Below are 69,757 nucleotides of genomic sequence, written 5' to 3'. Positions count from 1 at the left end.
CTAACCGTCCGGTCGTAAAGCAGATACGCCTCATATTCCCGAACGGACATGGTTAAGGGGTCACCGTGGCGATCGACGGGATTACCAGCGTACGGGATATCGTAAGTCCATCCATTCTCCCCGTACGGAAACAGTAGAGGGTACTGCAGCGGGTCATAGGTAACGCTCGTCTCAAATATGCGTTTGAAACCTCCTCCGGTCGTGTGTAGGATTATATCCCGATGCTCAGCAGCGTTTGTATCGATCACAACGGCTGCCACCTCTGATGCAGTTGGGGTGTTATGCGTACCCGGGTTCGCATTCCGTGTGACGTGCAGACGCAGCTTAAGGTGATCCCCCTCCGGAAGAAAATTACTCAAGGCTAACGACGGGTCATGATCATCAACGTCTTCCCCTGCCGAGCGGCGTCGTTCGTGCTCCCTGATGGCTGCTGCATACGCATCCCAACCACGATCTATCAAAAATCTACGCGCGTTGATAAATTCTTGTGTATACGGGTTGTGCGCCACCATCATCTGGTCAATTGTTTCCATGACGGCACGATCGAGGCCTTGGGTCATGTTCATACGGCTTCTCACACGGGCATCCATGTCGGGATCGTTAAAGTAAACTTGGGCATACATGGAGCGGCCGAATGCTGGAGGTAGTAACGATCCCATGCGATGACACACTGACCCTTGTACACGGAAGTTGTAGACACCATTCCGTGTCACGCTTTCGTCAACGCTTAGAGGCCGAGACCGCGAAGCTCCCATGGACGTAAACGCGAATACGTTGTTGTAGGCCCGGATTGACCGCATGAAGGTCGGGTTTTCGAAAAGTGTCAGAAGCGCATCAGGTGCTGTTCGCGAAGATGGAACGAACACCAGTCCGTTACGACAGCAGCATCCATCTGTCTCTTGCGGAAACTTCCAAGCGTTGCAGTAGTGACAAACCCGCTCGCTCTCCCGATTGGCGTCTGTGTAGCGCGTGAAGTAGTGACGGCCCCCGGAAACTCTGGAAGGGTCAAAACTTTCGTGGTGTGCGAGGCCCTTCTTATACTGCCGAGACCGCCGGCGGAACCGCTCTTTCTCTTTTCGCAGCTCCCTTTGTTCTTCCGTCATGGCTTCCCTTCGTGCTATAAGCGCGGTAGCTTCTCGGGCGCGCTGTGCTTGCCGCTGCTCATCGGACATGCCTCTTCTGCGATCTCTATGCGCTGCTGTATCTCGCTCGCGCTCTGTTTGTTGCTGCTCCTCAGACATGGCTTCTCTGTGCTCTCTCCGCGATGCTGTATTTTCATCGCGGTCAGTTTGACGCTGTTGATCGGACATGGCATTTCGGCGATATCGGTGCGCTTCTGCATTTTGTTCGCGCTCAATTTGGCGCTGCTCATTCGACATGCCTTCCCTGCAAACTTCGTGTTCCATTGTATGGCGAATCCTTGCATTTGGACTGTCTTCCTCTGTCCTGGTGGCTCCGAGGCTGCCTTGTGCGTCTCGATCATATGCTTGATGAGCTAAGAAGTTTTCTGGCTCCAGTCGACCCCGTCGTACCCTCGCTTGTTCGGCATTTCGGTCCCAATCTCGAATAACCTGGGATTCGGATCTGTTAGCTCTACGAATTCGCTTCCTCTCCGCATCTTTTGCTCGTGCCCGTTGTTTTTGTGAGCTCGTCATGGTAGCTCGCCTAATCCGGGCTCTTTCTGCACCGCGTGCACGTGTAGCTGCTGTGGTATTTTCGGTCACAGGTCCTGACATTCCAATCTCAAATCCGTGGGTCTCGTATTGGCCTTCGCGACGCGTCTCCTCCTCGAATCGTCGCTGATGCTCGCCGGGATCATCTTCCTCTGTCTTCTCCTCACGCTCTACAGCTGGACTGGATACTCTTATCAGTCCTGATTCAGATGCGGCGTGAGCTTCAACTAACTCGAGCTGCTCCAATTCTTGGATTGCCTTGCGGTAGCGGGCCTCTGCGGTACGAAGCCTCTGTTTACGGAGCTGTCTATCCTTACGCGATTCTTCGTGGGATTGGGATGCGTTCTCACGCCGGGCCCGTTGCACGCGATCGTCTAGCTCCTCGCGGGTAATTCTAACCAATGGACAGAGTTAGTCGAGTTAATTCTGCACCAAAGCCCGCTACGCATTTGCTGGGGAACCTTTTTCTTTTTCTCGGGCCTCTTGCCATGTCCTTCTACCTTGAACGCGTCTATCGCCTGATCTAAATGGAAAATAACTACATGGGCGGTTAGACTCGAAAGTCTAAGTGCACTGGGAGCTATTCTACAGCTATTTTATGAATCTAAGCACCAGAACATAGACACAGTAGCTTAAGCAACGTGGTATTCGAATAGAACCCCGAACTTTCCTTTCCAGTACTAATCCAGAAGCTCTCTGTGAATAGAACACATCACTGTCATTTCCATCCCGGCTCCTCGGATTACAAACAACTTAGGGGTATCGTCACTCCAGGCGGCTTGTTGGTCCAGTCAGCTTTTGCTTAGGCCCTCCCCTTGGCCGACGTGTTACAGCCCTCAGCTCACGGTCCGACGGATCCAAATTACCTAGCACGGCTGTGGACCAAGCAGCTGTACATGGTAATTCAGACGCCGCATCGCGCTGTTGCCTCTTGGGTACGTCAAAGCTGTTGCCTCAGCCCTGTTGAGTGGTTGCCCAGGTCTGTTCGATACCGTCCAGCCCTTCAGATCATGTCAGTAGTATGCGCAGGGTGTCCGAGAACGACCCAGCCCCTCACGGGGCTCACACAGTTCCGAAAATGCTCCAAAACTGTCTATTATGACGCTATGATATTTAAGTGTACAGGCGCGGGGCTCATCCGTGCTCTTAAAGTGTTTTTGTATTGATCTCTTGTTCTTGAGCTGTCCTTGCACTTGGTCTTGGGCTCCTTGCTCTTGCGAGACCGACTGCTGCATTCCTTTCCGTCCCGCCAGAAGTGCTCTCGCAAAGTGTGTTTTGATGTGGGAGCTCACACTTTAAGAGCACATCTGTAATGCGGGACTGTAACGATTCTTCCGCATGTAACTGCAACTTCGGTTTGGCCAATTGGCAGCACGCGCCACTCGCTTTTGGAGCGTGGACACTCGCGGTGGGTCTAGGACCCCTAGGCGCGTGCATGGTGGTAGACGCTCCCAGTCACACCCACCCCAACCTGATTGCTATCGCTACCAACTGCCATACCACTTTGGAGTCTCGGGGCAAGCCTCAGACTGTATCCTGAGAGGTCTCTCTTGAATATATAGTAGGGCAAGGAGCCCCACGCCCGTACATACATGCATATACATCTAAAACTACCCTACTGCTATTATACAGCCAGCGCACCTTGTCCTCTCCGCGCCGTCGCTCAAAAATCCAATTTTGTGTTTTGAATGAAAAGTGAGTCGAAAAATATTGCCCAATCAGGGCGCGATTTAATTGTGTCACGCTTTTGGATATATTTGTAATTTTAGCATAGTTAGGTCGAGTCAGAAAGGTAGGCGCGGTCGGTAGGATAGGAGGAAACTGTATAAGACAGGCCGAGTGTAGCCATGCGAAAAGGCAGGAAAAAGCAGCAAGACGGGGAATGCGACGGACTGACGGACGGACAGACCGACAGGTTACAAGGTTACAAGCGGGGAGATCTTCACTACAGTCGTGCACCTCCAATTCGGCACCGGTATCAGTCGAGACCCTGCCAGATTTTATGATTACGCGAATCGGATGCGCAATTACCTTTGCCCATCACCACCCTAGCAATTAACCTCTACGGTTTTACCCTCCTCGCCGAGGGATGACACGCCGCAATGATCTGATTTTAAATTTTGGGTCGGACGTCCTCTTACAAACACACACTTTGCTTTTTACCGCCAATGTAGACCACTGGACGCTTCTCAGATCCGTCAGCGTTAGCCACCAACGCCACCGTTATTCTCGTTTTGTCTTTCTTTAGACCAGGAGTGCTCTTCATGCATATGCCCTAAGTCTTTGCCGAGCGATACAGGAGCCCAGTTTCGTCCATGTTCCAGATGCCTCGCAACGCATGTAGCGCCCAGTGCGCCAATTCGGACAGTGTCAGGGAGGGACAGCGACAATGTTTTTCAATAACCTTGCACTTCTGGTTGATAGTTAGCCAGAGACCTTTTGTGCTTTTCGTTGTTCTGCTCTGCTCGAAGACGTGCAATGATGCAATTGGCGGTAGGATTCGAAATTCAAACAGTTAGTGTGAACCACATTTGCGTGAGACAGACATCACCTCCTGAATATGCTAAGCCTAATACAGCCGATTTTGAAAGGTTATAAGCAGGAAGTAGTTTTCAGTTTCTGGGCGGAGTCTGTATCTTCACTGGGAAGCGATTCTCTATAAACGTACGGTCACCAAGTGCTCCCAACGAACAACACAGAAACTGTCCCTTCTAGTTTACAGCTGCGCGTCATACTGCGCGATACCGATGTGTCATTAGTTTATTCAAGATTAAAAGTATTGCTGCAACGGGCCAATGTGGTAAAGATTCCTGGTCCAATTTAATTGACTGTTCCAATACTTGCTATTAATTAAGTTTTAGCTGTACATGTATTAATTAAAAAGAACTGATTGCAATATCGCTGACGTATCATAGAGCAATGCGTGCTGCACTAGATTGATCATACCATCTGCACGACTTCCGTATCACTCACGCCTATCGTGCGAAATAAGAGGAGGATATATTAATAGGCTGTGACTTGATTTTCATTCACGACAATAACATCGAAGAATTAGAGAGCTCATAGTAATCTCAATAAAAATGTTCATCGATCACTCGCCGTTTGCGTACTTGATAAGACCAATTATCGGCCCAGACAGCGTTCCGACTGTGAGGTTTGCAGCACTTGAATCTCGCCCAAAGCTAGCGCTCTTAGAATATGCTGATATGCTTACGGTCCCACGGTTACGCATTTAGACATCTAAACCCGTTAACTCAGATTTTATGATAGTATCCGTTTAGTGAGGCTCCCCAAAAACAGCTGCCGAGAAACAAAAGTTCATCGCCATTATTAATACAGTAGATGGCCAAATTGGCCGCCAATGGCACCAGCTAGCCGGTTCCCCAACTGTTTTTGCTTTCTCCGCTGCATGTATTATTATTAACAATAATAGTAGCGATAGCGGAAGTTTGCGAAACGTCTCTATTATGTAGCAATATCCGGAGTTTTCCATAATGTTTACTGCAAACCACTGCACGGTGCAAAGGACGCTCCACAGGATTTTATTTCAGTTCTCAAACTGCTGGCTCGATTGCAAGTCTCCAGAAAAATCGCAATTTTCTAAACTTCACGCGTTCGACCATGCACTTCTACCACGTCGTGCTGCTCACGCTTCTCGCAGTCGCTGCTATTAGCATCGATGCTCTTGCATCTGCGGAGGTTTCCAAGCTAGCGGCTATCAAAATCACACCTACCATTCGCTACAACGATGGAAAACTGCTGCGAAGACTTAATATGGGATACAACGGCCTTGACACCGAGGATAGAGAGATATCCTCGCTCATCAGGCAGGCGCAAGTATATTACTGGACAAAAATGGGGAAGTCGAAAGACTATGTCAAGGAGGCGCTTGGACTGAAGGGGCTGAAAGGAACTGAGCTGAAGAAGAATCCGAAATACAAGTACTACGAGGAGTTTAAAATTAACTCAAGACGTCCCATGGCTGTGGACAACTTAGAAACGCGCCAGGTAAAGAAGTGGCTATACGATGAGGTCCCACCGCAGGGGGCCTGGTCAGAGTTGGGGTTGAATGCAATCCCTGCCAAGCAACTCATGAATAATGCTGAGTACAGGATGTACCTGCGATATGCGACCGAGTTTGACTATCAATTTTTCCAGCGTGTCAAGAAGAGCGACAAGCTCACAAATATCACCCCCAGCCCATCTCCAGCAGAAATGGAGGCAAGAATTCGAATTTGGATCAAAGCAAAGCGACCGAATTGGTACGTTGAAAAACTGCTTGGGGTGGAGAACAATAGTCGAGCCAAGGAGTTAAGTCGAGAGTATCAACTCTTTTTGAAGCTGCAAGAGGCCCAGAAATAGAAGTGAGCCTAGCTTTTCTAGGTGGGACGGTGGCCGCGACGCTAACGCTATTATTAGAAGTTGGTAGGGGCATCGACCTAATTGAATTGGAAATGCTCGCTTCGTAGAATACTGCGAGTCAAAGAAAAATATCACATGCCATTCTCAGAAAATCTTCAGTAATTAGGTTTGGTACACACGGATCATGGCTCGATGCACTGGATTAAATCCTCGAGAACCACAAGACGAGCACGGCGTGCAGAAACCCATGGAGGTATTGGTGTACTTAAGTACTGCATCGGAGGTATTCGCTGTGAGATATTTGGCGCGTATCTGACGTGCTAAAGTGCATTAGAGGGCACTTTAGCAGGGAATATTTTGAGTGCAACAAGAGCGCACCCACAAAAGGCATTTCATTGCACTTGAAATTACATCATCGAGGGTATCAAATATTAACTAAGACAGAAAAAATTAAGGTCCACACTGAATCCGTACGGGGAGATCGATATATCAGTGATATATGAAAAAACAATTATGATTTAATAGTCCAGCATTGACATTAGAAGCAGATTTTGTATGAAGAATTCCAGTGAATAATAATTTCTCCGAATAGTGATACATTCCTGACGGCATCACTAAAACAACGTTATTAAAAGGAATGAGTTCGTACTTAAGAAAATACGTACAGTAAAACCCTACGATGATCAAGCCATAAAAAATCAATTTTAATAAGTGGCGTTCTCCACTAAAATGGAGGAAGTGGACGCACTCTTGGAGAGCATCTGCGCGCGCGCGGTGGAGATCCAGCAGGCGCAGAACCCGGAGAGCGAGCTCCGCCTGCTGCTCGAGCCAGTGCGTGCGCTGTTCGTGCAACAGCAGCGCCGGGAGAGCTCTTCCAGTGCGGGCTCTTCCAACAACTCAAGCGGTGACTCCAGGCCGTTAAGTTACATCAGCGGGGCTGCAGCGAAGTTGCACAAGATGGTGGTGCGCTCTCCGCCGTCCCATCGTCTCTCCACCCCCAGAAGGAGCGTGACTCCTCAGACGTACCTTAATGACGCTGCCAATAGACTTCACGCCCTGGTCACGGGCAATAAAACACTGTCAGCCAATGCATTGCGAGGCAAACAGCCGCAGAGCGAAGCGGCCATCCGTATCCAAGCTCTGGTGAGGGGCAAGACGCAGAGACAGACGCTGACCAGGCAGCAGAGTCTTATGGTACAGGGCACTAAAGTGCTTAATAAATACGTGCTCAAGGCCGACAGATTCCCCAATTGCCACGAACTGGACACGCCGCATGGAGACATTGCACCCAATTTCCGACGACTGCCGGGCACGCCGCTGTATGGATCAGCACAGCCGTCACTGGTACGTGCGAAGCGTGGGTTTTTAGGGTTGTTTTAGGCTAAATTTGCTGCTTCTTGCTGCTTTGTAGGACGGAATTCAGATGATTCTGAGTCAAGTGGCGGCGGACGGGTTTTCCAGAGTGGTGTGGGTGAACTTGAGAGAGGTTTGCGAGGAGTATTGATGTGCTGTTTTAGTCAATCAAAGTACTGAGTTTGGTTATCTTCTAGGAAGCGGTGATTTACGTGAATGGAAGGCCATTTACAGCGCGACGCAGTGCGATGCTGAACGAGAACGACTTGGTCCCTGGACTGACGGGGCATAAGATTCAAGTACTGGAGTCGTCTATGAAGATGAGTCTGCAGGAAGAGCTGAAGGCGGCTGATAACCGGTTTGAGTACTGGCAAGAAGTGGCTTTGAGAGAAAACGAGCTGGTCGAGGACACTGCGGAGCCTGAGAACGTGTTGACGCTGCCAGAGCTGTATGAAAGTACCGAAGTGGCCAAATACAAGGACACCATCCAGAGTCTGGAGTACCGTCGGATCCCTTTTGAGCGGGAAAACGCCCCGGAGCAAGGCGACGTGGAAATGCTGATCAAGTTGATGGAAGATACTAGGAACGATGGAACCACCGCCTTCGTTTTCAATTGCCAAATGGGGAAGCGACGTACAACTACAGCAATGGTGATCGCACGGCTGATCTGCCAACGTAACTCTGTGGACATGAAGACGTTGACGCCTGAAGTAGAAGAAATGGCTGAAAACCGGAATGGATCAGGCAATTTCGCAGTCATCCGAGAGGTGCAGACACGTTTGAAGTATGGGCCAGAAGCGAAGCGATGGGTGGACACTGCCATCGACGAGTGTGCCCTCATCTGCAACATTCGTTCGGTTATCCACGAGTATCGGGACTTGTCTAACGCGGAAGCGAAGCCTGCTAAGCGCTCGTACTATCTGCACCACGCTATGAGTTTCCTGGAGAGATACTTCTACCTCATCGTGTTCGGAGCGTACATGCTCGAAACCCACCAGACAGAGAGCGCAGAAGAGCCTGCTCCAGACTCGGAGACTGAAGACACACACCCGTCGTTCTCCAAGTGGCTCCAGCAACACCCAAACCTCTTCCGCTTATTGGATGATCTGGGTGGTGTACGCTACAAGTCCGACAAGGTGCTGGCTAACTGTGTACTGAAGATGGACCATTTCTTCGGTATCGCGCGGATTCCTTTCGAACTGACACCGAACGTCCCGAACTACCGACGGATTGCGAACGAACCCATCTTTGGTACGGCGCAGTGTCTGGAGCAAGGCATCGTTGATGTAGTGGACCACTTACGTGACGAATTCGACCGTGCCATCTGGATTAACTTGCGCGAAGAAGCAGTCATCTACGTCTCTGGACGACCGTTCTGTGTGCGTCACCAAGATGATCTCATGGTGAATGTGGAGTACCCGGGGATCGAAGTGGACGAAATCACCGCTATCGAACAACAAGTGAAGCTGGAACTCCAAGCCAAAGTTTACAATGACAACGGCTTGTTCATGTATTGGTACGAACCTCGAGAGATGGTGAACGACGAGACGATGGAGCACATTAACCCGCAGACTGACGTCAAGACGTTGACTGAAGTCTACGAGCTCGCCACGCAACAAACCGAGTTCGACTTACGGTACGCGCGTATCCCCGTGTCGGACGAGACGGCACCGGAGGAAAAAGACTTGGACGACATGGTGCGTCTCTTGCTGCCTGCATTTATGAACGAACTGGGTCTCCAACTGCCGTCAGAAGAGAACAATTCGCCTCAAAAGAAGAAGAAGACAGCCGTCATTTGCAACTGTCAGATGGGTCGAGGTCGCACGACCACAGCTCTCGTCTGTGTGTACATGCTACGGGTGGTGCTTGAGGACAGCGCGTCGAGTCAGCCGAGTCTACTGAAGGAGATCCTGAGCGCTAGAAGCGCAGGTCATCGTCGCCAATCTGCTGCGGTTATTGGCGACTTCGTCGTGATCCGTAAACTGCTCAAGACGTTGGACAACGGATCGGACTGCAAGCTTCTGGTCGACTACGCTATCGACCAGTGCGAACACATGCAGAACCTACGCGACTGCATCAGTCAATGTCGCGACCTGGCGGTGGATCGCGATCTTCCCAGCTCAAAGCGCGACTTCTTTATGCTGCGCGCTGTGAACTACCTGGAACGCTACTTCTACCTCGTGTGCTTTGCCTCGTACCTGCTGGAAGAGCGCGAACACTTTTTCCGACGCAGTTTGTTCGTCACGTGGATGAACGAGCGATACGGCAGCGCGTTGTATGAGCTGCTGGACAACTTGTGCTTCGAGGAGGAGATTGGCGCAGAGACGCACGTGTCGTCCATGCGCTGGCGATGGAGACGTAAGCGTAAACTCGTCTCTAGACTGGAGTAGAATGTCAACTTATCATGTGAAAAATCTGAATCAAAATTGTACAAAACTTAAAATTATTGAATTTATCGATGCAATCGACATGTATTCCGTGGTGTTACGGATGTAGAACGGCTCGTCTTGGTAGTCTGCATCACAGTAGGGGAAGGCCGTATTGTAGGGCTCCCGATTATGGCATGGTCTTGTCAATACTTTCTTATGAAAGCATAAATATATTCATTTCGTCGACATCACGAATGCAATAAATAGTTTATTTTGCTAAAAAGCCAGTCTACATATACCATAATTTTATGAAAAGATTTCTTCATCATTGACTAATTTCTCATCAGCAGTGAGAGTAGCCCCTCCAAACGGACAGCACAATACATCGTCACGTCCATAAGCATGGTCTCCAAAAATCCGATAATGTATAAATCTTTCATCGCTGCGAATCTTCTCGGAGAGCTTTGAGTGGCGATATAAAGTTATGTCGTGGTTTCTTCCGGGAAAGGGGCCATAAACATGAGAAATTAATCCGTCAGGCGTGGTCAACGACTGGAATTTTAGGCCGTGCTTTCTGCGATGACCATTATACACCGCTTGTTGACTCATGAGAAAGCCGTCCCGATCGATGTTGCGGGGCCCTGGCCTGCAGATACCCCGGACTGTTCCATCAATAAAACTCCACACGTTCGAAACATGTGTGCCTTTTTTGAAAACGGCCTCTGCATACTCCTCCAAATGCATGGCTGCATATTCGTGATTAAATGCGATTAACGCAGAGTACTTTGTGTCCAAGTAGCTAATCATGTACATGAAGATATTTGACAGTCCACTAGCCGATCGTCCGCCAAAAAGTGGACTCATATCCACCCAGCGCGTCGGAATTGCTAGTTTGTACAACATCACACACAAGGCTTCAATTCCAGTTGCTGCTGTTCCTTCAGTGGTGCTAACACCCTCGAGCTTAAAAGCGATAACCAAAGTAATAAGCTGGTCCTTTGAAAAGCGAAATTTCTGCATACAGTCTTCCGATGACAACGCATTGAAGTTGAACGGCACGCAGGGAGGCTTTTCAACGTCATCGGGAATGACTGACTCCAAGTACCTTCGAAGTATGGCGGCTTCATTAAAGCATCCAAGCTCAATAGCATGCTGCCAGCGCCGAAGAAGAAATGCATTTTTTTGGTGTCGTGGTACGCCTTTCGTGAGGTTCCGGGTGAAGTGAGCGAAGTCAGAATCAGACACTTGTAGGTTCATGATACTTGGAAGCGTGTAGCCCTTACTGGTTGTCAAAGACGTCGTTGGAGTAGAAAGAAGAAGTTTGCTGTGCCATTCGACTGCGTGCCATTTGACCGTCGGTGTATGATCTCTCCCGCTCAGTTTTACAGGACAGAAACCTTTATTTAGCTCTTTTACAGAAGCGTAAAATGTAATCCACAAAGCGTAATTTCCTTTCAAATTTGCGGGGATCTACGAGCTCACACGGTCGGTTTACCGTATGATTTTCAGCGTTTAGGTCTTGACAAACCGACAAAAGCAGAGTTGTGGTTTCTTCTAAAGACCTCTATTATGCAACCCACTTAGGTTCATAAATATCATTTTGTTTTGGGTGGTCTCATTTTTAAAATGATGTTGCATTATGCTCTTATTTATTGTTTGATCACTGTGCATGTCATAATGTATGCATTGACACTAGCTTCCCAATACATTATTTATGCTAAGGGAGGGTTCCCGATAAATAACAATGCCATAATCGGGAGCCCTGCGCGTGGATCATGACGTAGCAGCCGGCCACGAAACAACCGTCCAGAAAATTATCTTGGGCAGCCACAGCGTCGATAATCAGGATGCTAATCATACTGATATGTAGAGCAATGTAACGGAGAGTTCCTATGACGTACTGCGCGCTGTATAGCAAGTTGCGAAGTGAGATTAGTCAAAGAGTCCTCAAACTATCCCTATCTATGAGCTCCTGCGGCAGCAGTACCTGTCCTTCCTGCTGTTACTTCAGTAGCCGCGTGCCACCGGCTACTCCTGGTCGCCGGCGTGTGCCGCCAGCTCGCTGTCGCCAGTCGCGTTGTCGATGTGTCTTGGAGGCACGCGAGAGCGAAGCACGAGCCATCGGGGCACGCGCCTCCTCTCGGTATTCGCTGAGTCTGCTCAGGCAATGTCGTCTGATACTTGGTGTGCCATACGCCACACTGCCCCCAAGACGACTTGAGCAAAGTTTTACTGCAGTTTATGCACCTCATGGTCCAGTGCGTACTTGGCCACCAGCGCCGGAACATCATGCTGGATCGAGTGGGCAGCTCTCAATGTCTTAAAGCCCACGCCGTGCCGCCAGCAGCTCGAGCTCACCAGAGGCAGTGTTCACACGATGGTCGACTATTGCACGGACCTCAAGCACGATGCCTTGGAGTGAGACGTGCTCCCGGATCTCTGCGGTTACCTCGAGATCTTTGTCGTGGTAGAAATTTAGACGCGACCCGTGCACATAATACTCAGCTCCTGTAAGTAGATGGCGGATGAGAAACGAGTGCGGCAAGGTCTTAGCCACTTGGAAAGGACCAACCCAGCGGACCAACAGCTTGCCTCCTTGAAGCCGCTAGTCAACACGCGACCACACCTTCCGAAAAATTGCACACTGTTCCGTTGGAGCGAGTCATGGCAGCGATACGGCGCTGCTCGCGCTGGTCTCGGACCACACGGTGCATGGCGTGGAGACTACGACGGAGCATCTCAATCGCCTGGCGGAAAGCCTCCTTCTCCAGCGGTAGTGTCCGAGGGAACTTGTCATCGGGCAGCACCACGATAACCAAAGCTGACGGCGCCGGAAGCCCCGTGAACAATTTTCTACTGGGGCACCGTTGCCCAACGAAATCACGGGGCTGTGGTTCAAATTGGCTTGGATGAGAGGTAAGAGGTGAAACCAGTTGCGACTGTCAAGCTGGTTCTCAAGCAGCATGACCCTCAATACTTGCAGTATATCGCGGTTCACTCTCTCCACCGTCCCGTTGATCCACGGCGTGTACACCGGAACAAATGAGTGCGACACTCCGAGCCGCTCGGCGAGCTCCCTTATCACCAGGCACTTCAAGTGTGTGCCGTTGTCCGACATCCACATCGTGGGGATGCCGAACCGCTTGTGCCAGTCCAGCACAGCCGCCACAGCCGTCTGGCTATTGGCCGAGTCCGCAGCGACGAGCTCACAGAAGTGAGTCAACTCGTCCTTCAGGACAAGGACGTACTTGGCCTCACCGTAGCTTTCTCCGAGGTACTGATAGTCCATGTGCATGCACTCGTTACGAGAGGCCACAGGTCTATCGACCGTCCAGTCGCGCTGGATAAGAGCACCACCTTTCACGTGCTTGCACAGCAGGCACTCATTGATGAAACGAGTCACCACCTGCCGAGTGTTTGACAGCAAAAAATGACGATCGAGTAGCTCGACCATCACGTGGATGACACGGTGGCCTTGCATTCCGCAGTGGGCAATCACGAGCAGGCGCTTCAACAGCGCTTTCGCCTTCGACGGCATTCACAGCTCGCCGTTCACGGTAAGTGCTCCATCGTCCATTGCGGTGGCTGGCGGTGCATCCTGCTTACACGAACGCTGTGCCACAGCAATCACATTCCGAGTAGGCCAGGTGAACTCTCCGTCCTGGGGTGGACAAGCTCCGATAGAGTTTGCGCAGATCGGGTAGTCACTCGTTTGACTGCTAGCATCGTATCCGTAGCCGCTGCTGCTGGCTGTCCCCAACGGGGCACGATATTGGCCCACAGGCTGTTCTCACCAGCGATATGGTGGATAACATAGCGACACCCGACCAGGGTCAGTGCCCACCGTTGCAGCTTCCCTTTCACATGTTGCTTCACCTCATGGTCTGGCGAGAAAAGCCTGATCATGTTCGAGTGATCACAGTACACGTGAAACCCTTTCTCTCGGACCAGCATGTAGTCGAGATCGCCACAAGCCTTGACGATTGGGTAGCCTTCTTTCTCAACGATAGACCAGTTTTGTTGCGCTCCCTTGAAAAGCCCACCACGACAGACAAGCAGCTCATGCTGCTGCTCCTCCACGGGTACATCGTCCTGCCAACGGCGTACCTGCGTCAACACGAGCGCGTGGCCCGTCCGCGATGCGTCTGTGAACATGCAGACGGTGGCGGCCTGGTCGGGGAACACGAGCTTGCAAGAGCGCTCCACCATGGTGAGCGTCTCCCGATATGCTGCAGCCTCGGCTTCATTCCAATCCAGGCTGGCGCCACTACGTTGCGCTTTGAGGCGTCCACGGACGCGCATCACCTGCTTCAGCTTCTCTTGGAGCGTTGCAGTGATGCGGGCGTAATCTACCATCGAGTCTCTTAGCCAATTCAGAGCGCAGAGGAAATGCTGCAGTGCAGCCCCAGTAGGCGGTATTGGCATCTGTCGTAAAGCAGCTAGTCGCTCATGGTCATGGGCGACACCTTCACCGTCAATGAGCTTTCCGCACCACTTCACACGCTTCGCAAAGATCTTACACTTCTTGGCGTTCAGCTTCAGCTTGCGCTGCCTCAGGATAGCAAAAAACCGCTCGAGGTTCTCCAGGAAGTCTCCTGCCGATCGTGCGTAGAGCAGCACGTCATCAATCCACACCAATACGCTGCGAGGCAGCAAGTCCTTCAGAATGTCGCTCATTTGTGCCTGGAAATGAACTGCAGAGTCAGTGGCGCCCTGCGGCACGCGTGTCGGAGTGAATACTACCTCCTCCGTGACGAAACTGAAGAACCCCCGGCTGTCGGGGTGTAGAGGCATTTGCCAAAAGCCCTTGTGAAAGTCAAACGCTCCGAGCCCGTAGGCATCTCGAGCGGATTTCATTGCCACCGCCAGGTTCGGTGAAGCACCAGCCAGGGGAATCGTCTTGCGGTTCACGGGTCTGCAGTCGATCGTGATCCGATACTCACCCGAGTTACCCTTTGCTACGGGCAGTGCGGGACATGACCATCGACTCTGGTTGTTTCTCACTACCAGCCCGGCCTCCTCGAGCTCTCGAACGTACTCCCGTAGAAACTGCCGTTGGGCCTCCGAGTAATGTCGAGCCCCACTGCGATACGGCTCAGCACCCGGCTCAAGGCGCACTTCCAACGGTTCAACATCGGCAGGCTCATCTTGACCAAGACGGAGCCTGAAGATGTCCGCGTAGTCGACCACAATCCTACGGAGATTATCCGCGTGAGCCGCGTCGGAACCGGCCTCAACAGCCTCATCAACAAGTTGCTGCAGCACTGGCTCCACCTCAGCATCCGCTTCAGCCCCCAGCACGTCCACGTAGTCGCTCGGAACGTCATCAGCTTCCGCCTCGGCTGCGTCAATATGCTGCTGGGCTAGTCGCTCAAACACGTCGTCAAAGTCAACATCGATCGACTGCAGCGTTGTCCTGCCCAGTAGCAGCTCCTCCTCGTTCGCATCCAGCACAAGACACTCGATGTTCGTCAAAGCCAGTGGCCCGGCTGCGGTCACGATCTGAAGGTTGATGTGCACCTTCTCATGGCACAGCATCATGCTGCCACCGGCCACAACCACCCTAACTGGCGGATCAACGTGCTCAACAGGCAGGTTGGCCACCAGGTCGCGTAGCTCTTCCAGCACAGGCCTGCCGATGATGATCGCATCCGAGCCCGTGTCGGGGCAGAAAGGTACGTCCAGCACGCCATTGATAACTGCGGTCCGAATGTCGGCTCGTCATCGGCAGTAACACGCTTGACTCGTTCAGGTTGACGGCCGCGCTTCTCACGCAGCTTCTGGACCACTTCAGCCTTCTGTTCTGCAGTTGCGGTCGGGCAGTCACGAGCCCAGTGAGTACCCTTGCAGATCAAACATCCATCGCGCGGAGGCTTTCGCTGCTCACCAGCACCACGCTCCGCAGTGTGACTGTCTCCTGAGGCGTTCGAGTGACGCTGATTCTGCTTCGACTGACGCTGCGAACTCTTCGCGGCCGCCACAGACGTCTCCTTGGGACGGTCACCAGCAGTCTGCTTCATCTCAGCTTGCATGAGGTGATACTGCTGCTGCCGTGTCGCTCGCTCGATCATCAGGTCGTGCAAAGCTAGGTCATTCATTTTCGCTTCACGGTGGGTCATCTCGACCAGCCTGGTCAAGTCGACCTTCAGCATCGCTGGTGTCACACTGCTGAGCAGCAGCTTACACCGTAGCTTCATCCGCTGGCGGCCTTGCTCGTCGACAGCCACCTCTCAGCCAAGCATACCAGCGAGGCCGCTGTCTTCGACCAGCTCAAACTTCATGAAGTAGGTGGCGATCCTAGCCTCGACGTCCACCTCCGACCGGTCTATTTTCAACTCCCGCGCAAAAAGCTGCTTGACGTCGGGGACACGGTCGTTCATCATCGTGCCCACCATCCTCTTCATCTCGGTCACCAACATGTCGTCCGACACGCTGGCGGCATCCGTCTTCAGGATGTAGTGAGCTACGTGCTCAAGAACCCTGGGTTCAAACGTCGAGCGGATGCTTCGCGTCACGGCTGCTTGGACTTCGCCCGTGACACGGCACTGCTCAAGAACCTTCCCCTCGAGCTGCTTCCCCTCTCGAAGGAAGGCCGTGATGGCTGACTGACTCCAGACCTTGAGACTTGGAGCCCTCGTCACCTCGAAGATGGGCTGCGGCACCGCCATCTTGACGTCGCCTTCTGTGTCGTACTCGTAATCGTCCTTCATGCCCGGCATGGCGATGCGATGCTTGTTGTTGTCAAAGAATTCTTTATGACATATTGCGCGCTGTATAGCAAGTTGCGAGGTGAGATTAGTCAAAGAGTCCTCAAACTATCCCTATCTATGAGCTCCTGCGGCAGCAGTACCTGCCCTTCCTGCTGCTGCTTCAGTAGCCGCGTGCCACCGGCTACTCCTGGTCGCCGGCGTGTGCCGCCAGCTCACTGTCGCCAGTCGCGCTGCCGATGTGTCTTGGAGGCACGCGAGAGCGAAACACGAGTCATCGGGGTACGCGCCTCCTCTCGGTATTCGCTGAGTCTGTTCAGGCAATGTCGTCTGATACTTGGTGTGCCATACTCCACAGTTCCCTTGCAAGTTTCGCGACGATGCTCCGCAGTGATTTCTTCGTGGAACTCGATCGCAGCACGTAGGTGCGACATCCGACCTTCAGACTTGTCGATCACCCTCCTGAGGCGCCACCGCTTGAATTTATGACTGCTTCTCTTGCAGCCTAGATCGTCCTCATTTTCAAAACTTCAGCAGGATTGAACCGCACAATAGGCGCAGTTTTGTGCATTCCGAGCACCAACCGTTCAGCGATGAAGACTGTCGGCATCATCATAGTTGAGAACGCGATCGAAATGTGAGCTTGCATACAGAATTATGCCATTACAGCTGCAGCACGACGAGGAATAAAGCCTAGTGGCGCAAGACCACGTGTTTACACTTGAGTGCAACACGTTGCCAAAAGTTTGACAACCCCAATCGCCACAGCGATCACATCGGTGATGGCTGTGCCCATCCAGCCAGCGAAGGTCATCCCGGCACTTACCTTCAGTTTCGGGATCAAACAGACATGACTGACCAACAGAGCCAATCCAGAACGTCTTACTGAATGTTTCTGGGAGCAAAACGTCGAGGAGGAGAAGTGGCATTTCGCGCAAAAATACCAGCACGATTGTTTAGACTCGACCAGCGAGCTCCAGCCTTTCAGCGCTCCGGTGGAGCACGAAGCCATGCATTCTGTCGCTTGGCCGATCTTTTTAATCACTATGCGTCCTTTGAAATGAGAGTCACTCCAAAATAGTATAATGAGATTTAGGAGATCCTGTTTAAGTCGGTATGACTGGCTTAAACTATACAAACACTAATGGCTGGTGTACAGCTATTGGTGGCTTCCTAATACTAATAAAGTACTCACTTCGTTTTTGACGCCTACAAGTAACGTCTTCTTCTTCTCCCTACTTCTTCTCGACCTGACATACGAGCTATAGGTTATGAACCCAAGCCAAGCCTCAAGCGGCGACTTTCCACGTCCGAGAATTTCGACGTCTGGAAGACCCGTGTGTGCGCAGCACTAGATGGCAAGCACCTACTCGGCTACGTGAAGCAGCCCGACTACGACGGTGTGTCGGAAGACGAGAGTGAAGACAGCAGCAGCGATATGTCTAATGCCAACGATGAACCGCATGCCAAAACTACCAAGAACGTTGAAATCGACTCCGACGCTGTGGACTACGACGAGAGCGACGACGAGCTCAAGCCGCCTTCGGACTCGGACGAAGACTCTGGAGCCAGCTCCAATACGTCAATCAAGAGGAAGGACCTCCCGGTAGTTCGACCATTTAACCATCGCGAGGCTCGCCGTGCACGCAAACGCGCCAAGAAAGAGAAGAGCCAGCCTCTAAAGACAGATTTCTTTTGTGTTGCCTGCACGTTAGCGAAGTCACACCGCTCCCCAATTTACTCTAATAGAGTTGCTAAACGTTCTACGTCACCTTTGTCAAAAGTCCATTCAAATATCTGTGGTCCACTACCTGTGTCTAGCCTTACTGGTTGTCGCTATCTCTTGATCTTCATCGACAACTTTTCTCGATTCATGTTCACTTATGCAATTAAGAACCGTAGCGAGCTATATGGCTGTTACGAAGACTTCAGGAAGAATGCCCCGAATATTTTCAGACAAGATATATCTGTCATAGAGTACGCGTTCAGTGTTGAAGACAATGCAAACCAGGGTAACTTTGAGATTCAGCGGCTTCAAGCAGACAACGCTAAAGAGTACGAGAAGCTTGGCCGCATCATATTTAAAAAGTATGGAACTCACGCCCAGTTTACCAATGCATACACACCTCAGCAAAACGGAGCTGCAGAACGCCGCATGCGTACCATTATGGAGCGTGTCCGAGCCCTTCTACTTGACGGCAAGCTACCGAAGCAGTTATGGGCTGAGTGTGTCTGTCATGTGACCACTCTCATCTATATGACTCCTAGCTCCAAAACGGATGGACGAACCCCGTATGAGCTTTGGCACAACCGTATTCCATCCATGCAGTACATCAAAATATTCGGATGCAGCGGACATGTCCACAGCACGGAGCAATACCGAGACAAACTCGACGCTAGAGCCCGTTTGTGTGTGTATCTTGGTGCGCCTGACCATAAGAAAAGCTTCCGTCTGATGGACATCAATACTCATGCAATTATCTACCGTCGTGATGTAGTCTTTAAAGAGGACGAATTTCCCTCTCTCACAGAGCTGACGCCTACTCCAGAGGCCACACAGTACACGAATCGGCAGAAATCTACCGCTACACTTGCACCTGTACTTCTGCCACCTGCAGCCGCTACCACAGTAGCACCGGAGCCTGAACATGTGTCAGAACCAGTGACCACAACGTCACCCACATCAGGCCCTGCAATGACAACAGCGCCAGGCACAGTGAACCAACGTGTACTGCCCTCACTGAGGGAGGCTGTTGATCGAACAGCCATACATTATTATTTTCGAACGTTGACGGACTCTGATCCTCCGCATCATTCGACTCCTAAGCGACCCCGCCTCTCTGCGGAAGCCATTGAAAGCTCTGAGGAATCCAATGACGTAACCCTCAGCTCTGAGGAAGACATACACGAACAGGAGCAACGTCAGCATTTACTGTACACATTACTAGCTATCCGGTATGTGTCTGAGCCCACTACGTATCGTGGAGCAATGAAGTCTTTTCACGCTAACCAGTGGCGTAGAGCAGCTAAATCGGAATACAAGTCCCTCATGGACAATCACACTTGGGTGTTGGCATCCCCTCCTAAAGGAAGGAATATTTTAAGTAGCCGATGGATCTTTGTAGTAAAGTATACCGGCACTGGCGAAATCGACCGCTTTAAAGCGCGTCTTGTGATCAAAGGATTCCTTCAGGAATATAGCATCGACTACAACGAGATATTCTCTCCTGTCATCAGGATGGAGGTACTTAGACTACTTCTTACTATTGCAGCTCTTCTCGACTTTGAAGTCCATCAAATGGATATTAAGACAGCATTCCTTAATGGCTACTTGGAAGAGGAGATCTACATGGCTCAACCGGAAGGTTTCAAAATACCGGGCAAGGAGCACATAGTGTGTAAGCTTCTTAAGAGCTTATATGGGCTTAAACAAGCGCCTCGTGTATGGTACCAAACCTTGTCTGCCTTCCTAGAGAATCTCGATTTCCTGAAATTCATTAAAGATTGATGCGTACTTCGACGCACAGTTGCTGACATCACCTGTTACATTGCTGTGTACGTCTCCGACTTACTGATCATTGCGGCTACACCAGCACTCGTCAGTGATCTGAAATCGGTCTTGAAAAAGCGTTTCTTCATGACAGATTTAGGGGAGGTGAAGTACTTACTCGGCTGGCCAATTCAACATGACTGTAAAAACCAAACGATGATTATCCACCAGCACAAGTACGCTACGAAGGTAATTGACCGCTTCAGCGACTTCATTCCGTACCCTATTGCAACACCAGCAGAACGGAACGCTAAACTTTCCGTAAGCAGCCAGTCCAGCAGTGAGCAAGAGAAAGATGCGATGAAATCGATTCCGTATCGACAAGCTGTAGGTAGTGTCATGTATTTAGTGGTAGGCACTCGACCCGACATGGCATTCTACATACCAGAGGTCAGCCAATTCCTAGCTAATCCAGGTATGGATTACTAGAAAGCCGTCATTCGTGGTCTAAAGTATCTATCGGGAACGAAAGAGTACGGTCTCCTTCTGAGGCTCGACCTATATAACCTCAGAGAATCTAGCCGATCAATTGACTGCCTACAGCGACTCTGACTATGTTAACTGTCCCAACACGAGACACTCCGTAGGAGAATATATAACAATGCTAGCAGCCAGTCCTATCTCATGGCTTTGGCGTAAGCATCATACTGTAGTTCTCTCTTCTACAACATAGGCAGAATATATCGCTCTGTGTCACTACATGCAAGAGATGATATTCCTCAAACTTCTCCTCAGCGAACTTGGCTTTACTACAACGCAGGCTAACACAATATACGAGGATAATCAGAGCTGCATCAAAATCTGCTACAACCCCGAACTTCACGAACGATCAAAACATATACACGTACGATACTGTTTCGTGCAAGAAAAAATAGAGCGGCATGAATTCAACGTCACCTACTGCAATACGAAAGAGATGATAGCTGGCATCTTCAGTAAAGCTTTAGATAAGCACCAGTGTAGAAAACTAAGGGCCAAGCTCAGGATGAAATGTCTATAAGCAGCATCCGGCCACTCAGTTTAGAAATACCCTGATAATACAAGCGCATGAAGCGTGTCTATAGTCTGCGTTCTTTTTAGAATTTCTCCCACTGGGTTTTATTCTTTTTTGTTCGCACAAGATTTTCCCTCGTTGAGGTTTCCCTGGTCAAGTACCGAATTATCTAGACACATGAGTTTATCAATAATAATCCATGCTTAACAACAAATTTGTTAGAGATACGCCAGTACATCTCAGTCGCTTTCACTTTCAGCATTTGTGTCACTAGACACGTAGTCGGTGTCATAATGTGTAGATTTTGTGGTTTCAGTGTAACAAACAACATCATCACTAAAACCCCAGTTTAGTGACTTCGGTGGTGTGGTGGCCACGTGTGCTCGAGAAGCTTCCCCCCCTCCTCCAGCGTGGCGATGAGAACTGGCGCAAGCTGCAGTGCTGTCCGCGGCGCCCGCTTCTTCTTCTCCCTCATAGAAGCGCTCTTTGCAGCTCGAAAGGGCTCTGTGCCCACCAAAATAACCTATACCGATGCAAGGGAGCCTGCTTCGTAGCAGCGGCAAGTAGAGACGAGATGTTGGGCTCCATCCTTGAGTTCCTACCAGGCGTGTCACTTAGCGTCCTCCTTCCCTAGCAGAAACTGCAGGGCAAAGTCAGATCGGCTAGCCTAAGCGACTTCCTTGGCGGCGTTTCAAGGACTGAGGAAAAGTCCTTTAAAGAAAGTTGTACCTCTGTTATAATATAGAGTTGTCAGTTTGATAAAATATGTTCAGAGGCAGGGAGGCTGTTGAAGTAGCCTCTAAACAGTTTAATTACCTTGAACTAGTCACTCCATAAATATAATAATGAGATTTAGGAGGTCCTGTTTAAGTCGGTATGACTGGCTTAAGCTATACAAACACTAATGGCTGGTGTACAGCTATTGGTGGCTTCCTAATACTAATAAAGTACTCACTTCGTCTTTTGATGCCTACAAGTAACGTCTTCTTCTTCTCCCTACTTCTTCTCGACCTGACATACGAGCTATAATAACCATTCCTGTCAGGTAGTAGTAGCCCCCCCCCTCTCTCCCTCTATCTCTCCCCTCTCTCTCTCTCTCTCTCTCTCTCTCTCTCTTTCTCATACACACCCACCCACCGTCTTGTGTACTTGTCATCCACACAGCGGAAGTGCCCGCTGTATGAAATCTCTTTTTATTGAGTCCATATCGGACAAGGCTCCTTAGTCTCTCCACATTATCCCGTCTCTAGTTCGTTACGTCTGCCGAGCTAGTAACGAAGATGCATAGATCTTTGTTCACCTTGCTGCAGGGTTCCTCTGGCTGTTCCTTACCCCAGCCGTACATCGTTGTACTGCTGTTCGTCGCTCTCATTCCCCGCTGTCCGGTCTCCTCCATGGGAGATATTTTTTATGATAACGTTACTCTGATTAATTCGCTCGATACAAAAGAATATATATTTAATTATACCTGGATTTTAATAATAAATAATTCTGTACAGAAAATACAGTTACTACTGCAATTAATATTTAAACAAAGTTTACTTTGTTTTTGTATGTCTGTAAAATCTTGATCTATTTTTCTTTTTTAAAGTTGCAAAGTAATAAACGCCCTAAGCAATAATCTGCTATTCCGTAAATAGAATACCCATAGTAATGATATTTTATTATTTTTCTTATGCCCTGTAAGCGCCCGACCTTACTCTCTTTTATAGGGGATCTTGCATTCATGAGGGAATGACACCCTGTGTCTTCAATTGGCATTTTTGCATGCGAATGGTCGCCACACCTACCGCGTCTTCGGTGTCCTTTTTCATCACCTGTGAGGCTCACCACGGCATACAGGCTGCGACGTTGTAATCGGTAACCGCTGAGCAGGTCCGTTTTAAACGTACAGAAGCACCTCATCCCCCCTTCTCGGCCCCGTGCAGGGGAACTTCGCGCCCGAGAGAGCAGATCCCCCGAAGAGGCGCTCGAGGCGAATCCAAAACCACTTCAGCCAACCGGCGCGAATTGCGAAGCGGTCTCCTATTCTATATTTATGTGGTGAAGTGCTTTCTCAGAAATAAGAGAATGGACCTGACGCGGGGTCACTATCCCGAATCAGTGACAATTTCAAGTGATTAGAGAGGATTTGGGTTGTCTGGCACGGATGCAAGTTGCCTGTGGTGGATTAGCCATGACGAGCAACACCCCGTATGAAATGACGGTGGATCTGGTATGAGCGATGTACGAGAAGGCGAAATCCACCAAGACTTATCTCGGATCCACCCTTACCTGGATTCACTTAGATGGATATGGGATATACTATATAAGGGTGGATCGAGTGTGGATCCTATGAACGAATGATGGTAGGTGCCCTCTGAAGGTGGATCTAGTAGCCACGGCTAACAAAAGGTCAGGATCCACCGCGAGGTGTCCCGGATCCCATACTTCCGAGTTCGGATCCAAGGAGGGAGGATCCCGCATGGAGGGACCTGGATCCAGGGTACAGGGATGATGGATGCGGTGGACCTCGAACTTTCGTGGGACAATGGAAATCACATACGGCTGCGAGATGATGTTGGATGATTGGAGAGCTCAGATCCACGACGAGTGTACACTTACAGTGAAGTGGATCCAAGCGACCTGGATCCGGATGAGTGTACCCATAATAGGGTGACCATAAGGATTACGCCATGGATCCGGTGGATCTGAAGATAATACAGCTGGGATGATGGGTCAAGGAAGAAGGGACATGCAGCCGAGCCAGGTAAGGAATTTAACAAGTGAAAGACATAGAAGGTCGAAATCCAGGCAGATATAGTCTTAAGTATCAATACAGACTTCAATTTGCATAGTATCACGCAAGTGCCTTCCTGCCCTCAAGTACCGGAACTACATTGGCCGTACGAGCTCGGGGAAGGTTGGGAATTGCGAATCTAGTATTGGTAGTGATAACTGGATAATATATTGGCCAGATCCTACAACCTAGTGAGCTTTTCCTATACACGTGCAGATCCGACAGGTTAACCGAATTTACTACTTGGTCGGTTACACCCTAGAAGATCTCAGCTCTCAAGATCCCGTCACAGGAGGCGGCAAGTACGACGCAAAGAAAAACGCAAAGGCAAGGGAACACACCCGCAAGGCAACCCTACGGCCAGATCCACGATCTAGGCCCCGGATCCATAAGCTCGAATATTCGCTTAGGATTCGGAACTATCTACGGACGCAGAGTGAAGATTTTCCACTGTTGCTCCACCCCATCCCCACGTCTCGCCAAGACACTCAAGCTTCACCACTTGAACGCTTCGGAAGTTAGCGAGAGAGCAAGATCCCGCCCTACCGACGGGTACACAAGGTGAGGAAAGTTCAGCAGAACACGGATCATCGGGGGACCCCCTCCGTTAGTCGGTGTCTGGGCGCAGTTGGTAAGTTAGATCTGACAATCTTGCAGATTTTGCTGATCCCGCTACACCACAATGGTGCGCGTGCCCGGATCTTTTGGTGACTCGGGATTTCACCATGAGTCCCAAGAAGATGCTCAAGTGAAGATTGATCCAGGGAAGAGGCGTCGGAGGAGGTCGGATCGACGAAGACGCTGCTGAATGAAACAAGATCTGCGGAACGATGGAGTTTTGGGAGGAGCTCTGTCGACGGAAGAGAGGTGGATCCGGATCCGGATCTAGAAGAGAAACCTCTCTATCCCTCCCAAGTCCCCTCGGGGACCCCTGCGGATCTTGACGCAAGTCAAGATCCGCTAACAAAACTAGGGAAAGTGAAGGCGAAACGGTATGCATTTGCAGATTCACCGGTTAAGCCAACACCGTACCTAAACCCAAGCCCGCTAGTCGAAGAAACGAGAAAGAAGACGAAAACGAGTAAGACTACGCGGAAGAAGATGCAAGCTCCAGAGTCGGAAGAAGACCAAGCTGGATCCAGGTCAAGCTGGTCCGACAAGGATCTCGAGTTTGTGTATCGCCACCAAGCTTTACGCGACTTCCTGCATCAAGACCCTGTCATGCAGATCCTGAATCCACGACAGATCGAAGATCCAAGGGAGCCGGTGAGAGCACCAACGAAAACGGCGAGCAAGTTGGTGGCAGTCAAGGATCTATTACGTTTGCTTACAGAGTCAGGCATCGTAGCTGGTGTGTTCGACGCAGAGGATATCTTCGGGCTAGATCTGGATCTCATAGCATCCGCGACGCAGGACCTCTTTGCCAGAGTTAAGGCCATCACCGGAGAAAGGTCGCGCACTATGGATCCAGTGTCATCGCCGAGGATCAGCCAAGCTGCGTCCTCGAACTACGAATCCGCCGCTGAGGATGAGTCAGACACGTCGTCCGAACCACGACGCATGACTTTAGGACCCTCCGGGGCATCCATGCTGGAAGCGCGGGCGAGGATCCGGGGACAGGAAGTCCCTGTGAACGTGAAGGCTCGGGATCCAGTACGCCCTACCCGTGATCTGATACAATCCAGCCAGGATCGAGCCAAATCCGGCAAGAAGCCAGTGGAGTTATCGTCAGATCGGGTTCAAGGTAATCGCCGCACAGATCCTGACTCGCCAGTGGACCAGACGGGCCACAGGCTCTTCCGACACTTCCTCGGGCACCCTGCAGCGACACTTCAAAGCTGCGATGAGTCGGTTTCTGGCCGAACAGGGTATGAGAGCGCCCGTGACACAAGCGCAAGTGCTCCACGAACATGGAGCACGAGACGTAGAGATGGAGTCAGTGGAGCAAGACAACTCCCATGATGAGCTCGACTCAGATGATCTGGATGCCCCATCCCCGTCGTCAGCAGTGGTAGCAACAGCCGCAGCCGGGGCAGGTGATCCGTCCATGATCCAGAGGGTACGGATCGCAGCCATATCGGATCTGAAGGAGTTCACGGGCAAGGATCAAGATGAGGACCGAGCGAGAACATGGATCAGCAAGGTCAAGTCGGCCCTCATGAGAGATCAAGCGTCGGATGCCGAGAAGTGTCTGACCTTTGCGGATCTGCTAGCGAGGCCAGCCAGGAATTGGTATCGGCAGCTGGGTAGATCCACCAGGAACAAGTGGCCAGATTTGCTGCGCAGCTTCCAGACCCAGTACTGTGGATTGGGAGTGTCGGTGGCACGACAATACTACCATGCTCGCCGCAGATCGGATGAATCCCCGCTAGAATACCTGCATCGACTAAATGTGGCCAGTCTACGGGCCAGGTTGAAGATCAAGGATGGGGGATCCAAGGTACTACGAGAACATGTGGACCATTTCATCGAGACATTGGGAGATGTGGATCTGGCCGACAGGCTGACCCTGTTACGTCTTCCAGACGCAGATGAGCTCGAAGAAGTGCTGCGGGCTGTGGATCGCGCGAAACACCGCCAGAAGAAGGCGGCGGTCGGATCCGGCAAGTATCGCCAAAAGGCTCCGACGCCTACGACCCCAACCCGACGTGTCCACCAAGTCACGGCGCCCGACTCAGGAACTGAATTAGGATCTGACAGTTCGGACTCCGACCCAGAGGATTACCGTCGAGTCTGCCTCACTGCATCCAGCGATCGAACGGCGAAGACCGGAGACAACTCGCGGTCGGGGGATACCGTACCCGGGGACCGTGGGGTGTACAGATCCCGAGATCTCATGGACGGGACGGCACAAGTCAGGTGTTCGCAGTGCGGATCCCGGAAGCACACCGAATCTGGATGCTGGAAATATCTGGTCTGTGAGAAATGTGGCAAGATAGGTCATCACGGAGATCATTGTTTCTACGTGTGTCGCGGCTGTGGCGAGATTCACGACGTCGGCAAGTGTCCGATGGAGGAGTTCTACAACTAGATCCTCCAGTGGCTTGATCCAGCCAAGCACAGAGGGATGTTGCCAGAAGGGGCCGAGAAGATGTAAAACTAGGACGCTCGCCGGATTTGAATCCGGTACGAGCTGAGCGTTCTAGGTACTGCATTTATGCATTTGTGAACAAGACCTCGCTAGATCCAGGTAGCAAAACCCTAGATCCAGTCGATAATACACGTGATCTACATGAAGTGTCAGCTGCCAAGATTTCTAGTTTGCGCCAAGTGGATGAATTTGCCAGATCCGAAGTCTCTTCAACCCTGGATCTACAAAGAGGAGAGGCACGTGGTTATTGGGAGAAACACCAACATGGTCGATGTTTGAGCCTACCAAGGGTGAGGTCACTGCAGATCCACCTAAGGTCTGTCGGGTCACTGGATCCCGTGGATCTGAGGATGTTAGATCCATGGATCTGCTAACAGGGGAGTCCCGTGGATACTGGAAGTAGCATGCCCCAGGAAAGTGGTTCAGACAAGCCAAGGTAGGGGGCAAGATCAACAATGAAAAAGCCATCCTACTCCTAGATAGTGGTGCCGAGGTGTCTATACTAGATACCGCCTTTGCTCGTAAGGTTGGGTGCCAAGTGGATGGGAGTCGGATCCAAGATTGTGTTGGGATTGGTGAAGGCGTGTACCGTACGAACAGGAGAACGCGAATCAAGATCACGTTGGCAGGTTGTTTGGTGTACTGGTTTGATATTTGGGTTGGAGATCTCGCTGGTCAAGACGCCATCCTCGGGATGGATTTCATGGTACCAGCCGGAGTGAGGTTGGATCTGGCGGATGGGACACTTTGTTTCCCTGACGAGATGCGGATCCAGCTCAGCGGACGGCGGCCGTTGTATGGAGCGAAGATGAGGATTATAAGGGCGGATAAGACGACCTGGATCGAGCCCGGAGAAACCTGGGAACTGCCAGATCGGTTAAAGTGGGTGGAACATGAGAAAGTGTGGGTCACTCGGGGCGAGAAATGGGTGCCTACCGTACTCCAGGGACCAGGTCGATCGCAATACCTCCAGGTCACGAACGTCAGCGACAAGAGACTATTACTGGACGATTATGAGGAGATCGGACGATGGTTGGCGAAGGAAGGTATCCCTAGGCGACCTGGATATGTGTCAGTGGGATCCCGTCGTTACAGAGAATGGCAGAATCTGGCGTACGAGGCGACTACCGAGATCGAATCTCTCGGAGAGGTGGAGCTCCCGGCGGGGCTAACTGGTCCCTTGGTGGATCGGCCTTCATATCCAACTCCGCGAAAGATCCTGCAGAGGGATCGTCGGATTAAGGTCCAAGCGATGGAGGTTGGATCCAAGACCGGGGATGATCCCCAGGGTCGGCCCCTAGATAACGCAGGGTCGGTGGAGGAAGGATCGCAGAAGGCTGAAGCCGGACCGCCCGATCCCGCTGACCCCAGAGTGGATCCTAGCTTTTCATGGGGCAAAGTGCCTGGATCCTTATCGAGAGTGGCAACGCAGAACCGTCGGGTTTAAACTTGCTAGAGGATCGACTCGATCCAACTGGTGGCTTCCCCGATACCAGGGTACCTGATCCCACGAAGACAGAATGACTGCCAGGTGGAAGAGGGTCGCGGTGTTTGGATCCAAGGGTGGATCCGACGAAGATGGAAGATGAACAAGTCTGTTGCCATGAAGGCGGGGATCTACACGCCGAGGATCTCGGGGATGGCCTGGCAGTAATCCCGGAGGTACCACTGACCACAGAGGAGGTCACGATTGACGATATCCAATTGGATCCAGGGGCAAACGAGCCCGCAGAAGTGGATCAGTTACGTCAGAAAATCTGGGAAAGCCGACATCTGCTGATTGGTAAAGGTAATGCATTACCGCCCGCTGCCCGCGGAGTCAAATGTGACATCGATGTCGGCGACGTGAAACCGATCGCTCAAAGGATGCGGAAGGTGGCACCTCAGTTCCGAGAAAAACTATCAGATCTGATTAAGGGCCTGCTGCAAGCCAAGATCATCAGTTTCTCAACATCCCCGCGGGCATCTCCGGCGGTAATCATCATCAAGAAGAACGGGGTGGATATACGTCTGTGCATTGATTACCGACTAATTAACGGCCTGACTCGATTGATGGTGTATCCGATGCCTCTAATCAATGAGCTGTTGGAAGATTTGGATAAAGTACTCTGATACTGTTCTCTAGACATGGCCAGTGGTTTCTTGGTGGTTACTATGACGGATCGAGCTCGCGCGATATCCGCATTCGTCACACCGTTCGGACTGTTCGAGTGGAACCGGATGCCGTTTGGATTGAAGAACGCACCCCAGATCTACCAACGCCTGATCGATAACGCCTTCTACGGATTCACCCGAATACCGGAACCCGAGAAGGGTGGATCCGGGGAAGATCATATGGAAGTAGATCCATTCAAAGCAGGAGAGCCCGGGGATCCTGGGACCCGTCTGTGTTAGGACGCAGATCTTATATCGACGACATTCTAATCCCGGCGGAATCGTGGGATCAGTTGTGCGAAAGAGTGACATCCCTACTGGAGGCGTGTACTAAGTGGAATCTCTCTATCAGTGTGGTGAAGAGCTATTGGGGGATGCGCAAGGTGGATTACTTAGGCCATCGAGTCTCCAAGGAGGGATTGGAGGCGAATCCTAAGGGCCTGGCTTCGTTAGCCGACTTGTCCTTCCCACAGTCGTTACGGGCGATGCAATCCTTTTTGGGCAGTTTGAATTACTACAGCCGGCTCATCGAGGATTACGCACTGTTTGCTGCGGTACTTTATGAATTGAGAGAGGTAGATTTTGCTGCTATGACCACTCCAGCTGTCCGGATCAAAATCCAACAAGCTCTGGCCCTGGAGATGTCGGATCCACGAAGGGATCCAAGTAGTACGACGCCAGAAGAGGACCTAAAACAGGTGCTGGATCCGCCCCGGGACCAAAGGAAAGAGGATCCAATCAGGATAGAGGCGACGGATCAGAACTCGGAAAGGGTGGAACCTCGGTGGATCCGAGCTCAACACGCATTCGTGGAGCTGAGGAACAGGATCGCGACCACGCCCATCCTCCGTCATTTCGATCCGGAACGTCAACCTACGGTTATAGTTTATGCCAGTGACTGGGCAGTCTCCGCAGCCTTGGTACAAGAACATGAAGGAATCTGTTCACCCAGTCACCTGTGTCAGCCCGGACGTTAAAGCCAAAATGAACTGAAACTACGGAGCGGTGGAGAAAGGAGATACTCGCGCTCTGCGCGTGTTGGATCTCAATTACAACCTGCTGGTAGGAAGATCCATCCGGATCCTGACTCGACACTCTACGCTAGCTTGGCTGTTTAAGTCGGCCGGGTTACAAGGACACAAAAATTAGTTTGACTGAATTTAGAAACATATTTACACTGAGTAAAAAGATGGCTTACCTTCTTGCAGAAGCTGAGCGGGAGGCCGTTCCTGACAATCCAGTCGAGCCAGCCGAACACGTTGAGCGCTGACCGACGGACGTAGCTTAGCAGCGATCCAGTCTCAGCGGTGCGGACAGTATAACGGCCACGTAGTCGGGGTGCTTCCGACGGACGTGCTGCATGAGGTTAGAGTAGCCGTTTCGCCGGGTCTGCTTCCGAACCGTACCGCAGCGACAGCTGAAGTACTCAGAGACGATCTCGTCATTAGCTTTACGTCACGGTCGGAAGTGGAATCTGGTAACCTGAGCTGGCATGGGGGTTGGGCTGCCGATGCGCGGGGCAAAAACCATGGTAGGTTAGCGAAGAGGCGAGTGACTTTTGTCACTCAAATTAAAAAATGAGGAAGCCAGAAAGCTGTGCTGTGTAGCTGGCTTTGAGAGTTGTTGGTAGCAGCGTATTTTACGTATATGGGAGGTCATGGTTGGTTGTGAGAGGTACATAATGATAAAGAGATTTGTATCATATATTAAAGCAGATGACTCTTTATTCAAAATAAATTATCAGAAATGTACAGGTAAATAATAAATAAATAAATTTTAGATTCCATAAGAAATAACTGGGATGGCCATGCCCCCTGTCAGAGGCAGGTGCTTCGATATCAATGCCCTTAGAAAAATATAAAACTTAAAACTAAGAGTATTGATCTTTCGGGACCAGAAGCGAAAATTAATTATTGCAGCCAAACAAAGCTTTTTTTTACCATAAAATCTGATTTGAAAGTCGGCGAAGTTAAAGAAAAACGGAAATAATATATTTGCATTAAAACTGATTTAAAAAAAGCTGTAAATATTGTATTGAAATTCGACCCATTCCAACTATGAATGTTGGTGGATATTGAGGTGAAAGTGTTAATCACCATCGTCACGTAAAGAAGTCAGTACAAGTGCGAACGGGTTATCAGTGCTTGAGAGGATGACATCGATCTTGATAACCGTGACATCATCAGGCTTGAGTCCCGACATAACCTGTTTGCTGCCAAGAATCGTTCATTCCTCGATTTGCAACGGTCCTATCCATTCGCTTAGTTCACTGTCAGTGTTGATGTCCTCCAGGCGCACCACATTTATGTCCGACGCGATGGATAGTGCCGGATTCCGCTTGCAGCGCCACATTGAAGTGGTATACACGGCTCCGTACCACTTCAACACTAGTCACGTCCGACGCGTCAAGATCTGTACAGGTATCATCTTAGAGTTCGTGCTGCACCAGCATCCACTCACGTGGGAGCCCTCGACTGACGATGGAGCATCTAATGAGGACGAGGTTCGAGTGGTGTTTGTTATGGGATTTCTCAGCTCCAAGGAGACGTGGGCCCCGACAATCGAAACAATGCTGCGTCAATGGGAAGCGCTGAAGACTGGCAAGCGTTTGAAGATCTTAACGTTCGACAACCGCGGCGTTGGTAGCTCCACTTCGCCCATCGGTCCATACAACATGGCTGAGGATATTCTTGCGTTGTTGGACCACATCGGTTGGCAGCAGACCCATGTCATTGGGTACAGTATGGGCGGGATGATCTCACTTGAGCTGGCTCACATGGCTCCAAATCGGGTGAAGTCGCTGTCACTATTGTGTACGACACGAGGTCGATATATCCCAGTTTGCAGCGGTGTGATGCCGGACGCTTGACCACAGTGACGTCAACGTGGAGACTCATAGCCTCCTGGTGCTGCTGTATCCACCCAAGTTTCTTTCGCAAAACATGGAGAATGACCCACGAAGTATTTACGAAGCCATGTTCGAGTGTCACAAGTACCTGGTTGAGAACAGGGAGATACCACGCGTTTTCGGCCTGATGGGCCAAGGATCGGCAGTACTCTCGCACTTTGTGTCGGACGAGCGTCTTCACGCAATTCGTGACCAACACTTCCTCATCCTCGTCGTCGGTGGCTCGAAAGACGTCGTCATTCCAGCACGTGAGACCCAGACATTGTACAATCACTTAGCCAGCGACCATTCCAGAATGGTCATGTACGAGGACGCAGGACACGGTGCTTTCTTTCAATATCTAGACGAGGTGGCCGAAGACATCATTAACAACGTCCAAGCCGCCGAAGCTGCCGGAAGTGCTGAGAACTAGAGTAGCAGTTCGTATTTGTTCAAAACATAAGTACTTAAGTAAGTACTAATAGTTTCAAAAGGATATTGGATGTTAAATCTAAAGCTTTGTACTATTCCAATTATTTTTGTATATAACTGAAGCTGTACATGTACATGTAGTTTAGAACCTTTCCATAAACTCTAAACAAAAAAATCAATTAAAAAATTGTTTATTTTTTGTATACAGATGTATACATCAAAATCTCCACGATGCTGTCGGACGGGGTGCTGTTGGCCATATCGCTCGGCGGCCTGGTCGCGACGGTGCTGTTAGTGCTCTTCTTAGCGGGATTCTTCGCTGGAACTAAAGTGCGTTATCTCCTCTCAGCTCTGTCCAACTTTGAGTATTTAACTCTTTCTTGAACTTATTAATTCCTCCGCTACAGAAAGTAGCCCATGAAGACCAGGCCGAGGTGGTCCGAGGCGGCGAGAGAGGAGGCCTGGCGGCTTTACGCAAACGAAAGGATCGCAAGAAGCGCAACACCGAGCGAGAGGAGGCTGTTGCTCCCGTAGAGGCCGCAGCCCCGGCTCATAACGAGGCCGTGGAAGCCGCAGAAGAAGAAGAAGGACCCGTGGAGCCGTACGTGACTCACTACAAAGAGTACGAAACTCCGCGTCTAACTTTTGAGTGTGAATAGACGCGCTATGACCAAAAAGGAGCTGCAGAAGGAGCTAAAGCGCCGGGAACGTGAAGAACTTCGACGGGTACGTGGCTATATTCCAGATTGTGAATGAAATTATTCTTAAATAAATTCTGTCTTTTCTCCGGTGTAGTTCGACCAGCAGCAACGTGAGGAGCGTCAGCGTATGGCCGAGGAGAAAGAAGCCGCGTACCAGAAGAAACGCGAGGAAGAAGACAAGATTGAAGCAGCTTTGGAAGAACAAGAGCGGAAAGTGAAGGAGGAGAAGGAACGCAAAGAGAAGGAGGAGTTCGACCAGTGGAAAGACATGTTTACAATTGAAGAGCAGGGCTCCAAACTGACAGAAGACAGTAAAGAGAGTCAGACGTTGCTGCAGCAGTTCGTCGACTACGTTAAGTCCCACAAGGTGGTGCTGCTCGAGGATCTCGCGTCGGAGTTCAACTTGGCTACACAGGAGGCGATTGATCGTGTGGAGTCTCTACAGGCATCCAACCGCCTTACAGGAATCGTGGACGACCGTGGCAAGTTCATCTACATTACGGAGGAGGAAATGGATAAAGTAGCCAAGTTCATCCAGCGTCGCGGACGTCTGGGCTTCTCGGAGCTGTCGAAAGAGTGCAACAAGCTCATCCGACTAGACGGAGAAGTCGACAAGAACGCAACCAGCTCGTTAGACTGGCTCAACAGTGACGAGCAGCCTCAGGAAGTCGCGGACTTGTCCACGTGATTTGATGTGATTCAGATTTGGCGGATCATAAATTTGGAAAATGTATTTGCTCAGAATGCATCTGAAACTTACAGATTTCTTACGCGTCGAAGTACCATTGAGCAGCTTTGCGACGGAAGTTGGTGGTGGGCATGTGACTAGAGAACTGCTTGATGCGCTCCTTGTGCTGCTTCTCGGCGAACTGCATGCGCTTGAGTTCTAGAAACTCGGCCTGCTTGTTCTGATCTTCTTGAAGTCTCCTTTCTTCGTGCTGACGTAGTACATCTGACTGCGTCCGCTTGAGTTCTTCACGACGTTCTTCCTGTTCACGGAGCTCTTTTTGCAGCGCTTCCTCTGCGTCGCGCTTGATCTGGTTCATATACGCCGTGTCTTCTTCTTTGGCTTGGATTTTATTCGCTCGTTTGCTATCCATCTGGCTAGTGCGAGAGATTAGAACCTGGCGCAGTAGTTCCTGACGAGCAGCTTCCTCTGCGTTATGCTGGGCGTCACGCTTCGCCCACACTTGGTCTTCCATGTCATTGCGGATTTTATCCAGATACGAGAGATCTTCCGCTTCAGTCTCCATTTGGCGCTTGAGCATTCGCTGATAGTCGAGCTGATCTAGGCGGAATCTATCTTGTAGCTCTCGCTCCCGACGCTGCGTCTCTGCTTCTTGAGCCAGCACCTGCTCCAATAAGCGTTGGTCGTACAGTCGCTCTCTCTCGGACGCCAAGCGATTCGCCTCTACTCTCTCTTGGTTGAACTTCTTGACATCTAACGCTCTCTAAAGTTAAAACCAAAGAACAATTAGAAGACTGTCTTTGACGTCATGGTATGCTTAAAAAAAGCTCACCATGATCTCCTTATCACGATTGCGTTGTTCTAAATCTTCTTCCACTTGTTTCAGACGTCCCCACTCGCCGAGTTGGTCGCAATCTTCTCTTCGCTTACGCTCTTCTAGCTCGGTCTTTCGCTTCTGTACGAGATCGACCTGTAGATCCAGAATGTTCTTCATCTCTTCGTTGCGTTTGATAGCCATTTCAGCGTCTCTACGATCGCGTTCCTCTTTCTTCAGTCGATCTTCCTCCCAGAGTTGCGCCATTCTGAGCTCGAACTCGCGCTAAGAAAACTTGTCAAAACTGTAGTGGAATACACTCACAGGTTATAGATCTATGCGCACCTCTTGCTCTGCAGCCCTCGTTTTCTCTTCGAGTTGCTTGTCGCGATCATTTAGCACGATCTGTTGAACTTTATTCGAGTCTTCCACACGGATATCGTCGCAAGACTCACTACACAAACACCAATGAGTATTTAAAAGTCACCACCAATGCTCTAGTAGTTATTTCTACGTACCGATATTGCTGCATCCGTTTTTGTTCCACAATGGCTAGTCGCTCTTTTTCTCGCCGTTCTTTCAGCGCCAGAGCACGTTGAATCATACTACAATTCCATCACATGGTCAGCCGTACAGCGCTCTCCTTGCATAAGTTAGCAGAACGTACTTTTGTTTTCTGTCCTCTGGGGTCTCAACGTTGGCCAGACACTCGTCTCTCCACTCTTCCATCTCTCGATTGTAAAACTCAGCGAGTCTGACGTAGAGTTCCGCGGGTCGTTAGCTTTAAACGCAGTTCCTACCGCCCCTTCAGACACATACCTCAATCTCCTCGAGTGAAGCTGCGATTCATGCTGATTCTTCAGTTGTGTGACCGCTCGTAGTACCTGTTTCTTCTCTCCTTTATCGTGCAGCGTGTCTTCCCACTCGGCACGAGCGTTGAGTCTCGAAACATCCTTGACGGACGTCGTCAAGTTGGCAAGATGGTCTTCTCGTTGTCGTCGCTTGAGGATAAGCGACTCACCCACGCCTCGAGAGCCAGATCCATTGCGGAACGTGCTGAAAGGTGCCGCCATTGCCGAGTAATGAGGGGAGGATGTCCACGAAGGGGCGTCCAGCAATAGGCATCTTTTGAGTTGAAGTGAGAGTACATAATTCCATACGAAATTTATTTGATTTGCCGTAATTCACTGATTGCGTCATCTCAATAGTAGTATAATACATCTTGGAAGTCCAGAATACTATTTTCCGTGAGCTACAAACATTCTGATCTACAGCGTACGTTGCTCCTGTTCATTTTTAATTGACTTTCTCAGCCTTTCGGCACCATGCCAGCGGCGAGTGTAAGCTACAAGGGGAAGACGCACGAGCTGTCGTTTCCCGATGAACCTCTGCCTACAGTCGCTGATCTACAAGCACAGATCGAGCACGTGGTGGGCGTGCAACAGGACACGCAGCGATTGTTCCAGAAGCATCGTCGTGTTGACTGTAGTGACGAATCGAGACGGCTGCGAGACGTGTGTGACGAAGCCGTTCCATTTCTCTTGATGGCAGGCGCTTCAACGGCTCAGATTGAACGCATGAACGCCACACAAAACGCCGTGCAGCGGGAGATGAAGATTAGGTGCGCAGTGAGACCAAATAGAGTGAGGGTAGAGCGCAGAGCTGAGTTTTGACACTGTTACAGGGAGAATCGACACGTGGTGGACATTTCCAAGCGGAATCAAGGCGTCCAAGCGCGTGATGCAGTGTCGACGACCTACCGTTTCCACGTTATTGAGCCGCTGAACAATTTTGCCGACAAGAACAAAGCTCAGGAGATTTTGGAGAAGTTGGCGAATGATCGAGGTATATTGGCGGTGATGGCGAAACACAAGTACGTCTTACAGTGATGCGTTAGTGTGACGATACGAGTCACTGATGCTGTGGGTGTTTAGATGGAGCGTTGGTGTTTTGGCGGAGATGCCACCGGATGGAAAAGTTGGCGTGGACCCAGTGTGTGTGCTGGGATTGAACCAGAACAAAGGACAGAAAATCTTGCTGCGTTTGCGTACAGATGATCTGCTTGGCTTCCGGAAGTTTTTAAGGTTGGTAACGATGGTTACTAACGTTATGTGCATGTTATCGAGTGAACTAACAACAACGAAACTTTATTGTTGCAGCATCAAGAAGGTGCTCTTCCACGAGCTCTCACATAATGTAAGTCCAACTGACTCGCTTTACGACGCTTTAACCTATCACTAATGTGATTTCTGCTAATGTTTTTTGTAGGTGCATTCGGAGCATGATAACAAATTTTACCAGTTAATGCGGCAAGTTGAGAGGGAGTGCAGCGAGCTGGACTGGACCAATTCGGGTGGTGCCGCTGTCGGTGGCTCTCCCACCATTTTACAGCACGATGACTCAACTAGCTCAAGCGGTTCACGTGGACGCCGACTGGTTGGTGGACCAACAGGAGCATCTCGACTGCTCAATATCTCCTTGCCAGTTTCAAACGCCCACGAACATTCTCTACCCATGGAAGTGCATCGGACAGAGCAAACGCCTGCCACCGAGTTTGAAGAGAAGTCAGTTGCCGAAGATGTTGAGATGGGGGAAACTGGTCTTGTAGACGCTGAAACTACTCCGTCACAGCAAACAGACACACCTCAAACAACGGTAAGAGATCAATAACTGCAAAGCATTGATAATGGTTCTAAAATTCTACTGCGACACGTTCAGGCTGAAGCACACGATAGAACCGTCGACGAAGAGGTTGCAACGCTGGCCATGAGTACGTCGAATAGTAAAATTTTGAACTTCCGAAGTCTGTTTACTAACTTTTGAGTTGTAACAGGCGATCGTGAGAAGGGCATCCACAACGCAGTACGTCACTTGCAGAGCCATTACAGCCCCGAGACCATATCGAAGGCAGTGTCCTTGCTGCACAAGATCATATCCAATATCATCACACACCCAGCTGATGAAAAGTTCCGCTTTATCCGAAAAGATAATCGGATTTTTGACAGGCACGTCGCACGGTTTCCAGAGTGCCTAGAATTCCTGCTTGCTCTTGGCTTCGAGGATCAATCCGACAAATTCGTGCTAGTACGTCAAGATCCTGCGCTGCTCTGGATCGGTCGCTCCACACTCGAAGTACTTCTGCTACCTGTGGCAGCGTAATGACTAATTTCCATTGCAAGTTTCCGAACTTTTTATCGAACTTTTAAAATAAAAACCGTGCCTATTCTAGTAATTTTGTCAATCCTGAAAGGACGCGAGGATACATCTTCAACGTCGCATTAAGTACGAAACTAGATTATTTCGACTGTTTTTCCAGTGACCTTAACGTCTCCGCTATCCCAGACCAGATCTGTATTGCCATCGATGGAGGTGTTACGCCCGCCGTCGTCACCTTCCAGCAAGTCTAATGTGTGGGAGCGTCTGCTGCAGACTTTCTCTGTGCCTGCTCCCGTAGTGAACCGCTTCTTGGTACGTTTGTGGCACTCCAAATCCATCATCCACCCACTCTAACTCCATTGTAATCTCGATTCCAGCCCAAGCTAAAGGCTGGACCTCTGCTATTGGAGGTAGGTCAACCTCCGGAATGGAAACCCTTCGAAGTGGTGCTTGCTGGAGCCAGCCCTGCCGACTTGGGACTCTATTACTACCCGCACAAGGACGCAGCGACTCCCATGGGCTGCATTCGCCTTCAGAACGCACATATTGACAGTTTGGAAGAGGTTCTGATGGTCGTAACCAAGGATAAAACCTGGTTCTTATGTGCTGACCACGTACGCGACGCTAGTGACTGGAGTGACGCTATTTGCAACGCCATCGAACGCGTAAGCAGCGATGGGGTGCAAGAACATCGTCACCGTCTTGGCAGTGGCGTCACCTCCGTCACTCTGTGTGAACTGCAGACACGTGATGCAAAAGCTAGAGTGGATGAGTTCCTCGAGGTCTTTGTACGCTCCACACGAGAAGATTTATGTATCCAGGCAGCTAAAGGAGCGCTCTCGTGGTCGTGTATGCGCAGTCTCACGTGGAAAGTGTGGCTGGAATACATCCCCTCGGACGTGCCTTTCAGTCAATGGACAAGTATCGCTCGTGACAAGCGACAACGCTATGACAAAGAGCGTAGTAAGCTCAAATTATTCCAAAACCTGCTCGTCGGAAAGCAGAGACCCGAGGAATTCTTGAGCCTATGTGAGACCTCGACGGACAGCCTTTTGTACAGTATTTACAAGGACGTGCGTCGTACTCGAGGAGAAATGCCGTTTTTCCGCGACCCTTTCGTGCAGTGCTTGATGATCCGTGTGCTGTACGTCTACTCCACTACACACTCGGAGATCTCGTACAACCAAGGCATGGGGGAACTCTTGGCGACTCTCGTGTACTTACTTCACATCGAACAGTGGCCATTGGAGGAGGACGATATCGAAGAAGTGGTCGCTGCAGAGTGCGACGTGGAAGTCGATGGAAGCCTCAGTGGCTCGTACTTCTTCCCTGCTACCAAAGTCCAAGACGCCAGCTCAGAGGACGACCCAAGTTACGTCTACGTCGAGAGCTTCATCAATATCCAGAACGACGACTCGTTCCTTGACCGCGACTCGATTCTCCGCTTAGCTCCGTTCGCTGGAGGCTCCGGGAAGTACTACGAGTGCTGTCGTGACGCTGCAGCTGAAATCGTACGGGAACTTACGGCGTCCGAGTTCATCGAACACGACGCTTATCTTCTATTGGAAGATATGATGCTGCGTATGGCTGGCACGTATTGTCCCCACGCGCCGATTCCTCGCAGGAACTCCAAGCCACAAGCCGACAAACCTCTGAGTTCTGCTGACCAATTGCCGGCCTCCCCTCTCGACGACCAGATGAATCGGATCCATCACCACATCTTGAGTCGCTGTGATCCTCCGACTGCCAAACATCTCGCCAACCTCGGAGTGGAGCCACAGATTTTCCTGTTGCGATGGGTTCGTGTACTGATGGCTCGAGAGTTCGAGACCGCGCAGGTTTGGCAGATCTGGGACGCCATCTTCAGTCTTACTCCGAGCGACTTCTCCTTCATCAACCTGCTGTGTGTTGCCGTGGTACGAGAGTTCCGCGAGGAGATTCTGGCTGCTGAGGATGCTACGACTGTTCTGCTGAGTTTGCGGGATATCTCCAGTCGGATTGAGCCTGCTAGGCTTGTGGATAACGCCCGCGACTTGTACGACGCGTTGCTGATTGCTGCTGCTGTCGAAGCCTCCATGGGGTCAGCCTGAGTGTAAGTTAATCAACACGTGTTTGATGACGTTTGTGAACAGCTTCCCAAAGCGCTGACATTGCTCCTATCGACCTCTACTCTATTTCTTCTTGCCTCCTTTCTTCGAGGTGTTTCTCTTGCCGAGCAGGTTGCCATGACGAGCCTTCGAGCGCGGTCGCGTAGGCAGTGTTCGGTTGGCGTTGGCCTGTGCAGACTCGGCCTTCAGATCCACACGCGGCAAGTCCGTACGCACCTCGATCGTGGTCTTCTTCTCCATCATTTTCTTGTGCTCCGACTGTTAAGATTAACACAGAATCGTTGTTAGAATCGGTGATACACAGCTCCAAACTCTCTGAACGCACGAAATCGGTGCGGAACGTGATCATTCGCTCTAGTTTCTCGCGGTTGTAGAATTTGCCCTTGGTGTCCACCAGGAAGAAGCCGCGACTGTTGGCCAGCTTTAGGATGATGTTGTTCTTGGTGTTGGGGTTCGCCGACACGTAGGAGATAGGCACATCAATGGGCTTTGCGAAGTCCTGTAAGATGCACAAAAGCGGTGTAAGAATTACTTTGTAAGAAAAAACGTTGACAAGAGTTTAGCTTACTCCGAAAAACTTGTGGGTCGTGAAGCGCAGCTTGTCCCCGCCTGCTACGACCGAGATACGAGCCACTGACCGCTACGTCACATCGATTACAACACAATTAGCTCAAAAATGATGAGCATAGCACAGCAGCACAGTTTTCTTACGCTCGCGTGGAAACCAATGAGACCAGCAAGCAGAATACTCATGCCGAAGCCCATCGACGAGCCAAAGTCGTCTGAGATAAACGAGAAGAACGTCGGCTCACCCAGCACCGGGTGCACTGCAAGATAGTTTCACCGTTAATCTCGATGCATCTAGTTAGCCTATTAGCACTCGGCACTTACTCTCGACGAGACTCTGCTCGTACCCCTTGAGCCACGACCAGAACGCAATCTAAACACTCAATAAGTCAGCACAAAATTATTTAATAGCAGTAGCAATTGACACACGTACATGAGCGAGAGAGCCAGCTGACATGTAGCCGAAGTAGCTCTGTACAGCATCAGAATATAGCGCCAACGCCCTCAGTATCACTCCTCGACGTCTCTCATCGATCAAAACTGATGAACCTTTTGCGGGTATTCGTAGAGAAGGTCACCACCCTGCTGCTTTGCGTGCTCCGGGTGGTCGGCTAGCACAGTGTCCCACAGTTTCGTATTGGTCAGCTCCTCCTCCTCGTCGTTTTTCTTTGATTTTTGCTCAGTCGGGGCACTACTGACACAGTAATTTAATGAGCAATATGTCGTTTGAATATTGAAAAGCACGTACGTGGAGCTGAGGAAACGCAGGTTTTGGAGGGCGCCACTGCGTGTTGCGCGAGCGAGCAGCGACAGCTGCACGGACGGACGGCGCAACACACTGAGCATCATCGTGCGCGGTGCAATTGAGCTGCTCGAAGATGGTCCACAGGTAGCACTGTCCGGGTGTGTAAGAGTCACGTAAATTAGAGCTTACTTAGATTAGGGCTAAATGAAACATGACAGGTTTGACAGGACAATTGGAGCGAGTTTTTGTCAATCTGCACTTTTCAAATCCGCGATCTAGCATGAGGCGAAGACCGCGTGAAGTTCCCGTGGCGAAACCTTCAGCCTTACAGCACTTCATGTACAACGTGATATTCTACCACTAGTGAGTCACTGACAATTAAACTAAAATTATTAGATAATTTGCTTGACTACAGACCTAATGTGCTTCTGCGTGAGGAGGAGTGTGGGGGCCAACGTAGATGGCTGCCAAACGAGCGTAAACCTGGAGCGTCCAAGCACTTGGCGCTGAATCAGCAGCAAGACGTAATGAAGATCAAGTAAGATACTGTCAGAGACACGAGCAGATCGAGTATTTCTTAAGATTACGCTGTGGTTTGTGAGACAGAGTCGACATGAACGAGTGTTGCTCCGAGGCAGAAGTGGACAAGCTCAATGCTCTGGAAGAAGAGGTGCGACGAGAATGATTGCAGTGGAAAAATCCAGGCTGTTCGAGACAAACAGTTATGCCAGTTTATTGACGCTGTGTTGCTCTAGGTTGCGGTTTTGGAGAGCGAGGTCAGCTTTTATCAAATACTACGGTGGAGCGACTGAGATCTGACAATTCGGTGTTGTTATGGCGTACTTTGCAGATGGAAAAGTTTGTGGAGGAGTTCTATATCTCAGCAGCAATGTTTTCCACACAAGCTACTGCACAAAATACGTACGTAACTGTATAGGAGATCTTTACTGCTGCAATGATCTCACAGACCACTTTCTTATTAACTCTGCAGTCTCATTGACCGCCTGAAACGAGGTCAATACTAAAGCAAGCGGACACGCAGTCTTTTGCGTTCTTGATTTAATATTAGAGCACACTTGTTCTTTTCCAGGAAGGCTAGTCAGCTGAAAAACCCAGCACCGCACCGCGCTAATGGAGCTGCAGTGCACTGAGGCATTCTCGTTTCTCCTTCCTCTAGGGTCGATTCTACATTATACAATGGTGCAAGCGTCAACTACCGCAGTAGTGTAGTACTCTCATGTCCGTCCATCTTAGAAAATATCTGGCGGTGGCGGCGGTAGAAAAGACCCTTGACCTCCTCGTGGCTCATTCTGCTGCACCACATACTGTAGTCGGTAGTTGGTGATGCGTAGCTGCTTGACTTGCGTCTGGAGCTCCTCGATCACGAGTTGTTGCGTCTCAGCCTGGTGTCGATACGTATCCACTTCGCCCAATGCAGCTTTGAGTAAGCGGTTCTGGTGCTCAGCAGCTTCGAGTCGCGTCTGCATCTCGCGCATTTCCAGCTGCCAGCGCTGCAACTGCTGCTCCTGGTCCAACACGCGGCGTTCGTTCTCTTCTTGCAGTCGTCGAACCTCGTGTTGCAGTTGCGCCGTGTGCTCTGCGTGCTGATTCGCATTGAAATTGGCGCTGCGCTCTTGCAGCTTAAGCGAATTAAGTCGCTCGATCGTGGCGTCGAAATCCATGGCGCACAGCTCGTAATTGCGTCCCTAGCTGGTCGCTTCTTTGCTTCTGTATGGCGCACCACCTCAAGGTCAAGTCTGACTAGAGTTGACTTTCGTACTTAGTCGACGTGCATTTGTGTAAAAACCATAATGGTGTTCTTTAACACCAAGCGGCGTCGCTCGATTTTTAATTGGCTACAGTATTTATCAAATTTCAGTTCACGACAGCCGTTTTAAACGAGTAAAAATAGCGAGATGTTGACGGCATTTAACGTGGCAATTTTAGATCGATCATGTATCACTGGAAGTTCCGTTGGATTAATATCGTACAGTTGTGTCTGCCTGCCTATCTATTTTAGTTACAGTAGTGTACATGTTTGGCTGTGAGTGTGGAGTCAGATGTCATCGTAGCATCGTGGTTGGGCGACAGTCAGGCCGTGGGGAACGTTTCGGGTCGGAGTACTACATGTAGTAAACCAATCTGAACGACTTCCTCGTTATCGTCCGAAGACGATATGGTGATGCACGTGTCATCGCTGTCCACGCTGGAGCGGTGCAGGTGCTTGATGCGCTGCAGCTCGCTGCGCAGCTGTTTCTTCGTGTACACCACGAGCCACCACATGCCTAGCACCGTGAACACGGTGCCTCCAACGCCGATCACCATGCGTTGACGGAAAGCCGTCTCGCTCAGCTCCACTGCGTTCTCATCGTTAGACACGAGGTTCTTGCTGTTGTATCCGATGTAGGCCCAGAGAATAGCGTACGGTAGTCCACCCACCGCCGACGACACGGCAAACCTGTGGGTCGGGATGTCAGCCATCGCTAATCCGTAGCACTTGACGAGGTGCGGCACATTGGCCACCTGAATAAGCAGAAGCGGCTTCCAACTGGAGTTCTGAAGCACCGTCGTCAAAGCTGCGAGCGAAGGAAAGTTGGTCTGCATGTAGCCGCTGATTCTGTCCTTACCGAAGTGTTTAGCCGTCAGAAACGCGATCACCTGACCGATGGTCTTGCCCAGAACACAGAGCAGTGTCCCGGTGACGATGCCGAACATGGAACCCGCGAGGATCTCAAAGCCTGGCGACGGGATGCAAAGTGGGATGCCAACCGCTAAAATGAGCGGAAGTAGCATGGTACCCATTGTTGGGTTGGCCTGGAGCCAGGTCATGCTGTTGGCGATGTAGAGCTTAACGGGTACCAGGGTAAGGAACGCGTAGGTCACCCCGCAGCATAGCGTTGTCCACGATGCAACCTTGATCCATCGCTTCGCTGTGTCCGACATTGCTGAGCACCCCATGGCCGTGACTGTGATTGGGGTACTGCTGTGGTTGGTCGATTAAAGTATGGGGAATAAGGCCTTAGTTTCAGACGGATTTGGCCAGTTGGATAAGATGCTGGGCACCGGTAGCACGAGCAAGCTAAAGCTGGACCACAGGAGCACCCTGAGGAAGTGATGGCTGGGTCAACGGCTCCGAAGTGGTGAGTTGCTAATTGGACCTCAACTGTTGAATCTCGTGGGACATGCTAATGTTGGTATGGTCTCTGCACGGTGCTGTTTTATAGAGTCTATAATCTATAATATATCTCAATCATTTCACCAGCGTAGCAAAATCTCCCTATTACAATAAGATGCTGCTCCATAAGATAAAGAGTTTCCATAGATTTTTTGCTCTTAATTTCTTTCAAAATCATTAAGTACGACTTTGCTTGTTTTGATATAATTAACTTTAATAGGTCGTTTTTGATTACTCGCGGTTTCTAAATGGAGATTACGCCGTCTAGGTCCAAACTAACCCTGAGTTTGCGCTCGGTAGCAGTGCTACTACTGTAGCACAGTGTAGTGTCTTGAAACAAGATTCTTGCTTCGCCCTTCGATCTTTTACATGTAGCTCACTTTATTTGCATCAAATTGCCCTCTTGTTCCTTTAAATACATGTAGTCAAAAATCCAGAGATCGGCAATAATGCAGCGGCGGACCTCAAACGGTACAATAGCAGCAGGGAAGTTGATCATCAACTAACCAGAAGATCCAGGACTCTCTTAACAAAAGACCGAAGATTACCCAACCTTTAAAGAGAAATTGACTCGACGACTCGAGGCGTTGTCTTCTGGCGAAGCTCATGCTGTAAAGAAGACAATCACTCTGCTAACAACGGATGCAGTATTATAATCGCTTTGATCGACACGACACCACTGCAGAATCCGACAGTGAAGGAGCTTTCGCCATACTTGTACTGTAGATCAGCAAAAAAGTACTTGCAAATGCACAGCATGAAATTATTGAATTACAAACACTAAATCGGACGCTACGTGCTAGGCATTGCAAGGGTACGCCATGTTGCCAAGCACCAAGCGCAATCACACCGCTGACTTTCATGATGCAATGCCGGCAAGGTGCTACATGTACATGTTCTGTATTACGAAGTTTAATACCTGTAAAAAAATACAAACATGTACAGCACAGCAATCCGCAAATCCATTTGTCGGTGATCGTAGGGGCATCTGAATTTTCAGGCTGAGATGGGTTCGTCCGCGAGTGACTCAGCTGCATCGCTGGTTGAAGTCTCTGAGGCTGGAACCGATGGCTTCATTACCTTGGCAAGCTACAGTCTCCACCAATTTACCTTGGCCTTGGCTGGCATGAAACGTTGCAGGAACTTCCTGAGGAAGAGGACAGGCACATTGTCAGGTGCTAGACACGCTATTAATACCACCGATCGTCCTGTCGGCGCTAAAAGATCTTGATGACTCGAACTTCGAAGTAATTCAGTTAAGAGACACGGATTACGACACACGCGAAGCACTGCGATTTGCAAATGGGCGTAAGCATCACCACAGCTCGTAAACGGTAAACGCATGTGCATGTACACTGTATAATAATATAATAAGTGAGGTGTATTGTGTTACTGGCGGACCTTGATTCACCTGAACTCTAAACATGCATGTACACTGTACTGTGCTTCCGTGCAAGTTACATATCGGGGAATCTTCGTGGAGTGTACTGGTATGGCAAACACCAACAAGCCTGTAAGTTATGTTAGCATGTACTTCGAAGGCAGTACAGTAGCTAGTTACTCTCAGTTTGACCATTGAAACAGTTCGTTGCATTTAATAAGTTGCAGCTCGATTTCAATCCCTGACCTGAAGTGTGGGTGTGGACGGACGCACGCTCTGCGTCGTGCTCTTGGCGCTATTTGGAGTTGTGGCGTCTATCTCAATGGAAAGCAGCAGCCCTTCTTCGCTGCTGCTACGGCACTCGCGTTTCTGTAACTCCTGTAGCTGCCGCTTGGTATACACAACGAGGAAAGTGATGGCCAGCACTGTCAGCGAGAGTCCCGAGACCACCATGACCATGCGACTTGTGGTAATCTTGGTCTCCCCCGAGAGAATCGCAGCGATATCGGTCGCCTGCTCGCCAATATATGCCCACAATACAGCGTGTGGGAGGTTCCCCACCGCCGAAGACACTACGAAGCGTTCCACCGACACGTGGGTGATAGCGAGACTGTAGATCTTGACAAGGTTCGGGATACTGGACAGCTGATACAGCAGTACAGGCTTCCAGCTCGGACTATTCAGCACCTCAGAGAACGCTCGGAAAGTCGGGAACTTGGTACGAAGGTAGCCGCCGATCATTTCCTTGCCCATGGAGCGTCCCATTAAGAATGCGAGCGTAGACCCGCCCGTCTTGCCCACGGTGATCACTACTACAGCATGTGGAACGCCAAACAGTGATCCGGCCACCATTTCCAGCGCTGTAGCCGGTAAACAGAGCGGAATAGCCACCCAGAAGGCCAAAATGAAGCACAAAGTGCCTAGAACGAGGTGTTCCTCCACCCAAGCACTAGTGGTCTCCATATACTCCCGTACAGGTAGAGTTGACAGTAGCGACACGGTCGTAGCCAATAACAAGGCGAAAGCGCCAAGACGAAGCCACAACTTCCGTTTACTGCGACTTGCATCGTCTGCTCTGCCCATGCTGGAATGAGGCCAGCGCTCCGCTGCGTCCACCGCTCTGTAATTGGCCACCGAAGGCGACATCACGAGGTGTCAAAACGGTATGGAGAATTGGGGCTGATTCCTAAGAAATTAAATACTGATTCGCAAAAAGTAAAAGGAGGCACCGAGTAAAATAGTACTTACACGAAACATTACAGTAGTACCTTCGTAATTTTGACGATAAAATACTGTCCGAGGTAAATTTCAACTCAGTTCTAAAAAACAAGATTTCTGAAAAAGACACCCCCTCTCCCCCCTTTCTCCCATCCCCCAAATCTATGAGCCTTTCATTCCAAAAAATTCCCGCGCACTACATCAGCCACGCGCCCCTCCTAAACTCTAATACGAGACGAAGACACACGACAGCTCTGAAGGTAAGCATGCATGTTCATGTAGATTAGAGGGGGGAGGTAAGCTAAGAGCGTATTCTTGGGTTCTCATGTGTGCAATCAGAATGAGCGACAGTGAACCCGAGCGGCAAGTCCCTCCTGGGGTCTCGTGGCTCTGTCCCCCAGTTGATGTCGAGTGGCATGAGAGCTGGGATGCCTTCCGCAAATACATGGAGCGCTACCAAGAGGAGACACACCAGATCTTTCCACAGCGCACGTCCACGTCGGTTCAAAAGAGAAATCGAGAAATTAAGGCGCGAGCAAACCTGAGTGTTAATGCGAAGGACCCAGATGATTCCGGCACAACTAACACAGTTACTGATGAGACGTCGGATCGATCGATCCCTGAGGAGTTCGGAAATTTCTGGATTAAGTTGGTCTGCACTCACGGGTGGAAGCGCAAGAGCCGTGGAAAGGGGATACGAAGGTCGTTTTTTGAGAAGACTACAGGCTGTAAGGCAAACATTAAGGCTGCTGTCGTGTGGAGCGATGAACACGACACGTTCATGGTACGCGTCACTGACTTTGACGTCAGACACAACCACAATGTGTCTCGCGCTACATTTGAGAATCATGTGTCGAACCGTCGCGTGGAGGATCCGGACATACTGGCATTCGTGGATGAACTCCAAGCTGCTGGTTCTAAGCCGAAGCTAATTATGCAGTTCCTGCGAAAGAAGAAAGGTGGGTGCGCTTAACTCAACCCAGAATTATATATAGTGACTGATAGCTTTCTTGTTTTGGACTCCATGTAGGAAAAAATGTGGTGCTTCGAGATGTGCACAACATGGTGGCGAGGATGAAGGAGAGACGAAGGGGAGGTGCGACTACTGAAGAACGGCTGGAGACTGTCTTGCGAGGGATTTGCGAATGTCTTGGAAACCGAGCAACCGTTTACGTCGACGAATCCAAAACTGCACAGACCATCGCGTTGCAGACGAGACAAATGCGACGCTGGTTCAAGGCTTTTCCTGAAGTGATGCTCATTGACGCGACGCATAACACCAGCGAATCGCGCTACAAGATCTTCTCGTTCATGGTTAACGATGTGTACGGACATGCGATTACTTGGGCTGTCAACACTAGCGTCAAGCGCTTGGCTCTACCGGTAAAGATTGATGACGGAGTCAGCAGCGATCCGACAGAACGGGAAGTTATTATCATTCTGAAGGGTGGCCGCGAGACTTCGTTCGGGTAGTGTGCCCTATAACGGACCACTAACGCTTCGAGAAAATATGTGGATGGATGATTCATGCATGGGGCATGGGATTGCTCTACTCCAACGAGAACACCCGGATGTTGGCATCGTTAACCCGATCTTCAATCGTTTCCACGATAAAGACGCCCGGCTCAGGGCTATTAATGCAGGCAAGCCTTTCAAGAAAACGAACCAGATCATTCTGTTGCCGCTACACATAGACAACAACCACTGGTGTGGAGCAATTTCGATTATCGCAGCGAACGTCGAGGAGTCCTGGTGTTCGACCCCTTGCAAGACCCCAAGTCAAAATATTACGCCAAATGCGAAGAACTACTGAAAGACGTGTTTTTAGAAGGTGAAGACAGCTCCATACCTTTGCCGATTCAAAGAGTCACGAATGTACGCCAGCCGGACTTCTCAAGCTGTGGAGCAGCTGTTTTACTATTCTTTGAGTGCTACCTCACCGGCATCGATATGCCGGAAAAGCTCAGCCATGCCTCAATGCGTTTTTTCAGGCTTCGGTACATGTTAAAGTGCCTGCAGTAGGCGAGTTAGGAAGTCGATAACATGAAGATAATGTACCCCTGTAGTTCGCATTGTGATGCCTCTGTCTGTTGATTCCAATGTGTGCGTGCTGCGGTGATACTGTTGATCTGCGTAAAGTGAAAGATACTGGTCATGGTCTGCTCTACTCTAGCAGTACTCGTCAGGCAAATTCTCACTAAGTGCTTCGTACCTTCGGGTGACATTCATGCATTCCAGTTACATTACAGCAACACTTCATGCTACCAGTCGCGCACCGATATCTCTAAAAATGATGAATTTTTTAATCTGTTAAAATTAAATTACCGTAATATATTTTTGCGTAGTACCTTTAGTACGTATCTCGGGACCAATTAACACGAAGTGGCTCGAGTCACTCACACAGTGTAACCCTAACATTCGCTTAAGTACGAGCTACTCGGTAAAAGTAAAATGTGCGATTTCGTTCACTTTTTTAGCATTTCTTTCCGAAATTTCTGAATTGTCATTTATTGAATATTTTTTAGCTCGCCTCTGGGTCAACAGCGAATTTACGACTGCTACAGCAAAGCGTTTGAGTTAGGATTAAAGTCTGGAGGATGTTACTGCACTCCAACAAGTAGCCAAGAAGCGTACTATGCAAAATACTCATCTTATTATCTGCTCTTTATCTCCTTCGACATCACCTGCGCTTGCCACTGCTGATTCAAGACTGAGATCCTATTCTTGCAAGAATGGCTGCAGGCACACTGCCAGCCAATCACTCACCAGGCCTTTCTCCCAACTATATGTTGCATCTCTCTGCGTTCTCCGTTGCGCCAAAGGCGGCAGCCAGGGCCGATCCATTACACGCTCCCTCGGACGCTTGCGCCGTTGACTTACACCTACTCGTCCGTCGGCACACTGACCATCAGCTTAGAGTCGTTGCTCATATCGGGACAGTCTGCCTTTCGATGCCCACCCTGGTGGTAGTGGAAACACCGTCGCCCGGTCAAGTCCATTGTTGGCACTTAGCTTGCCTTATTAAACTTGCGTCACCCATGCACTCTTGTGGCCTCCTATCGCAATCATTGTCGCTCTCCATCCACAGTATCTGGTCCTTTACCTTTTCGGGAGAGTTCATCTTTTCCAAGCCAATCTCCATCATGCCCTTCAGGCTGTAGCGGCCGGTTGCAAGCAAATTGTATCATATGTTCCACCTGCGGCTGCTTACGAGTAGGCCACACCAGTAGAATGCCCGCCACAACACAAGCTAACACCGTATGGACCCACTCAAAAGATGCCAAGGCCTAAGTCCCTATTTAATTTTACCACTCAATCAACACTTACTCTGTAGAGACTTCTTCGTCTCTCTTTCTCTCTTCTGTCTTTTGCAGCAACTCGCAGTCCCCGGTCACTTCCGCGTCCTGCGAATCACTACTCAACGACGCCTGCTGCAACAAGTACGTGGCCGTTACTCACGTATTACTATAGTACCACTGTGCTTCAGTCTTCACGCTCTTCCGATTCGTGTCGTTGAAACTGCCAGCTATGACAATTTCTGATCGAGCGAAAAGACACGGGTGCAAAGAGCAAGGGATACGTCGCTCATAACTTAATCTTTATTTAGTACCACCACCCCACGGAGGTGTACAGGAAAGTTGCGGTCGACATTGAGGCACGAACAATATTTGAGGATGCGGACGAGCATAAAAGATGTGTCGGCGCAGGGAAAGCTGTACGAGCAGCGAGTGCAGCTGGCCAATTGCTGTCATTGAGAACGAGTGAAAGACGACCTCGAGACGCAGTGAAAAATGAGAAGGATTGATGCACCGATTTAGACATGTTTGGGCCTCTGGGAGGTCGATACATCCAAACTGCCCTCCTGATTTCACGACCGTTGCTTGCCTCGTCTTTTTATCGTAACATTTCGCTTGTCATTGCTGTTCTGGGGTCCGGGCTTGTTCAGCAACTTCATGGCTACACTTCATCGCCGCTAACAGCTTGCAGTGATTCCCCGCGAGCTCCTCAGCCTTGCGTACGCTGACCCCGCGTTACACCTCACTCGGACTCTTTTACCTGTTACCCATCATAAACTCGTTGGTCGACAGCTTCCCAGTGGTGTGTTGTGACAAGTTATACGCATACGTCGAAATCCACCGACGTTTCCCAATCGCGCTGCCCTTTGTTGTTCATGTACGTGGCCACCATATCTTTCCATGTACGATAAAACCTCTCCACTAACCTAATGGTGTGGGTACGGGATTAATTTGCCGTACGTAACCGCTGCTATAGCGGATCACTTCTCTCATTCGGTGGTAGGCAAGGGACTTGCTACACCTAACGCCCACCTGTCGCCAACGTCCCTTCCGTTAACGATTCTCAAAGGCATTACCCCCCCTGGTCTTGCCTTTCTGCTCCCGCACTCCTTGCATCCTCTCATAAGATCCGGTCACTAATACACTTCTGCGATCCTTGCGTACGTGCGTGCCGCTCTCAAGTGTCCTACCCACACGAATTCGTGACACTCCAATACACCACGGGCCAAAACTCGGGTTGCAACACAGCCCGCGTGCCTCTTATCGTATTGATCACGACCAGTTCAATCGTCCATATCTTCATGCCTCAATGTTCATTAACTGTCGCCAGCTTCTGCACTAGTCTGCTCTTTTTTTGTGCTGCCGCAATTTCTACGTACGTTAGATGCAACGTTGGTACACTTGGCTTCCATCGTGGCCTCCGTGCCTGTGATATCTTTGCACCAATACTCGTAGCTCCACTCGCCGCGGTATTCATCTGTTCGGCATCGGAACCGGATGCTGGACCATCGGACTGATGTCCACCTGGTTACTCGGCTGTTGAACTTAATACGAAATACCCACCTCGACGATATTATATTTGCTCCTGCGGGTGCTCGCACGACTTCCGACGTGCCATTCGCTTGAAGGTCAGTTAGCTCCTTCTCGACGGCCGCCTTCTTTTCAGGCCACGCGGGCGTCGACATGGCTTCTGATAGATTTCTAGGAGTAATCATCTCAACCTTGCAGTCGTTAGCCTCAGGCTGGCTGAACCGGCAGCCTTCGTTATCAGGTTATGAGGCAGTGAGAAGTTTGCGGCCCTTGACTTCTTGCGCGCACTAAACACAAGCCGAATGGCTACAGCGCTGACAGGACTGCCAGCGTACTCGTCTTCACCACTGTCGCTTGCAGCATCGATCGTGTTCTGCTTCTTACGATTCTGGTTCTGGGAGCGAAGAACCATTCCGACTTTTGAAGAACGGAGAGAAGGAACTGAACTATCGAGTTTGCCTGCGCCGCTCGGGCCTTGATCATCAGCTTGATTGGCTGGTTTTTCGTCGGATTTTTTCATTCTAGAAATAGAGGTGTCAATGCTACCTTCGACGCCTGACTCGCCATGTAATGTCGCTAGTGTTTTTCTAGCCTCATCATCACCCACATTGAACCTGTCTGCGTTCTGGACATCCGCGCTCACGACGATCTTCTTCGTCCGTGGAATGAGAATGCGATAGCCCTTCTGCTGTTTACTGACACCAATTACGACTCCCTTTTCAGCTCCTTTCTTGAGTGACGCTCCTGCCTTGTGTGCCACGTGAACAGTACAGCGCGATCCGAATTTCAACATAAGTCCCATTTTGGGTGGTTTGTCCGAAACTACATGCGGAGCCTTGAAATCTGCGTTCGCTCGGGTGGGAAGATGGTTTCTGATATAGGAGACGTATCTGGTAGCATCGCCTCAGTAACGCTCGGGAAGCTTTGACGCCCATAGCATGACACGGCCGGCGTTCATGGCCGTTCTGTGCATCCTTTCCACTTTGCCGTTTGAGGCCGAGGAACTGTCTGGAGGTGTAAACCGCTGCCTAATGCCGTGTCGCTTAAGCAACGCGACAAACTACCACTCTTGAAGCTCTCCACCTTCGTCTGTGCGATTAACGTTCACAGTGATGCCGTACTGGCGCTGGAATTCCGGCACAAAATTCATCACGTGCTCGGATGCCTCGTTCTTCGGCTGGAGAAGGTACACGATTGCAGCTTGACCCGTAGTCAGCAATAGTGAGTTGATGTTTGCTACCGTTTTGATCTGGAGTCATGTCCGTCTTTTAATCGATCCGAAGGACAGCACGAATTTTACCCGTCGGCGCTGATGTCGACGTGTGCGCTGTCGGCTGTGCGTTCTTCGTCTGTTTAGCTTCTGCACAGATCAAACAAGAAACCCGAGTTTCTTCGACAGCACTTCCATGTCGCCCGTTAAGCCCTTTAAATGATTGTGAAGCATATCTTAAAAGTTTACGTGGCCGAGCCGCTCGTGCCACTGCTGTAGTGTGGTCCTTGATATGCTCACGAACATGGCTGCCGCGTTTTAAAGGTTCTTGACGGTATCGCCGTTCAGGACCCACAGAATAGGTTTAACTATGCTAGATAGTTAAAGAGATACATTTACCCCTAGGCGGCTTCGCCGCAATAATAGTAAATAAAGCACTTCTGGTTTTGAAGCATACACGTTAAGATATTAGCTTGGAGCCCTGGTCTTGGGCTGTAAGTGTCCTTTGGATAAGGAACTTAATACTAGTGACTCTTTGAGTCGAACGTCTTCCTCTGACGCTAAAGCTACGGCAGCCCCGCTGCAAGTACCGTAGCTGTTAAAAAGGCGGCACTGCGTCTCTGCTGAATGTACTCGAAATGCCGTGCTCACCCAGCTCGGTTACGGAGAGTAAATTTCGCTCAAGCCCAGGAACAAAATGCACTTCGTGTAGCATGACGATAGTCGTCTTGTCGCTGCTTTGCACGCGAAGACAGTTTGCTTTGCCACTGTCTTGTAGTTGACCACCGTTGGCTACCGCTAAAACAAGTCAGAGGGTGAAGTCCCCAACAACATATCCGCACATGAGCACATGTGATGAGACACACCAGCGTCAACCAGCCGACTTGTCGCTTCTGTTGCATGTCCGTTGGCTACTGACGTGGCCATCCACAGGTCAGGGGACCTGTCTCCATCATCGCCACTCTGGCTGTTTTGCGGCCTCACCTGGTGCGTCAACCCGTGCTACTCCCTCTTCGGGTTCGGGTGGTCGGCTTCTCTGTGGCCAGGTTCGTCACAGTTCCAGCAACGAAACGTTCTTGTGTTTGTGCTAGCGTGACCACTATCATTCTACCTCGGACTCTCGAATTGCTGTTTTTTGCGCTGTTTTTGCTTACTCTGCTGGCTGTGGCAATGTTGCTGCTGTTGGCTATGGCCGCGTTGATGCTGCTGCCCTCCCTGTTTCTTCTGGTCGTTTCCAGCTGGCGCTCCTTGGTGTTGCTGCTGACGGGGAGGGTTGCTCTTGCCTCCTTGCTTGTTGTGACCGACACGACGACCGTCGCCTTTGAGACATATCAGAAAGTCAACGCCTTTGTTTAGCTCTTCGTTGTAGTTGGTGTTCATCTCATCAACCTTGCTTAGTAAAGTCGATTTAGGTCGGGACAAGCGTAGTGGCATATTGTTTCCAGCAGAAATTACGAGCGGTCACCTTCCATGAGCCGTTCGATGAACTGTAAATAAATGACATACTGTTTCCAAGTGTCATCTGCGGGCTTGGTAGCATCCAGTTATTCCCCTAGCTCGTACTGATTTAGACGACAGCCAAACTCCATCATGAGGTGTGTGATCAGCTCTTCGTAACTGGCATCACTGATGTCTGCAAACTCATGACACACACGGGCAGCTTGATCCTCCAAGAAGGTACCCAGCACAGAAGCCTTCAGCTCGCTTAACCACTGTGATATTCTAGCTCTTTCCATGCGCACCGCGCCCTCAAATTCGTTCAGGAAGTCCTTGACTCCAGCTCCGAGTTCTGGATAATTCTCATTACCAGTAAAGTGCCGACGGAGTGTGTCTTTCAGCTTCGGCGGCTTATGAGGGGTGTGGGTCACTGTCGCTGTAATCGGTGGCTTCTCGATGGCATGTTTCATTGCATGGGAGGGTGGCTTCCGCTCTATCGATGATTTCTTGGACGCCAACGCCGGGGAACGTTTCGGACTTTCTTTGCCAGCTATCGACATGCTGATTTCACCTCATCCGACGCCTCGTGAGGTACTGCGGAAGGGACCATCGGCTTCTCGTGATGTGGCACAGCTACGGAGTACTCGTCGGGCGCCACCTCCATTGTTATGCGAGTGCTCATCCTCACAGGAGTTGTAGTGACAGAAAGCTTCTCTTCAGTAGGGTTCCAATCGTACTCCCGTCGCACTGCAGCCCTTTGGCGCTCCCTCAGCATCCGTTGCTGGGTGCTCACAATCACCATGGCATCCTCGAGCCGTGTCGTCAGCGTTTCAATCTATCTCACTGTGCACACGGCCCAAGTCGCGGTGGTGTGCCCGCTCTGCACGAGATATAGATAGCATCGCATGAGGACTGTCTAAGTCCGTTAAGATGAGACGTTCGGTGACTGACATCGCCAGAGGGGTTCTAATTAACAGGCTACGGCATTGGGCTAGAAACCTCTTGCACTTTCAGAAACCGGAGAGGAATTTGCTGCATTAGAAGACCCGTTGATCTGAGTAGTACAATGTAATGGTTATATTCTCTTTAGCTTCTCTGCCTGCTTCAAAGAGTAGCTCGTACAGGAAAACATACATTACCGTCTTCGATGCTGCAGCCAGGTCCTTGTGCAGCCTGAATTATCAGCAGCGCTAGTCGTGGACCTCTGATTTCGTTGTGGATAGCTTCAGTGCCCACCTTCTTTTAGTCGTTTGCTGCTTTTCACCCACGAAACTGGCAGCTTGTTGTGGCTCGAATTCTTCGGCGACCCGCCCCACTTGGAGACTGCGGAGCAGCTGAGACGCTAGCGGCAGGAGGCGATCCAGCCAGGGGAGAAAGTGGATCCGACGATCCAGGGGAAAAAAGGAAGGGGATCTGAGATAGCAGCGGCCACCAAAATCAGTCGTCGACGCGCCAAGTCCCGCTCGAATAACCTGCGATCGCGCTCTAGAGCCAGCTGCTGGTGCTGGGCACGAGCAGTAGTGAGCTGATCAAGACATTTGTCTAGCTGGTTTCGGAGAAATGGCCAGATTTTGCCATCCTAAACAGCCAGTTCTACCACGCTTGCTCTCCGGCGTTCTGCTTTCTTCTCTAAGTGATGCAGCCGTCAGCACTACATCTACTCCTTACAGCTTTTGGGCTCATAAACATGTTTGGATCGAAGTCTGGAGGACGCCACCACCGAGTGCGTGCTTTAACAAGACGCAGCCCAAGTAGCGTACTATGCAAAATACACGTCCTGTTTTCTGCTCTTCATCTCCTGCGACGCTTTGTTATCTCTTGCGTTTGCCACTGCTGATTCAAGAAACAGCTTCTACTCATGCAAGGGTGGCTGCTGGCACACTATTAGCCAATCATCCTACTTCAACACATTTCTGCTTTTCTGCGGCTTTTCATAGTCCCAAATTGCGGTAATTACAGTACCTGCACCTCCTTGCGTTCTCCGTTGCACCAACGGCGGCAACCGGAGCCGATCCATTACAGTTTGCCCGCACGTCCATTTTCTGTATCGATTTTGCGCTAGCTCTGAGTCTCTTGACTACTACCCGATACTTTGCAAACTAGCGCTGCATAGAAGAAAATCTTGCGCGGCTTAAAAGCTGCGCTGGATTTTAGTAGAAGCTTACACAGTATTGTCTGGATTTATGTCAGAGGTGGCAATGAAATTGTAACACAACACACGGACGTCTACTTCGTATTGTAGTATTAAAATTGATCTATTTTTATAAAAAAATAGTTCTTATTGGGTGAGAGATGTACCTTTATTAAACGGAATAGTTGCTGGTCAGGATAATAATCATGGTAATGCACAGGATTGAATCCTGTATGCATCCAGGATTATGTAATTTAAGATTACTTTCCAAAAAAAAAAAAAAACCTTCTTATTCCGACTTTTCTTATTTCCGATCGAGGGAGAAATGGGTTCTCATTGTGGTTTCGAGGTCGAGGATGAAACGTGTCTCAAGCGGCGGAGGCGACAGCGGCGGAAGCGACCGCGCCGGCAGCAGCAGTGGTGGGACGAGCACAGGAGGATCAACGCGTGTGTCGGGTGCGTCTGGTGGTAGGCGAGTGTCTTTGCTCCCGCGTCGTGGCCCGGGACTGTCAACAATGGAGACGAAGATACCTGGTGGTGAAGAATCAGAGATTTCGAGCGATTGTGGGGGCGGGACCGGCAGTGAAGACGTGGAGGGGGCTGAAGAAGCCGTGGCTCTATCAGAAAACCCCATCCAATTCGACGGGTATAGCTGTGGAGTGCTCGTCGCATGGATGTTCATTTGTCAGGCTACTACCGCCCCCCACCCTGGACATTAGCGAGGCGTCGTTACCACGGCGTAGGTTCGAGTTATTCTACTACATGCCAACGGGGAATCTACCCCCCGCTCAAACGAAAACTTAAACAGCCCAAGATGAGGCGATGGAGGACAAGATGGCTGTACCAAGTACTACTGAAGATCAAACAGGAGACGACGATGTTTCACCAACTCAAGTGGCGCGGAAGGTACACTCAATAGCTTGAACTTGATGAATACACCTAGCTTTGTCTTTCAAATGCATCCAGTGTTGGATTTCATTCTCGTGTTTGACAGTCAGTATCTTGATCTCGAAAGGACTTTAGATTTGTCCAGTCCGCAGTTAAAACCAGAATTTTACCATGATAACTTCATTATAATCACGTATGAATCATGGATCAGGATTTTTACCGTATCTTTGAGTTTCTTTCCGTATTTTCCAGAAAGGGTACTGAGCTAACATAGTATTTTAGTGTCCAGGATTAGTATCAATTCCTGGATATTATCATGATTATAATCCTGGACCGCAACAGTTGTCTTTATTTAATACTACTAGTAGTCAGGGATGCCGAAAAATACATTGATTGCCCGTACAATACAAAAACGACTCTAAAATTAGTTATTTTCGGACCTTAAGGCTGACCATAAATAATTTACCTAATCTTGTGGATGAATACCTCAATTTACTGTTAACTTAGATAATCGCAGATAGATGGCTATCAAGAGCCCACCTTCTTCCGTCTAACGTACACTCACTTTGCTATCTGCATCATGGCCACCCAAGCCTTTTCCAACACTCGAATCTCTGGTTTCTACTTTTCAGCCGTCACGGATGCATTCGATGAAGTTATTGAGGGTCTCTATCGGTGCCGGTGTGGTACCGTTCGTCGGCAAGCACCCCGAAGTGGGTACATCAACCTCATCCAGCTCGTACCTAGCCAACACCCTGACTACGTGGACGTGATGCGCGAGGCGGACACCGGTCGCGGCACCCTGGAACCATGGATTCGTCAACGTGCAAGGGAACTACACGGGTGGATAGACTGGATAATTTCCAGCAACCTACCGCTCCGTTTCTGTGAGAGCGCTGGGGCGAGATGGTAAGATACTGTGTCTCTTCTGCTATATCGTTTTCACGACTAATTAATTGTGTGTAGCTACACTAGCCTATCTCCTGTTTCTGTCGAGACATTGCGCGGGGCCATGGAAGGGGTAACGCTGGCAGTAGAGGCCAAGATTAAGGACGAGATGCCTAACCAGTTTGGTCTCGTCATCGACGGATGGTCGCACGACTCCGAGCACTTCCTAGCCGTTTTTGCCTGCTACGAAGTGGACGGAGTCGCGAAATACCCACTACTGTCCATGGCCCCTCTGATCAACGAACCGGACGATGACCATGGTGCTCGCACGCACGAAGTATTCCTAGCTACAATGCTAGAGCCACCGCCTGAATTTAGCGGTTCAGGCGTACTTAAGCACCTACGAGGACGATTTGGCGCAGATACAAGCTCTCATGCGTAAAATGAAGACGCTGAACCTCTCCGCAGCGCTACGGTATTTTTTATTTTTTTTATTTTTTTTGCCCTTTAATATTTTTTTATGTTATGTGCATTAGTTTTAAAACGCCTCTCCGACCAATTCTTCGCCAAGACACACGATGGGGCTCGGCATACCGAATGGTGGAGCGCTACTTTCGACTGGCTGAGTTCCTTCCTGAGGATGACGACGAGATCGCGGATCTCCTGCCGACTCCAAGGACATTGAAGCGCTTGAAGACACTAATGGTGGAGCTTGCACGCGTTAAAAACGTGAGCAAGGTCCTCCAAAAGGACGGTATCACGATGTTGGATGTCCGTGTCTGGTTCGACGGTCTAGTCGAAGTCGAGCCAAGCTTCAGTCACTACCTGGGTACGTTTAATTTTGTCATTGTGTTGTCTCACAATTAACAAACACGAACTATTTTTATATATATACATATACATATATTTAGACGCTCGAGCTGATATTGTTCACTCGCCGGACTTTGAGGCTGGATGCGTCAAGGTGCTCAATGGGGGAACCGCAGAGCTAAATCGCGCGGAAAAGGACATCCTCCAGCCGTTCGAACGAGGTAGCAGCGCTGATACCCCGCGCATGACAAACAACTCCGAAAATGAGTCGTTTGTGATGCAGCTCGAGCGCAAGCGAAAGCGCGCTCAGCAAGTTCAGGCGTATCACCTGCTAACCTCTGTACCTCCAACCTCGAATATGGTGGAGAGGTTTTTCAGTGCGACGGGGTCACACAGCACCTTGCGCTAGAGGAAGTTATCTTCCGAGAGTATACAAACTCTCAGTGAGCGGCAGTTCACAGGTCCCCTCTTTAATTAAAGAGAGCGAAGTGACCTAAATAAGGTAGATTGTAAACTGAGTATATTTATAGGTAGGTTAAGTTTGGGTTTAATACAAACTATAAGTTACCTATAGAAATGCAATGTCATTTAACCAATGGTTGGCTTTGAACGACCTTGGCACCTTGTACCAAATATCCCGGAGTATGACGTGTCATACTCCTGAAGTGTGAAGTGTCACACTTCATGTAACCAGGGTACACTCAGGGCTACGTACCCCGTTACATCCTCCCCCACTTAGGTTCGGTTTACCGACCAATCAGAATGAAGAGGTGTTCGTCACAAACTCTCATTCTCAAAGTCGAAAACCATCGACTTGGCCGCGCGAGCGCGGCGGAGGCTCACTTCATAGTTAGATCCTCGAGCAGCAACCTGTGCGCTCTTCGTATAGGTCTCCACTTCGACCGTTAACGTGCCTCGTGGCACTGCTAAGAGCGGTGCTAAGACACGCTCCAAGGCTGCAGCCGGTAAGGCGCAGGCCAGGAGCACTAAGCCTCACGGCAAAGGCTCTGCACTTAAGGAGGCTACTCAGGTGGCCTCCAAGGCGATCGGATCCTCGGGTGACGCGGCTGTGGACAAGCGCGCAAGCAGGCGCCGCAGTCCGTCGCCCTCGTCTTCAGACAATCGTCCGAGCCCTCGGTTCGTAGAACGTGAGTTCAACTCGGGCAGTGAAGACGATGCCGAGTCCGAGAGCACTCATGATGCTCCTGCGGGCTCTGTGGGAGGGCACAGCCCAGTGTCCAGTGAGCACAAAGATGACAGCGTGCAGTCGCCCGCTAGTGATCACGGTGATCACAGTCCCAGGACCTCTGTGCGCTCTGCGAGTCTGGCCGTCAAGGCTAAGGGCGCCCCCAAAGCTGGTGGCGATGAGGAAGAGAATCCTCGCAAACGTCTCTCGCTTGCCGAGGGTCTTGCGCGCGCTAAGGCCTCTAAAGCCGAAGGCGCCAAGCCCTCAAGGAAGCGTACCGCCTCTAAGTCTTCACTCCGCGAGGAGAAGGAGACTCGACGCTCCTATCAGAGTCTCTTCGGCTCCTCGGATGAAGAGGAGGAGAAGGAGGAAGAAGAGGAAGAGGAGGGTGATATCGTTGAGCCCCGGGAGGTCTCGAATGACCTCGACCAGCAGCAGGAGGATTTCCAAGCTGCCCAGCGTGTGCGTGGGGGTTCGGTGGCGGCACCCGTCAGCCAGGGAGCTGCCATCAACTCAAGAGGGTACTGGCCTCCCGAGGAGAGCTCTGGGGCTGACCTCTTCTTGGAGGTTTTCGTCGCTCCTCGTGGCCCTGTGGGCGGCCACACTTCTAGAGGCATCTATGAACGAGCCCTTGTTCAGAACGAACAGTTGTTCGTCGACAACTTGGAGGCTGCTCGGTGTGTGCTTCTCGCGCCACACCGCATTCCCCTTAAGAACTTCACGACTTGTCGTAAGAAGCCCGAGACCCGGGGTGGTCTCTATCCTGTTTGGGGATACCCCTGGGTTATGCCCGAGAACTGTCCCACGTGGAGTTCTTGTGAGGACATGTTCTGGGCGTGGGTGGAGACTCTCCAGTACTCGCCCACGGAGTTATGGGAACTCCGTGAAGATCAGCAGCTGTCCCACATCCTGGACCAGCGTGATCTTCGTGTGAGGTTTGCCCACTTGATCAGCAAGCGTATGCTGCCAAGGGACATCCTGAAGCGCGCGGCTTCGAGCGCTCACGATGAGCGCGGGTACGGTATGTATTCATCGACCGTACCCCGTTCGGGCAAAAAGCCCCGGACTACTTATGAAGCTGCCGCCGCTTCTGTTCCCAGATTGCGACAGCCTTCGGGCAGTCAATCAGGAGCCGTTCAATCGGCTCCCACGAGTTCTCGGAGTGGGCATAACCCCTCCACTTCACGAGGAGCTGTCGCTTGCCGCGACACCGCTGCTCCTGGAGGATCCGCTCCACGTGGAAGCGGGCTTCTCCATTCCGGTCAAGCAGGGGCGGAGGTGCCCTCGTACGAGTACGAGTACTCGGCACCTCCCGAGAGCCACTCTCGTCCGAGTGCTCCGACTGCGGGTCCGACACAGGACCCTGAGGTTGACCGCCTTCGTCAACGTGTCCTCGTGCTTGAGATTGCACTTGGCCTTGGGACGTGCGGTAATGCTGCCGCCCAGGCCGGGAATCAGGGCGAGCTCGCTCGTCTTGCGGGTCGCCTGGACCTGGTGGAGCGAGAGGTCGCGAGCCTGCACCTGCGGGTGGACCGCCGGGCCTCTTCGTCCGATCTGGACGAGGCCTTTCGCATGATTCGACGGATCGAGGCTTTGTTGCCACGTCCGGAGCCGCCTGCGGCACACTCCTAGACGTACGCGTATGGTGCGTACCCGGCGTACTCAGCGTACTCGGCGTATGGCGCCGGGGTCCGTTCGTATGGAGCCCCTCCGGCGTGCGGTCTTGACCGCAGCCTTGCCGTCCCGACCGAGGCTTGGGTGCCTGCTCCGACGCCCTCGTCGACGACTGTGACCGGCCCTCGCTTCGAGGAGCTGGTTCAAGGGGGGTCTGCGAGTCAGCAACCCCCTGCGGGTCAAAGTACCGCTTAAGACGTCCGACATAGAACGTCGGGTGCGTCGTCATTGACTTTGGAAGGTCGATGGTACGACGCACCATGTCTGGCCAGGACTGCAAATGGTCCGATGAAGCGGTGCTTCAGTTTGTTGCTGCCGACAGAGCTAACAGTGTCTAGAGGTAGGTTCCTCGTGTCTAGCAACACTAAGTCACCAATCTCAAATATACTTAAGTTTCCTCTTCCTTGTTTGTCCGAGTACTCCTTTTGTTTATCTTGGGCCGCTGCCATGGCATCGCGGACCCTGCTGACAATGTTCAGCTTGGTATCCATAAAGGATTCCACCTGTTTCCGCAGCGAAACTGGCCTCACATCCGAGACCTGGGAGGAAAGGGCAATCCGAGCCTCTCCCCCACTTAGAATAGAGGAGTCAGTGTCTCTCGAAAAGTGAGAGGCACTCTGGGGTGGCGGAAGCCGTTCAAGTAGAACGGCGTGAACCCCGCGTACGCGTGCACCGCATTGTTGAGCGCAAACTCAACAACTGGAAGCTGCGTCGACCACGTACGTGGCGCTGCCGCGCACACACTGCGCAGAGTGTCCTCGAGCACTCGATTGACGCGCTCTGTCTGGCCGTCTGTCTCCGGATGATCCGCAGTGGACTTCTGCAGACGAGTTCCCAGTAAAGAGAACAGCGTTTTTTAAAACGCAGCAGTGAACCGCGGGTCTCGGTCCGAGACAATCGTCTCCGGGAGACCGTGATAGCGGAACACGCCATCGACGAACAACCTTGCGGTTTGCTCGCCCGTTACAGTGACTGGAACTGGAGCAAGATGTACCATCTTGCTCAGCCGACACACGAGCACCAAGATTCCGGTGTTGCCGTGTCCGTCGGCGGGAAGCCCAAAGATGAAGGCAAGACTCATCGACTTCCAACAATCAGCCGGTACGGGCAGGCTCTGTAGTGGAGCCGAAGAGTGCCCTGCGGGTTTGACCCGCTGACATGTTTCACATGTCTTGACGTACCGGGCTACCCACTTGTACATGTGGGTCCACCAGAAGGACTGAGAGACCGACAGAAAGGTCTTCTCGCGGCCCAAGTGGCCGCTGAAGGGCGCGTCATGCGCCTCCGCGAGGATGTCGAACTTCAGATCCTCGTCGTTGGGTACGACCACCCGTGGAGGATCAGTGGGCTCCACCCGATAATAGAGGAGGCCCTCCTTCAACTCATATCGGTGGAGCCGTGCGTGCTGTCGCGACGAGAGCCAGTCGGACTTCGCGCTCGTTCCGGCCTTAAGGAACTTGACGATAGGCGCGACAGCCTCATCGTCCCGATACGCCATGCGTATCCGATCATGTAGATCCGTTGTCACCCGCGTGATGTGGGCCAACACATAGTCGGGACGCCGAGAGAGGGCGTCCGCAAGCACGTTGAGCTTGCCCGGCTTGTATTCGACGCGGAAGTTGTATTCCGCGAAGAAGGACAGCCACCTCGCCATCCTTTGAGAGAGGTGAGGCGAGTTAGTCGCCGTCCTCAAGGACGCGTGGTCTGTGTAGATCACAAAGGGCCTAGAGCCCAAAAGGTGAACACGGAACCTCACAAGGGCATATTTCATTGCCAGGAGCTCCTTGTCATGGACAGGGTAGTTCCGCTCGGCGGCTTTGAGCTGCCTGGACTGGAACGAGATGACTCGTTCGTGTCCAGCCGTGTCGGCCTGCAGCAATGCACATCCGATGGCGTAATCGGAGGCATCGCAGACGACGCTAAACGGCTTCGTCTCATCCGGCAGGGCCAGGACAGAGGCCTCTTGGAGACTGGCCTTGATGCTGTCAAAAGCATCCTGGTGCTCTTGCTCCCAGCGCCAGTCGACGTCCTTCTGAAGGAGACTCGACAAGGGCTTAGCGAAGCCCGCGTACCCAGCGCTGTACTTGTGAAGGTAGTTGGCCAAGCCCAACCACTTTCGAAGATCCTTCGGGGATCGGGGCGTCGGCCATGCTGCTATGGCCTTGACCTTGTCTGGGTCAGCTCGAACGCCCACGTTGCTTACGAAGCAACCGAGAGCTTTGATCTCTGGTGACGCGAAAACGCACTTGTCGATGTTGGCGTGGAGCTTGTTCGCTCGCATCACGTCCAACACTCGACGGAGGTGTCCTAGATGCACCTCCATGGCCGTCTTGCCTCCCTCGGCACGGCTATGGACGAAAATGTCGTCGAAGTACGTCTGTACGAAGGTACGCAAAGGGCGGAACAATTGCGTCACCAGGCGATTGAACGTCGCCGGGGCGTTAGACAAGCCCTGCGGCATGACGAGCCACTCCCAATGCATGCCGCTTGGAGTGCTTACCGCGGTGAGCGGGATGTCACTCTCTCGCATCAGGATTTGGTAGTATCCGTCTACCAAATCCAGCGCACTGTACAGTACGCTCCCGGCCATGTTGTTCAACAACACATCCTTTCGTGGGATTGGTGTTGGGGCCGGCACCGTTGCGTTGTTCAGCTTGTTATAAGCGTGAACCAGACGCCACTTTCCGTTCGGCTTACGAACGCAGAAAGTCGGCGTCGAGTGCGGGGATTTCGACTCCCGCACCATGCCTGCCTTCTCTTTCGCGGCGAAGAAGGCATCAATGACCTCGCATTGTTCGCGCGGGAGAGGCCATTGCCTCGTGACACAATACTTTGTGCCGGGCACGAGATCAATCTCGTGCCGTACGCCTCGATCCGGTGGGAGTTGGGTCGGTGGGTGTTTGTTCACCACGTCCGCATACTCCGTCACCAAAGGATACACCGGATCCTTGAGAATTTCAGAATCCAAGCGCGCCTGACGCTGCTTGTCCATGTCTTCCAGGACGTTCTCGTCCAAGACAGAGGAGGAGTTCAGCTCCTCCTGAGTGGTCTCAGGTCTCATGAGTACCATCTCAGCAATTTCGCCAGCCTTGAGGTTGGTCAGGAAAGACTCAGCCGTCATTTCCTCGAGGTGCAGTATCTCCGCAACCTCTGGCAACGGTTCCAAGTGGACACCAGATGCCCTGACGGGTAAACCTGTCTCGCCATCGAAGAAGTGATAACACTCTTCCACCGGCCTTGTCGGAGGAGCCCGGGCCCTGGACTCCGAGTCGCTTGAAGCGACGTCGATTGGAACGAAGTTCGGATCCGACTTGAGGCGGCGGCGGCGTCTGTGACGGGGAGCTTTGCTGCCCACGTCTAGGGATGTCGTCGCTACGACATCCGAGGCACTCGTGGCCTCGTGTGGCACTGTTGTACCCACACAGGAAGCGTGTTCAACGCCTTTCTCTTCAGTTAAGGTCTGGGCGACCGCGTGTGGCACTGTGTTACCCACACAGGAAGCGTGTTCAACGCCTTCCTCTTCAGTTAAGGTCTGGGCGACCGCGTGTGGCACTGTGTTACCCACACAGGAAGCGTATCCGACGTCTTCCTCTTCAGTTATGGTCTGGGCTACCGTGAGTGGAACTCTGTTACCCACTCTGAACACGCTGTTCTCAGTGTTCATGACAGCTGCAGCTGTCTGCGGAACTAAGTTACCCGCCTGTGGACCTAAGTTACCCACTTGGCCAGCGCCTCTTCTGGGCGCGGCCACCATCAAAACATCCCCGGAGTCGTCATATACGTCGACGACTCCCAAGCATCTGCCGGATGCTTTGGTACCCTGACAGCCCTCGCGGGCGCCCCGGGTCCTGACAGAGGTGGGAACATGACTCACCAATGCTCTGTCGGACTGCGCAGGACGACTGGCACCGATTGCCTTGCCTCGCCAGTCGATCCAGGGCTCGTGCTTCTCAAGCCAGGGCATGCCCAGGATCATATCATATGGATCCATATCGAGAACAGTGAACTGTTCGAGGCTGTCAAAGTCTTCAAACTTGACAGCCAGATCCACTTGGACGTTGGGAACAGTGACGACCTTCCCGTCGGCCAGTCGCACTGACACCGTCCCGTTGCCCTTGCTTTCTCTCAAAGCATCGGACAGCTTGTTGCTGTTACCAGCAACCGTCTGGCGGCGTGCGAAATTCTTCGACGCCCCAGAGTCAATCAAGATTCTAAAGGGATGATCGTATCCCCGTACACATCCGTGTACTACGAGCAACCCGCCGCTGCTCTTCGCCGATTCGAGAGTGCGAAGACTCTCAGGGGCTAAGTCCCCGTGGTACGCGCCACCCGCGCACCCTTCACGAAGACTTAGTTCTTCCTCAGTAGGGTGCCCCGCCCCTACTGGCTCCCTGCGTTCCCCTGTCCTCGGGATCCTGGCTTTTGCTCAGCGACCTCTTGAGGACGGGCTTGGGGAAAGGACTCGTCTGCGGAGTCTTTCCGCGGGGCAGTCGCGCTTGAAGTGGCTCATCTTCCTCACAGCCGAGCAGCGGATGTCACGCTGTTCGGCGGACCCAAGTTCCATGGGAACTGGTCCGTTGGGGCTTGTTCGACCGGGAGCCGACAAGGAACTCCCAGGCCACGCTGAGGCCGGCGTACGCGCCTGGCGATGGCTGTACTCTTCTTGAAGAGCCACTTGAATCGCCTCTTCAAGGGTGCTTGACTGCACCCGGAACAGCTGAGTGCGTGCGGGGCCCACTCGAAGGCCGTCCATGAACACAGTCATCTTGATGTGTTCGTTGAGTGGATTTCCCACTAGAAACGCCGTGAGCTCCCTATCTCTTGCACATACTCGTGCAGTTCGCGCCTTCCTTGTTTACACGCGAGGAAGCGCGAACGCTGGCGGTACTCGTAGTTCGCCGGGAGGAACGCGGCTCGGAGCTGTTCGCACAGCTGAGCCCAGGATGTAAAACATTCAGGGGATGTTGCTTCCGGAGTGTACACCCAACTCTTAGCACGACCGCTAAGGTTGGAGAGTGCAAAAGCAACACGCAGTTGCTCGGTCGAGATCAGAGCCGCGTCCATCGCGAGCTCTACTTCTCGGGTGCAGAAGTGAAGGTTCTCGCCTTCCTTCCCTTCATACGGCTTTACCTTCAGCCGTATTGGCTTCGGGTGAGGCGGATTTGCTTCCGCCGCCGGAGCCTGCAGGCTCTCCCGCACATGCGCGATGAGGCCCTGCTCGTACGCGTCGAATGCATTGACGCGCTCGAGCTGCTTAGCCGGTGTTGATACCACCAGGCTCTGCAGGGCCTCCATCCCGAAGATGCCTGCCATCTTCCGAACCGACTCGAACTGAGAGTCGTTCATATGGGAAAAGTCGCTCCTATCCATGGCAACGAGCTTCAGAGAGGTTCAGGTAGTCTACCCGCGGTGGCGTGGATTGACTACAAGTGCTACCAAGTGTGACGGGGTCACACAGCACCTTGCGCTAGAGGAAGTTACCTTCCGAGAGTATACAAACTCTCAGTGAACGGCAGTTCACAGGTCCCCTCTTTAATTAAAGAGAGCGAAGTGACCTAAATAAGGTAGATTGTAAACTGAGTATATTTATAGGTAGGTTAAGTTTGGGTTTAATACAAACTATGAGCTACCTATAGAAGTGCAATGTCATTTAACCAATGGTTGGCTTTGAACGACCTTGGTACCTTGTACCAAATATCCCGGAGTATGACGTGTCATACTCCTGAAGTGTGAAGTGTCACACTTCATGTAACCAGGGTACACTTAGGGCTACGTACCCCGTTACATCCAGCCTTGCTCGGATCACGTTCGGCCACGAGCGACATCGTTTGAACCCGTACACATTAGAGATGATTCTCTTTCTACGTGTAAACACGACGTACTGGGACGTCCGCACTGTTGACAGTGCGATCTGGTTCTACTCTCGAGCTCTGTCGATTTAGCATGCAGTTTTAACAGGGCCATAATTCATTTTCAATTTTTCTCAATGCAAATAATTGATGTTACCTCCATTCGTACTGCAGTACCATAACTTATTTTCTTGTTCCCTCGTTGATTAAGTAAAATGCCGTATTCGGCATCCCTGCTAGTAGTAGCTTTCATTTTAATATTACTTGTTTTAATTAAAAGGACTAATAATACAATCGTCAAAGGTCGCTGTAACCCTTCACCCCTTGTTGGTTATACAGTAATCATGGCCAAGGCCAAGCTCGAAGAAGAAGAAGATTTACGAGAAGAAGCTCTAGGAGAATGGGTATCTCGTGGCCACGCCGTTCAGGACTTCACTATGGAGAAAATGACCAGTTCGTACAGTTATCTAAACATTCAAACGTGACTCTCGTCATCATCTAAATTATTTTTTAATTTGTGTTTAGAGCTCTGGGATGAAGAAGATGACGGTGACGCAGAAGACGACGAGGACCTGGAGGATAAACAAGAGCTCATGAAAGGTTATCAGATGCTCGGACCATTAGTAGACCACGCCAAAGACGCCGCTCGACAGTTTAAGAGCACTGCACTCGTGGAGGGTAAGAAGGCGCTCGAGACGGCCAAGAAATACGCAGAGCTGCCTCCTCTTCGAGATCGTCGACTGCTGCGTCAACATGTCGCTCACGTGCTCGAAATGGACGCAGAGACGCAAAAGTACTCTTCAATCCGACAACGAGTTGTAGAGCAGTTTAACGATGCCAAACAGACAGAAGAAGAGCTTCGTTTTGGACTAAAGAAGCGGAATAAACGACAAGCTCCTCTTCTTAATCGCTTCCAAGAGCTAAAAACCGAGGCAGATAGAGTGCAACAAGTGCAGCGTATGGAGGAGATCGAGCAACGTAGAAAAGAACGCGTCGATAAAATTATGCAGGAGAAGCAACAGCAACTCGAGGAGAAGAAAGAAAAAGCGGAAAAAATATTGCTCTTCCGACGACAAGGGAATCTGAAATTTTGGCAGAAACAATTCGAAGAAGCGCGTGAATTTGCTGGAAAGCAGAAGCTCGGACAGGAACAAAACGAGGAATTTAACAACAAAGTGGAAATTATGAAGGAAGAGATGTGTATGGTCGAAGAAGAAGAGAGTGGCGATGCGATGCGAGCGTTAGGGCGGCGACAGACGACGTCTTCTATTGGAGTCTTTGACACAGCGTTTGAGCCGGGAGAATATTACTCTGCGACCGAAGGAGGACATCGGACGGGACTCGGTGCGTTAAATTGCTTTTACTAACGTGTTTTAACGCGCTGATATTTGGTTTTAATTCCAGACGAATACACAGTTGGCATATCCACCACACGGGGGGTTAGTATCGAGAACGAGCAGAGGCGACTGCAACTGATGGAGATGCAGTCGAAAGTTACAATGTTACGTAAGAAATTAGAGCAAGTGGAGCAGGCGAAGAGCAATCTGGGACTCGATATGAGAACTATTCTGGAAAGAAAAGACCATTTACTTCAGGAGATGAAGCAGGTGCGAACGGAGCAGGACGATCTGAACGAAGAACTTGCAGGTCCGCCACGACGAGACCCGTTGGAGCACGAGAAGCAGCGAATTCACACTCTACTGACACGCAGAGCTGGCTACATGAAGCAGCTTGGGGATCTGGACTCTCGTATCGCTCAAATTTACAAGCGAACGGCAATTATCCAGCGATCAGAGGCGTCATTCCTGCCAATGTTACGGGAAGCCAAGGCAAAATGCAGTGAAATCCAAGCACAAGTCGATTGTATCGAGAATAAACGACGCGATCTTCCAGTGGTGATGGGTAATGCCATTTTCCAGTCTGAACAAATGCAGAATTACGCTGTAAAAGATGC

At 50.9% G+C, this 69,757-nt stretch overlaps 11 protein-coding genes across 11 annotated transcripts in view; 7 read left to right on the top strand and 4 right to left on the bottom strand.

Moving 5' to 3' along the window:
- Window positions 1–5,294: 5,294 nt before the first annotated feature.
- Window positions 5,295–6,035, top strand: PITG_15930 (secreted RxLR effector peptide protein, putative; the record flags this gene model as incomplete). Its single annotated transcript, XM_002898110.1, has 1 exon — window positions 5,295–6,035. The coding sequence occupies one exon, from the start codon at window positions 5,295–5,297 to the stop codon at window positions 6,033–6,035; it is 741 nt and encodes a 246-aa protein (XP_002898156.1).
- Window positions 6,036–6,764: 729 nt separating this feature from the next.
- Window positions 6,765–9,778, top strand: PITG_15929 (paladin-like protein; the record flags this gene model as incomplete). The annotated part of the gene is made up of 3 exons (XM_002898109.1): window positions 6,765–7,379; window positions 7,447–7,521; window positions 7,586–9,778. 3 exons carry the CDS (start codon window positions 6,765–6,767, stop codon window positions 9,776–9,778), a joined length of 2,883 nt encoding a protein of 960 aa, XP_002898155.1.
- Window positions 9,779–31,313: 21,535 nt separating this feature from the next.
- On the top strand, window positions 31,314–33,409 carry PITG_15927 (uncharacterized protein; the record flags this gene model as incomplete). The annotated part of the gene is made up of 7 exons (XM_002898108.1): window positions 31,314–31,768; window positions 31,932–32,263; window positions 32,560–32,681; window positions 32,759–32,973; window positions 33,011–33,077; window positions 33,147–33,363; window positions 33,390–33,409. The coding sequence occupies 7 exons, from the start codon at window positions 31,314–31,316 to the stop codon at window positions 33,407–33,409; spliced, it is 1,428 nt and encodes a 475-aa protein (XP_002898154.1).
- Window positions 33,410–33,819: 410 nt separating this feature from the next.
- Window positions 33,820–35,627, bottom strand: PITG_15926 (uncharacterized protein; the record flags this gene model as incomplete). The annotated part of the gene is made up of 6 exons (XM_002898107.1): window positions 33,820–34,503; window positions 34,573–34,839; window positions 34,900–35,008; window positions 35,073–35,159; window positions 35,222–35,308; window positions 35,374–35,627. The coding sequence occupies 6 exons, from the start codon at window positions 35,625–35,627 to the stop codon at window positions 33,820–33,822; spliced, it is 1,488 nt and encodes a 495-aa protein (XP_002898153.1).
- Window positions 35,628–35,879: 252 nt separating this feature from the next.
- PITG_15925 (uncharacterized protein) lies at window positions 35,880–37,713 on the top strand (the record flags this gene model as incomplete). Its single annotated transcript, XM_002898106.1, has 8 exons — window positions 35,880–36,175; window positions 36,239–36,427; window positions 36,489–36,638; window positions 36,714–36,750; window positions 36,823–37,038; window positions 37,108–37,209; window positions 37,273–37,324; window positions 37,388–37,713. The coding sequence occupies 8 exons, from the start codon at window positions 35,880–35,882 to the stop codon at window positions 37,711–37,713; spliced, it is 1,368 nt and encodes a 455-aa protein (XP_002898152.1).
- A 204-nt stretch (window positions 37,714–37,917) lies between these two features.
- Window positions 37,918–39,833, top strand: PITG_15924 (uncharacterized protein; the record flags this gene model as incomplete). The annotated part of the gene is made up of 2 exons (XM_002898105.1): window positions 37,918–38,022; window positions 38,088–39,833. 2 exons carry the CDS (start codon window positions 37,918–37,920, stop codon window positions 39,798–39,800), a joined length of 1,818 nt encoding a protein of 605 aa, XP_002898151.1.
- A 544-nt stretch (window positions 39,834–40,377) lies between these two features.
- Window positions 40,378–41,266, bottom strand: PITG_15923 (uncharacterized protein; the record flags this gene model as incomplete). Its single annotated transcript, XM_002898104.1, has 6 exons — window positions 40,378–40,458; window positions 40,530–40,645; window positions 40,710–40,758; window positions 40,819–40,857; window positions 40,935–41,076; window positions 41,134–41,266. The coding sequence occupies 6 exons, from the start codon at window positions 41,232–41,234 to the stop codon at window positions 40,378–40,380; spliced, it is 528 nt and encodes a 175-aa protein (XP_002898150.1).
- Window positions 41,267–42,380: 1,114 nt separating this feature from the next.
- PITG_15922 (uncharacterized protein) lies at window positions 42,381–42,812 on the bottom strand (the record flags this gene model as incomplete). The annotated part of the gene is made up of 1 exon (XM_002898103.1): window positions 42,381–42,812. One exon carries the CDS (start codon window positions 42,810–42,812, stop codon window positions 42,381–42,383), a length of 432 nt encoding a protein of 143 aa, XP_002898149.1.
- A 500-nt stretch (window positions 42,813–43,312) lies between these two features.
- Window positions 43,313–43,975, top strand: PITG_15921 (uncharacterized protein; the record flags this gene model as incomplete). Its single annotated transcript, XM_002898102.1, has 4 exons — window positions 43,313–43,432; window positions 43,561–43,594; window positions 43,663–43,696; window positions 43,822–43,975. 4 exons carry the CDS (start codon window positions 43,313–43,315, stop codon window positions 43,973–43,975), a joined length of 342 nt encoding a protein of 113 aa, XP_002898148.1.
- A 1,945-nt stretch (window positions 43,976–45,920) lies between these two features.
- PITG_15920 (uncharacterized protein) lies at window positions 45,921–46,862 on the bottom strand (the record flags this gene model as incomplete). Its single annotated transcript, XM_002898101.1, has 1 exon — window positions 45,921–46,862. The coding sequence occupies one exon, from the start codon at window positions 46,767–46,769 to the stop codon at window positions 45,921–45,923; it is 849 nt and encodes a 282-aa protein (XP_002898147.1).
- A 21,549-nt stretch (window positions 46,863–68,411) lies between these two features.
- PITG_15918 (uncharacterized protein) overlaps window positions 68,412–69,757 on the top strand; it is a gene marked incomplete at both ends in the record, with an annotated part of 7,438 nt that continues 6,092 nt past the window's right edge. Inside the window, 3 exons of the mRNA XM_002898100.1 lie at window positions 68,412–68,795; window positions 69,024–69,147; window positions 69,208–69,757. The exon at window positions 69,208–69,757 is cut by the window's right edge and continues 293 nt beyond it. Coding sequence (XP_002898146.1) covers window positions 68,412–68,795; window positions 69,024–69,147; window positions 69,208–69,757 — 1,058 coding nt within the window. The remainder of the gene's footprint in view (window positions 68,796–69,023; window positions 69,148–69,207) is intronic.

Source organism: Phytophthora infestans, genomic scaffold (assembly GCF_000142945.1).
Source record: "Phytophthora infestans T30-4 supercont1.39 genomic scaffold, whole genome shotgun sequence".
Taxonomy (NCBI): domain Eukaryota; phylum Oomycota; class Peronosporomycetes; order Peronosporales; family Peronosporaceae; genus Phytophthora; species Phytophthora infestans.
Note: the sequence above shows the minus strand (reverse complement) of the source record. Positions and strands in the feature narration are given on the sequence as shown.